This window comes from Spermophilus citellus, assembly GCF_964194105.1.
Source record: "Spermophilus citellus genome assembly, chromosome: 12".
In the NCBI taxonomy this organism is placed as follows: Eukaryota; Metazoa; Chordata; class Mammalia; order Rodentia; family Sciuridae; genus Spermophilus; species Spermophilus citellus.
Genome location: NC_138198.1, coordinates 29,002,975 through 29,063,922, shown reverse-complemented (window position 1 = coordinate 29,063,922; position 60,948 = coordinate 29,002,975). Strand labels below are relative to the sequence as shown.

At 42.2% G+C, this 60,948-nt stretch overlaps 1 protein-coding gene across 1 annotated transcript; it reads left to right on the top strand.

The window, feature by feature from the left end:
• Positions 1 to 208: 208 nt before the first annotated feature.
• On the top strand, positions 209 to 39,887 carry LOC308631394 (spermatogenesis-associated protein 31A6-like; the record flags this gene model as incomplete). The annotated part of the gene is made up of 7 exons (XM_081262607.1): positions 209 to 322; positions 1,310 to 1,355; positions 2,433 to 2,493; positions 2,762 to 6,366; positions 35,530 to 35,578; positions 38,414 to 38,610; positions 39,400 to 39,887. 7 exons carry the CDS (start codon positions 209 to 211, stop codon positions 39,885 to 39,887), a joined length of 4,560 nt encoding a protein of 1,519 aa, XP_081118733.1.
• Between the last annotated feature and the right edge of the window lie 21,061 nt (positions 39,888 to 60,948).

The following is a 60,948-nucleotide window of genomic DNA, read 5'->3' as shown; positions in this document are numbered from 1 at the left end:
TTGCTACTCCCCTTCTGTCAGGATCCCTTTGTGATGAGAAGGCACAGCCCTATGACACAGGCCAGGACACAACTCCTTATTGCTGAAGCAAACTCTCAGGGCTCATTTGTCCAAATAGGACAGTGTGATTCAGATGATGGAGAATCCTTTCTTTTCTCTGAATAGCATTAGTGCCTCATGGCTGAACTCCAGATTCACCACCTGGGAAATGGATATGATCTTTGCCTTTGTGTGTGGACTGGGGCTCTTTCTTCTCTTATTGCCCTTCCTCCAGAGTGATCCATTCTTCCCACCACCAAGGAAAAAGAAAAAACTCAAGAAGGTAAGAAACCCTCAGACCAGACTCAACAAAAACTAGATTCTGTTTTGTCTACTCTTCTTTCCATTTTTCCAAAATAAATAGATGCACTTCAAAAAAGACAAAACTCAGGACAGAACAGACCATCATTCTGGGACAGATGGTTCAGGTCAGGGAAAGACTCTCCCTAGATATAAGCAAAAATAACCAACATGATTTCAGCCCCATAATGAAAATACAAATAACCACGATGGAAGCAGACCTCAAATGAATTGGAAAGCTGTCCTGTATGCTGAAGCACAGTCAATCCATCAGGCACTGGAAGGGCTCATTTTCTAGGTACAAAAATGACCCATGGGTTACAGAAGGAGTCTGAGTTCTATAGTTTACAATGAGAGTGAATCAATCATTGGAAACTGTGAATGGCCCTTCAGAAAGTCATGGAATTAGTTGTGCAGGTTAAAATTTTAACTCAGGAAGGCAGGTGTAAAAAGTTTGAAACCCTTTGTTACTGGTAGAGATAGGAATTCATATCCTTCCCATTGCTGGTTTTTTCCTGTGAGATTCATTGATTCCCAGATAGCTATTTACTGTGCCTCCTCTCAGAACTCATTTGCAATGGTGGAAGGTTAAAGTCCAGAGCCCAGCATTTCCTCTGTGTTGAGCTGAGGTGAGGGCTGTGCTGAGCCCTGAGGACTCCATCACCCACCGGAGAAACCTCTGGCCTCAGGTAGCAGAACCCTGTGTCGCAGCTGAGAAGAGCCTCTATAAATAAGCCTGTTCCTGAGCCTGATCAGTGATTACACCAGGACATGCATTGTGTAGTTCATGTAGAAAATCCCAAAGAAGAAAAATGAAGTATTTTGCCACTTTTAAAATGTTCTCTGAACAAAGAGAACTAGCTAACTGTAGAACGTGATGCTGTTCAGAAAAAAATGGAATGTCTGCAGCTGATCTAGGAGTGCGGAAGGAGAACTGGGCCACAGCCTCTTTTTCTTTCTTGTTGGTTAGCACCTGAAGGTGAAAAAGAAAAGGAAGAAGAGCAACATTCTGAAAGGTAAGGCCCTGCCCTTCCACTCCAGAGGGGACTTGTGGTCACCTGTCCCAAAGAGACCAGAGCCATGTCCCAGAGGAAATCAGTTGCAAAGATTTGAGAGGGAGGATCCTGGAAAGGAAATCATCATACCAGACACACTTCTCAGGTCCTGCGCTCAGAATGAAGCTGTGGTGGGCAAGGAGTGGGTGGTGTCCAGTAGAGAGGTATGGGCACTATTGGAGCCATGCTATCTGTGATCCTGCCAGTGAGGAGAATCAATCAGGGCCAAGTTCTGTTTCCCCAGGGGTGAAGACTGAACACTCAAGAAATGCAAAGGCAAACATAGAAAGCAAGTTTTACTTAAAGGATAGAATAGAGACAGACTTCTCCACAGAAAAGGGGCCCCAGGGCTGGGTATTCAAAAAAGTGGGGGTGTCTTGTCCCTTTTGTACACGTTAGAATTCCTCTGTTCTCATAACTTCCTTTTTCCCTTATCTTGCCTCTCCTCTCCCATCCTGCATACATGACCCAAAGATGGGCACAATGATGAAATGATCCAGGCAGGAAGGGAACAGCACAGGAGGCATCAATTAACAACTCCTACAACTCCCTGCAAGGAGGAACAATTCCTGGGGCAGTTAACCTAGCAACAGGTTGGAGGATAAGGGGGAAGGAAACATGGGAGGATGAGGGGAAAAGATCATTAGATTTCCGGTACTTTTTACTAGCCCCCATCTTCCTGATTGGAACAGTCATTCATTATTGACAATGACATCCTTTTGTTCCCCTGCTTCATCTGGATAAGGAGGTGGGACTTCCTGGTCAAAGTGTAGACAAGCTTTCAATTCCCTAAGAAACTTTCCTCTTTGAAATTGTCCAATCTTTCTCCCAATACTGTGGTCATTAGTACAACGGAGGCTAGTGGAGATGGAAGTAAATGACAAAATGCTGCTCCTCTATGTTCTTTGCTATCCATGTCACTTGTCATGTAGACTTGAACAGTGGTGCTTTGCAACCAGAGTCTACCCTCTTTATCGGCCCCATGTGGATATTCCACTCATCCTCACTTCTCCACAATAACCAGGTCTTTATTTTCAGATTATAGTGATTGCTGGAAGAAAGAGGAAGAGCCTGAAGATCTGCTTTCACTTCTACAAAAGTGAGTAACTTTCCACTTCATCCTGAGTCCTTCCTACTGCTGCCTATGACATCATCCAGCAACACAAAGCTCTCATAGGGGAGGAAGGAGCCTCAGGTGGGGCAGTATGTGTCTAAAGCTCTGGAGTTATGGGACAGCAAGGGCTTTGTAATATTAGTGAGTGGGGCAATGAGGAGCCATGGATCACAGGTGTTTACCCCTGCACCACCTGCCCTACCTCCTATGCCCATCTGCCCCTGGCTGAAGCCTGTGCCTCTATCTCTTGCAGCCACCTACAGAAGCTCCAGGATGACAGCAGCTTTCATCAGCTCATAAAAGGAGATGACCCAGATAAGTCAGCTGGAGTCCACCAATCACGTACACTGCCTGTGGAGGATACTTTGGTCACTGCCTTCTTCCCTTTGGCTTCCCTGATTTCTTTGAGCAAGCGCCCTCTGCTTCTGGCCTCTACTTCCTCACCAGACCTAATGACTTCCTCAGATACTCTTGACTCTCACTCATCCCTGAGTGCCTCTAAATCACGAGAGTCTATGATTCCTCTAGAACAATGTTCACCTCAGCCACACAGAATTTCCTCTCCCCAATCTCATTCTCCTGATCACATGGCCCATTGTGCATCTCTGCCAAGCCCCAGCCTGAATTCTTCTCAGTGTGACTCAATGACACTTTCACTGGGAACCAACCCACAGAGCTCCTCTCCACCCAAAAAATATTGGTTGCCTTCTCCTGTCCCACTGCTATCTCCTGTCTCATCGCCTTCTCCTGGCCCATCATCTTCTCCTGTCCCACTGCCATCTCCTGTCCCACTGCCATCTCCTCTCCCAGCAATTTCAGGCCATATTCTCTCCACCTGTCCCATCTCATCCCTCTCCTGGTGGAAGATGGCTGCCAGAGTCTGTGACCTCTCCCACTCCCCACACAGTGAATCCAAGAGAGATCATGCTTCTCACCCACCAGAGGACTCACTCTGGGGAAACCACCCACACTCTCAGGTAGAGACTGAAGGGACCTCTTTCATTAACCCCAATGTCCAGAAACTATTGGAGATACTGATCAGCAAGAGAGCAGAAAGGAAAATTTGTAATTTGAAGACAAAAAATGAAACAGTCTACTCCCTGAATTCTCAGGGAAGCAAAGTAAAGTCACTGGGCAGGGAGCAGAATACTACCATCTGGAACACAAAAGGCAAGTCAGAGAAGCTTTCTGATTCTCAGAAGCTCTTTTACACTAGGGTCCTGAGGGATCATTTACAGAAGAAATGCAGCCAGTTATTTTGGGGCCTCCCCATTCTGCACAGCGAGTCCCTGGTGGCTACTGTCAGAATATCTGGGCCCTCAGCAGACTTTTCCCCGATTGCATTCAATGAAGTGCCTAATTACATTCCAGTGCAGGTGCAGACTACACCTGGACCACTCTTTTCCTCTCAGTTGCTCCACCCTCTTGTTCAACTCCAGCCTGTGATTCCATCCTTATCCTGGGTGCAGTCCCCATCACTGGCTCAGATCCACCATCAGGAACATCTCACATTGTCTCTCCCAAGCATGTCATGCCATTTTCAATTGAATACTGCCTCTGGATTTCCATGCCCCATAAACCAAGAGGGGACCCAGTCGCTTTCCTCTTCTTCTCTTCAACAACTAGAATACCATATTTTAAGAAAACAAGTACAAAGTAGAGAGGCTTTACCTTATTTGGTCCAAAAGTCTCAGAACATCTTTCGCAATATCATCTCTGAGAACAGGGCCTCCTGTGACCACAAGTCCATCAACAAGCCCCCAGGGAATTTCCTCAGCCTTGAGCTTAAGGAGAAACTGGAACAACATCTTCAAAAGAGGTTCATGCTACACCAGTATGGACTACCACCCAATAGGAACCCATTTCTAAATCTGAAGGAGTCCTGGGACAACATCTCAAGGAGAGGTCAGGCAAAGGAAAATTGTGAGTCTTCCTGGAACCCTGTGTTTCTAAACAACAGAAGCCCTGCTATACAGAAGACTAGTTCAAAAAGACCAGAGATAATTCAGGAGGACATGATTCCTGTGGGTGTTTGGCATTCCAGGCTTGGCATATATCATGTCTCTGGCCCACCTGGAAATTCAAAAACCCACAAAAAAACTGGGGATGAAACATCCTTAAAAGGTGGGGAAGCCTTCAGGAACACCTCCCAGGAGATCTCCCTCCTTGATGCTGGCACTCAGCAGGCATTAGAGGCACATGTTACAAGTCTAAGAGCGAAGCACAGGTGGGACCTACCCCTCAAGGTCCTTAAGCACATAAATATTTTGAAGATGAGAAACTCTGAGGCTTCACTACTTCCACAGCCTTCCCTTTCCTCTTCAGTTTCCTGTGACTCCAGGGTTGACTCCATTGCCCATGATGCCAGGGTCCTGGGAAAACCCATTCAGAAAGGTACAGGATTGAAGGAGATAGCACAAACTTCAGTTCCCACCCAGAAGAGTCCTTTCTCTGGCCCATCTTTTGAGTCCCTGAGCAAAACTACATCCAGTGACATCTCAGATGCTCCTTCAACTGTACACAAGGGCAGCTTGCCCTCTCAGCCCCACACTTATATTCTCGTGGGCAGAACCTGGCACAATGATGCTGTCCTGAGATCTGGAAGAAACAGCCTAAAACCAAGTCTAGGCCTAGAAATGGGCAGACATGAGTCCCTGGAGAGTAGTGTGAGCTCACAAGTCTCATGCCACAGCGTGTCATCACTTCAGGTAGGGCCCCAATTTTTAAAAGGTGAAGTCAGAAAGATAGAGGATGATGAAGAGGAGTCTTCTGACTGGGGAATCACCAATAAAATCAGAAAGACATCAAAATTCCTAAATGTTGATATTCATCTGAAGAATTTAAAATCTCAGTGGATCAGTAAAACACCATCCTCTTTCATAAGTTCTATTTCCCAGGACAAAGGATACTCATGCCTAAAGGCACAGACTAAACCAGAGAAGCAGCCTCAAGAACGGACTACTGACATCATCCTGCAAGACTGTGCCACTGACATGTTTCATGAGGACTGTGGCCCCAAGGCACTCTGGGCTGCAAATATCCTAACTTCAGAGGAGAGATGGTCCAGCTCCTTAAGCATGACCAGTAGAAGTGCATCAATTTCTCAGGATCTGTATGGACTCTTAACCAGTGAAGAGAGCAGTGAGGAACTGCAGGAGCCCAAGATTACTGAGCTCCAGGATTCTTGGAAGAGCAGGAGAAATAAGTTTAGAGCAACTTCCAAGAATAAGGACAGTGTGAAACTCAGGTCAAAAGCACAGGAAGAAAGGCTTGCAGGAGGGAGGCCCTTATGTGCAGGAGAAATGGGTCCTTCTACCCCAGTCGGAGAGATAGGAGACACTGTGAGTGACAAGTCCTCCCAGGCTCCTTCAAAGAGGAACTTCAGGGACAGAATAAAGAGCTTTCTGCAGAATATTTTTTGCAGTAATACCAAAGGGAAGGCAAACTCCTTACCCAAAATTATGACCCCCTCAACTTCTGACCAAAGCCAAGGGTCAGTCACTGGTCGACTGCTTACAGACAACAGGGCATCGGAAACCAAGGCACTCATTTCAACTTTTGGGTGGATCATAGAGCAGAAAATGAGGTTTCATTATGAACATTCTGCCTTAAAGACAAACAAAGTTAAAGAGGAATACCAGTCCTCTATGGGTAGACAATCCCATTATTCTAGGAGTCCCATTATTCTGGAGCAAAGGAGAGTGATAGGAGCTACGTCTCCTGGTAACCAGGCCAGCCCTAGCGACCACAGCCATCCTCTGAACAGAAGGATCAGAAACAAGGACAACAAGCAGGCCTTGCTGCTCAAAGAGTCTGTACCTCTGCCCAGCCTTTACACACAGAGGACCAGGGTGGCAGGTATGTTGGAACACAATGTCCACTGTCCAATGCACTGTGCTCTTCAGAGACGTTTGTTGTCTCATCAACATCAACATACTTCTTACTCCTGTCCTGCTGGGAAGAAATATTTCATATAATATTGATCATATTCAGAAAAACTGTCCCCATGTGAGACCTTTGTTTGAGAATGGCTTCTTCCTAATGTGGTGACAATGACTTAATAATACTGCTTTTTAATCAGAGAGGCTTCTGACTGTGTTGTGCTGGGTCATAGGGAAGGAGGTCAGTAGATTCTAGAAGAGACTGGACATGCAGGGAGGTGACAGTGGCAATGAGTACCGAAATCTCATGCCAGATCCCCTCATTATACCTTAATAATTTATAATATGATCATTACAAAAATAACAGAACACATTTTGGGACTGGTCAAGATGGGCAACTTCATGAAAACCCCACCCTAATGTTTGAATCAGCCTTTCCCTTTATTCTGAAATTTGTGAGGCTGTAGGGATTAGTGTGCAGTGTTACCATGATACTTAATAGCTTCCCATGCTACAAATGGGCCCAGAAAATTTGGGAAAAGACACAGTTTCCTGGATCTGAATTCAGAGATGCTTAGAGAGTCCTGCCTGATGGATGTCTTGGGGAACAGAGGACACCTGCCCTTGGAACCCCTCGCCTTTGGAGGCTAACATGGAGATCGGCCTTGCCAGCTCCTTCTAGCTCAGGCTGCATGCCATGGCCATGTCACCTGATTCTGCTCCTACCTTCCTCACTCTCTAGGGCAGTGACCAGAATGGAAATTGGTGGGAACATCAAGTTGGCTGTTAAGGGCTATGTCACACGCAGCTCACCACCTCTGTCCCCCAACCCCCAGATGGCACAAATGTGTATTCAATAACTACGTGACAGTGGGGCATAGGGGCTATAGTGGGATGTGGAGAATTGAAATGGAGCCAAAGAAAGAGGCAGAGTAACATGGGGATACCACATATGGTGTGATGGAGGGGAAGCTCCTGCTATCCCAGTACCAGAAATCATGGATTCACCATGGCCTCACCACTGTGTACCATGATCTGGCTCCCAGACCACAGATCTGGAGATGCCTCTTTAGCAATGACACAGGCAATAGAGGAAGCAAACCCTTTGGTAGGGCAGATTCATTTTCTGACATATTTAATGGGGCCGCATGGCTTTGCCTCTTTAATTATATAAGGAATGAGTTGACAATTTGAGTAGTCAGGACTAGGGAACGCTAGCTGTGACTCCCAGTTTGGTGACCATTATGCATACACATGGCTCTCTTATTCTGCAGTAAAAAGTCCAAAGGGGAGCTGGGGTCACAAAGCAAATTCTCTAGGCTTCCAGAACTTACTTGTCCACAGACTAGAGGAGAAGAGATGGTTCAGTTAGAACTTGTCATAGCAGGACAGTGACTTGTCCAAAATGTGGGAGCAAGCTGGGCAGGGGGCAAGCAGGAGTCTTTTCTGCCACCACTGTGCTTCCAGCACAGGCTTATTCTTCCCAGGATCTGTTCACATGGGAAAGCAGGCAGGCCTCACAGGAGGAAGAGGAGAAGCTGTGTCTGCAGAATGTTTGATGCTATGACCCAACTGGGGAAGGCAGAAGCCCCACTCCAGGGCACTCTGCCCTGTTTTTCCCTGATGCAGAGTCCTATACCATGAAGTACCATCAAGGCAGACGACACAGGCATGGTCTTGCTCTAATGCCTGAAAGTACTCCACATGTAAAGCCAGGCAGTCCCTCTCAGGGTGAGCACAGACCTACAGGCCACCCCTGATTCAGGTCCTGTGCCTTGATCATACCATATCCAGAGCCCCACAGATGGCCCTTCAGAGATCCAACAAAAAGATTGCCACAGAGACCATCAGAGAACCTCCAACATAGCAGTTATGGAAACACAAGGCCCTCCCTCGGAAATAACACCTACTTCATGGTCCTCACACAACAACCCTTCTCTGCCACATGGTCCTCATGCAGTGATCTCACAGAACCCCTGAAAGACTTCCCAGAGGAACCTCTGACAGATATTTGTACCAAGAGAGGCCTCAGAGACCTAACATAGTCTCCCACAACAACCTTTCAATGCCACATGGTCCTCATGCATTGATTTCTCACAGAGACCTCCCACAGAGTTCCAGACCTTGGGGAACAATCACCACAGAGATGTCCTACAGATTTCCTCAGCAAGAATTTATCACAGAGACCACCCAGAGATAGTACAGAGACATCTTACACAAACACATTGACCTAATAGAGGGTCCTTACCTAATGGAGGGTCCATACAAATTTTACACAGATTTTGAGAGACCCACACAGAGACGTCACACAGACACCTCAGAATTCCCACAGGAACTGGAAACAGAGACTTTTCACAGACTTCCCACAGAATTCCCACATCCATTCCTCATTTCTGTAAAACTACTGGGAGCACAAGAGGGACACCATCAGCCTTGTCCTGCCCCTAGAATCCCAGTACACTGAGCCACTGTCAGTGTGGCCTCCCAAATAGTGTTCTCTGCTTGGAACAATCTTCAGGAACTTCTGTTCCTTTGTAATGCCATTGCCTCTGAACAGAAGAACTGCAGATTCCAAGTGTATACCTGCAAAATTCCTTCCTCTATGGGTTTGTGCTAGCCTCAGCTCTGACCCACAGTTTAGAGAATAACAAATTTTAAACATGAATAAAATGCCACCAACTTCCAGTGACAGAAATTTCCTTACTTGTCCAGTTTTACTTATTTTCTTAAATGTAGAAATGTCACTTCTTTATTTTATTGGATACAAGAAATGAATTTAAGACAGTTGGCTTATTTTGGAAAAATTATAAAGACCTGTGGCAATGGACTCTAAGAATGAAATGAACCAGAAAAGAAGAATCTGGACTCACATTCACTTCCCAGAGGCTGAGCACCCACATATCCTAGTGATCAACACAAACACAAAATGTGCAGAAAAGATCAAGAGAAATTTATGGAGTTACAAAACGTAATGTGAGAAAGTAGAAAAGAAAAAGAAAGAAGTTTCCATTAACAGAAAGTGTGCTCTCTCTTTCGCTCTCGCTCTCGCTCTCGCTCTTGCTCTCTCTCTTCCTTCTCTCTCTCTCTCACAGACACACACACGCACACACACACACACACACACACACACACACACACATACACAAATATACCATAATTGAGGAATTGCTACACACTAAGCACTGTGGTTAAAGTGCAATAAATTGTGAATTAAAACAGAAATAATTTTCTGCTGCTATGAATTATATAGTTCAGGGCAAAAAACACAAAAATAGGAATAGCTCTGCAGCCATCCAGCTACAACTACAACAAGGGCCTATAACCACTGGCTTCAGCAAGGGAACTGTCAGACCCTCTCTGTACTGAAGCTTTGCCCTCTGCCCTTATCCCCCAGAAGAGTGCTCCACAGGTGCAGGCCTGAAACACATCACAGTCATCTGGGGAGAAAGAGGGAATGGCTCAGTCTCCCACATCTGGAAACAGATTAGAAACACAAGTGGGAGAGAGAGACCACCTGGATGCCCTGCAATACCCTCCTCATCAATAGCCTAGCATCCTTCCCTTACCTTCCACTTCCTTCTTTTCTTTTTCACAGAGCCCCCAAAATCCCAGCAGAGAAAGCCAAGTGAGCCACACCTTCCTCAAAATCCTCCTTATTCTAATTCATAAATAAAATATAGCATCATTTGTTAAAAAACTAAGGGCAATTAGTATCTATACAATCACCTCACAGTGTTTAAGTGAAAGAAAGAGTTACTCATCTCTCATTTTTATATCAAAAGCCACACGTGGTCAAGCTCAATACAGAAGGCATGTGGAAAGTCAAGTCAGACCAAAAGCCATACCAAGCATCCAAGCTGTAAATGCATAGAACAGGTTCTTATAGGAAATAAAAAGTGCTACTACAGTGAAATTTGCTCTTGGGTACTGAGAGTGTTACCCAGGCCAGCAGATACCCAGGGTCCAGGTGAGCTGAATTCAGTTGCTTACCCAATCACAATCAGGAAGAAATTACACAAAAAGGAAAAAATAGTTGAAAATAGTTTGGCCAAATCTGAGAAAAGAGCTGATCTACCTTTGCTGCCCTATAGAAATGTAACAATTTATAGGAAAAAGGGGCCAGGAAATATGCATATGCCCAGACTGCAGGCCAGGGAAGTGTCATGATTTTATTTCTACCTTTGTGGACAGCAGGACTTTGAGGGACAGCAGTCTTAGCTTCCATTCTCTTCATAAGATGATGGCTTCTAGGAATCTGGGACAGAGAAATTAGTTTTACCAGAAAATGAATAATAAGTAGGAAAAATAGTATTTAATGGTACTTGGGGCTTCTAATTTTAAATGGGTCCTATCACAACAAGGATATATGCAGGGGTGATTGGATTTGAATCCAGGGATGCTGAAACACTGAGGCACAGCCACAGCCTTTATCAGCCTTTTTCCATTTGAGACATAGGCTCACTAAGCCTTTTTGTTCTTTTAGATTTTCATTTTGAAACATTTTTATTTTTTCATTTTGAAACAAGTTCTCATTAAGTTGCTCAAGACTTTGAGAAGTTGCTGAGGCTGGGTTTGAATTGTGATCCTTCTGCCTCAGCCTCCAGAACCACTGGGTCTTCCTTCTGATTTTAAAGGAAATTTTTCTAATATTTTTTTCTTTTGAGAGAGAGAGAGAGAGAGAGAGAGAGAGAGAGAGAGAGAGAGAGAGATAGAGATAGATAGATAGAGAGAGAGAGAGAGAGAGAGAGAGAGAGAGAATTTTAATATTTATTTTTTTAGTTTTCAGCGGACACAACATCTTTGTTTGTATGTGGTGCTGAGGATGGAACCCGGGCCGCACGCATGCCAGGCGAGCGCGCTACCGCTTGAGCCACATCCCCAGCCCTTTCTAATATTTTTTCATTGAGTAGTCACATGCTGGTATCCATTTTCAGCAGCCAGAACAAGCCAACCATTAACTTTTCTTGACTTTTGCAAGCCAGTGTTAAAATACAATCATTATTTTAACATTAAATTATATGAATATATACTTAAGCTAATTATATTAAAAACAATGGCAAGAAGTAATCAAAATGCACTATTTAGTTTATTTTATGATATCTTGCTATTTCCCATGCACTTTAGGCTATTTACATATTTTCTATGAAGCCAGTGGAAATACTATATAGGGATTTACTGCACATCTTTTTCCAGCCCAGTGCTAGTTAAGAGATGCCTTACCATTCAGGCTTTTCAAACTTTCTGAGGGCTGCCAATGGGGCTCTGGGAGTAATTTCTATACTTCTGTTCTTAGCATGAGAAAATTAGGAGGAAGAACAGGAAATGAGGAAGAAAAAAAACACTTGGGGTTTTTTCCTTTCAAAAGGACCCCTTACACCAGGAGTTCATGTGTGAGAAGGCCAGGACAAGGTTACTGTTAAACATAAGGATCACCATCTTCTACCATGTGCAGGAAGCTAGGGCTGATTATTATGATTTTTTTTCGAGGTATATTAATCCATTTATGCTACTTGGGTGTCACTGAGTAAATTACTTTTTCTATTACACCAATAACAGTCCAACATTTAGTTAATATACTTAAATAATTACATTAGTTAAAACACATTAAATTCCAGTGTCATACAATCCACACTTTTCTAACCTCCCAAAACCCAGAATAATTTAAAATTCAATGTGTTTTATTGTTTTTAAAGTAATTTTCTAGTTCAATACAGAGAGTATATTTATTAATCAATTAAAGATGTTTCCACATTTTATATTTTGTTGTATAAGTTTGGTTTTAGTCATGTATTTTATTTACATACATATTTATTTTTTTCAATTGATTTATGAAAAGCAATAAAATATTTCTTAGAAAAATATTTACAACAAACCAAAGAAAGGGCTCTTTGAAAGGTATTGAGAGGACTTTATAGAGAATTCTGGGCAGGTTTATGTATGTCCAAGGACCAAAATGAGTGAAGCAGTGCCCAAGGAGCTGAGCACCATGGCCTGTGATCTTGCCACTACATTTTTCAGTGTATTTACTAGAAGAACTGGTTATTGTGGAGATAGTAGTAATGGCTTAGTATTATTATTAAAGAAAGAATTAAACACTCCTAGAGTCTATTTTTGAAATCTCTTCTCCTTTTATTCTAGAGTTTCCATTGTTAGGGGACAGACAGATATGAATGATGGGAACACAAGGAGGGAAATAATTCTATAAAATGGGTAATGATAACTATATGCTTTATTTTCCAAGAAGAAATTTACATGCAGCCCTGCCTGGCCTAAGTGGACAGGATATGTACATTCCTCAGCAAACTACTTATTATCTGCAGAAGAAATGCAAGCCTGGGGAAAATGTCAATAAGAGAAGCCCAAGTTACCCTGAAAGGGGAGACTTTTTGTGACCCTTTTCATACACCAAATCCCGAAACTCGGGGAGATAAGGATGGTACCCTCCTAACCATAAAATCTGTAAAAATTTATTGTTAAGAATCAAATGAGGGGGCTGTGGATGTGGCTCAAGCGGTAGCGTGTTCGCCTGGCATGCGTGCGGCCCGGGTTTGATCCTCAGCACCACATACAAATAAAGATGTTGTGCCCGCCAATAACTAAAAACTAAAAATATATTAAAATTCTCTCTCTCTCTCTCTCTCTCTCTCTCTCTACCTCTCTCTCTCTCTCTTAAAAAAAAAAGAATCAAATGAGAGCTAAGTGTGCCTGTAATCCCAGCAACTCAAGAGGCTGAGACAGGAGAATTATGAGTTCAAAACCAGCCTCAGCAATGGCAAGACAGTGAGGTACTTAGCAGCTCAGTGAGACCCTGTCTCTAAATAAAATACAAAATAGGGCTGGGGATTTGGCTTAGTGGTTGAGTGTCCCTGAGTTCTATCCCCACTACCAAAAAAAAAAAAAAAATTCAATGAGAACCATTTAGGCATGGGCCAAATGAAATACTGTTGTCACGGCAGTGGAGACTTGAAAGTCTGATGTCATCTTCTTATCAATCAAGTCAAGAGGTGGATCTAAACAAGACTCTCTGGAAGCTTCTCTGAGGTCCCAATAAAACTGGAGTGCAAGAGAGGCACACTGTTCCTCAATCCTTTGAGAGTGTCCCTTTCCCATTCCTTCTAACAAACTCATTCCTGTTACTCAGAAATCTTTTGTAAGAATCAGGGTTTGAATTGGGGGGGGGGGGGGGGGCGGGGTCATGTTGCTTCAGTTTCCTGAAAGGCCCCAGCTCTGTGACACCATTTAAAGTCTGAGGTTGCTGAAGTTGTGTTTTCAATATACAGATTAAAAAATTGGCCCTGATATTAGAATATACCTTAACTTTTTTGTACAAAGAGGCAAATTGCTGAAAAGTTAGCATGTTAAGATACCTGAAATAAAACTTTTCAAAACTTATGGATTTTAAGCAGTAAAACCTATAACTGCTTGAGAAAATTGATGCCATTAGATATAAATTTAAATACCTAAAAAATTGGATTTGACTGGTTTTTCAATTGATATTTCTTAATTTCAAATAGTTAATAGTTTCCATACAAAAGCATATTGCTGAAATTTCTGCATTCAAGATAAGAACATGCTATAGTATTCAACTTCATTTTTCTTCTCCAAAAATCTCCTTAAGAAATTTTGTGTTCCATAGTTATCCAAGCGAAAGTTGAAAAGCAAAAATAAACACCCAGAAAACTGCATCCAAAAGAAACAATGTGAGCCTTGCATTCCACATTTTGCTTGTGCAAGGAGTCCCTTGTTCTGCAGTTATTGTTGCTCTAGGGACCTTGGATCAAGCTGGCTCATAGCATTTACAGAGGCTGCTGCCTTCCAACCTCAACTGTAGGTGCAGGCTTGGTGAAGAGAACCATGTTCTTGGCAGAGGTTGGTTGAAATTGACTAGAGAAATCATATTACGTTTTTTTTTCTTTTCTGCTCCCCACAAATGCTTGCAAACTCATCTCCAGACCGGGACTGCTCTTTTCATAACTCAGTTGCTAAAATCCTGGGCTGTAAATCTAGAAGTGTCAACCTGCTTGCAAGACTCTATCAGAGAGAGTGAACATTTCCAACTGCTTTGACAATCAAAATTAGCATTTAGAATATAGATCATTTATTTATACAACATAAAGTCAACAGAAACAAAAGGAACTGATTGGATTGTTCTGTTTTCTTGTAATTGTCAGCCTTTCCCATGCTGAGCCATTGAATTTATTTCCTCAGAACATAGACTGCATCCATCTGTTGGTGGACCAAGAAAATTATTTTTTTTTCCTAATGAATTCATGGATGAGCATTTTAGAAACTATTTTTAGCATTAAGCTACTTATTTCTCAATTCCATACAGTTACTATATTGGGGAAATGTTTAGATTTGTCCTTAACATACTAAGTGGGGGCTGGGCTGTGGCACAGTGGTAGATCACTTGCCTGGTATGTGCAAGGTATTGGGTTCAATTCTCAACACCACATACAAATAAAATAATAATAAAATAAAGGCCCATTAACAAGTAAAAAAAAAATTTAAAAGACACTAAATGGCATTTTTCAAAATGAGACTTTATTTGAACTCTGCAATTTTCTAAGTAATATATAATACAAAATTTACTGTTTTTAATTCAAATATTTTTTAAAATATTAAAATAATAAATTATAATATCTAAAGATATGTCAAGTCTTAATATAAATCAGAACTATAAATCAAAATTTTGAGGAAAAAATCTTATAAAAGTAAAATTTTCCTGATATTTTTTATAAAACATATATTTTTCTATTCACAAGGAGGATCCTGATGAAGTTGACCTGTTTCAGATACTAGATTTATTCAAATCACAATAAAGGGGCTTGCAAATGAGATTTGTGTAAAGATGCATGAATTACAGGTACATTTTTGTCTCTAAATGCAAAATACATAATTCTATTTATTTGTTCTAAAAGTTTTTTAGCATATAAGGGCAAAGGGATGTTCTATTTTAAAGTCACCACTTCTTTTCTCATTTTAAAAATTTTTGACCAAGTGGCCCTGCAAATGCACTATGGATATTGAGGGCTGTGCACAGGCCAAAGCTAATATAATCCACATAAAATATGTGCATGTGTTAGTGCACAGAGCACTGTCTTGGTAGACATGTACCTTTATTTAATCAAAGCTTGTCTGGAATGTACAATGGTAGCACATGGGAGGAAATCCTCCAACATAACACAGCTTGGACAGAGTCTGCCATGAAATTGCCACATGGGAGCTCTTTTGTGATTTTCTTACATTCCTTTTCCAGCTTCAGAGTCTCTAAGTACCCGTACACAGCTCAAATTGACAAAAGAGACAAACAAAATAGATCAGTCCAGTTTTCAATATTGCCAGCAAACTATTGCCAAATTACAGAATGACCCCCAGAATTTGTTCTTTATTTGACCCAGTAGTATCTTTCAGATGAGTGAACTTCTTTCAGGAGTGCCCAGATTTCTTAGTGCTATACCTGATTCTTTTCAGGATGGTATTTGAATGGAATTTTGTGATGGGTGGAGACGTCCTGTTATGTGTCAGCTCTTCAGGTTGGTCTTTGACTGCTAAGGCAGTTTGTCTGATCTTAACTCTGAAGATGCGTAGGCATCTGCCCGTGAGTTCTCTTGGATTTCCTCATTAAAGTCTTTTTGGTAAGACCATGTTCCCAGTCATTATGCCCTGTTGAATGCATTGCATGCCACTTCTTGCTGGTGGTGTAGCTCACTGAAGTCTGACTGTGAGTCTTGTTTCTGGTCTAAGCAGTCAGGCTGGGCCTTGGTTCCAGGTTTCATTTGCTCATGTCAAGTCAAGTCAATCTTTAAGCTCACATATTTGTCTCGCTTTCATGACCTATTGGGAACTCTGGGTCACAATGCAGAAGGGAAAACGTATTTGATGGTTTTGTCCTGACAATTCGGGCTCAGAAATGACCTATCAATTCCACATCCAACTTATCTTTCAGAACTAATTACATAACCCTACAAACCAGAGGGCATGGAAGTATAACCCTGTCAGGAACTATAGTCTCTGCTTTACCATGGTTCAGAAATTCTCCCTCCAGAATTTCTACTTCCCAGGGCCCAGGAGACTCCTGACTGAGAGCAAGGGCTCTGCCAGAGAACCAGCCTCAAGATCTGGCCATTGGTGTTATCCTTCAAGACTGTGTCCCTGAAGTATTCCTTCAGGACTGAGGTGCTCCTGGTCACAGACATCCTGTCTTCCCAGGACTCTCTTCAGCTTCCTAAGCATATCCAGTAGCAGTTTGTCCATGGATCAGGGGCTATAGGGTCTCAACCAGCAAAGAGAACAGCCAGAACCTGCAAGATCCACAAGCTCCTAGACCCATGGAAGAGCAAGAAGAAAAAGTTTGGTCCGATAAGAGAGAGGGCTGTGTGTAGCCCAGTTCAGGCATGAGGAAGGAAGGTTTGAAGGAGAGAAGCCCTCCCATGCTGGGGGATGGCCCCCTGCCCAGATCAGGGAGGTAGGAGATGCAGTGTGGGACAAGCGCTCCCAGGCTCCTTCCAGAGAAAGGATTGGCTCCTTCAGAGAGGCACTTCAGGAACAGGATAAGGAACTTTCTACAATGCATTATCCTCAATAAAGGAAAAGAGATGGCATATTTCTTGCAAAAAGTCAAGACCCCATCAGTCATTTTCCAAGCTAGCAGCAGTAACACAAGCACAGAGCACCTGAAGAAAACACTGATAGTTCACGGCATGCTGCAGCAACAGAGGTATGCAAAGTATCTCCACTGCACATTCCTAATCATAAGACAGAAGGTTCTGGGTGGCCATGTGTTTGATACTTTGGAGCATTTTCCTCAAACTAATAACAACTATACTGTTGGCTAGTGTCCCTAATTGTTATGGTCAAAATAGACTAAAGAAAGGATAAACTCAGGGATTTGAATTCCCAGCTCAATTCTCACACAAATGACCACAAAGATTCTACATCTTCCCTGGAAGAAACCCTCATTCCTTGTAATCACAGAGCTGATATTGCCAAAAAGTAAACCCAGAATCACATCCTGTGAGTGGCTGAATTATGATGCACATTAAATTCCCAACATTGCAGAGTGTCCGCTCTGAGGGCATTGATTAGGGCCAGGGGTGGGGGTGGGGGTGGTCCATAAATTGAAATGGCACTGTTGGCAAGATCTTGATGACATTTGAGAGGTGGAACCCCTAAATTCCCAGTTCTCTTTGCCATTAGGAGCAGCTGCTCCACCCCATCTGAGTTAACCCAGCTTTGCCTGAAGGGACTCCAGTCACCTGCCCTGAGGCAGCCTCCAGGCAAGAAACTACTTATGCTCCTTAGGACCCACCCTCATTGCCCTTTTTGCTTCTAGGTCTACAACCATACTCTAGTCCCAATAGACCTTAAAATTGTGGTTCAAAGTGGATCCTTGAGGAGGTACACTCCATAAAGGCTACATGATTTTTTTTTCATTTTATATAGACATAAAAATGAGGGAATATGTGTGGCAGTGGACTTATGAGACAACAGTGGAAGAAACACAAAGTTGGATGAGACCAAATGTACTGATTGAGGCCCACTAAGTAGGGATTCTGCTTTTAATATTTCAGCTCAGTACTAGCACAGGATCTCATTATTTGGTTTGCTGACTGAAATGTGGACCAAAAAGTGACTTAAATTCAATTATTCCTCTTGGAATGACATAGAAGAAATAATCCAAAGGTTAATGAAGATATAACTTAGAATGACCTTGTCCTTAGTATCTGCTCACCTACTCTAAAACAAAGTACATAGAATACATCTTTCACAGTGATTTTGAGAAATAAATCTGTACAAATTCCCAAGACCCTTAAAAATATCACTGGTCAATTTTACTGTAGGTCAGAAATTAAATGGGAACTGCTGCCACTAAATTAGAAAACTTAAAGCATATAGTAGGAAAAAGTTGATCCTGGGATGTTAGGGGCAAAATAGCAGCACTCAGGTGATTATGATTACCATGAGGATAGTGAGACCAAAGGATCAATTACAGAGACCTATAGCACTGGTTACTTGATTACTGAGTTTCTAGGAATTAAATAGATGGGAAGTCTACTAAATTCTTACTGAATCTGCATAGCATAAGAGTTCTAGATCAAGTGAACAGAAGTCAAACTTGAATCACAAAAAGAGTTGAATGTCTTCCCTTAGTCAATTCCCAGACTGGAGCCAGTTTGCAGAACAGAAGGCCTTGAATGTAGGGAAGGTTGGGTGCCCTTGTGGAAAGACCCTCTACATTGCCAACATGTAAATGATTAATCTTTCTCCCAGACTTATTCCAAGAGACCTACCACTTCTTACCAGGATGACTGTGCACTGAAGATACTAGAAATAACCAGGTGTTAGGGAGATTATGGGACATGCCTCTGAACTGACACTGCTATGACCCAAAAGGTAGGATAGGGGCTGGCTGACTGAGGTCAGGTGATCAATGGAATTTTAGCTCAAATGCATCTCACAATTGGCTCAAAGGTCCCTGATCCCACCTGCTGTTAGTTCACCTATTCTTTATCGCATCATTGAAATAAACATATTTAGCAGCTGTGGATTCCCACATTGGTTCCCTGACCCTTGGAGTGGGGGGCTATTATGGTGGAAAAGGTGAAGTGGAAGACACTAGAACTGTCTCTACCCAGAAAAAATATTAAATTGAATACAATACTGCATTCCTGGAGGGATTGGAAAAAATAGTACCACCATCAAGGACTTGAAGGATATAGGGGGTATGATTTCCACTGTATCCCATTCAACATTCCTGTGTGGCTTGTGCAAAAAAAAAGATGTATCTTAGAGAATGGCAGTAAATTACCATAAGCTTAAGAAGATGGTGACTTCAGTTACAGCTGTTCTACCAGATGTGGTTTTATTTCATGAGCAAATTAGCACATCCCCCCATACCTGGCATCATCAGGCAAGGCCAACAATATACTTTCCTTGTCTTACCTCAGCAGCCTTATGTCATAAATCAACTCATGGGGATCTTGATCTATTTTCCTTTCCAAACAGTGATCTAGAGCTTCTCAGTGGACTCTGTTTTCAGTGTTTCAGGTGATGCTAGCCATGAAGCCTGAGATGTTCAAAAGGGACTCATAACATAGTCATATCATTTAAATTTATGTATTTATTTTGATATTGGGGATTGAACCTAGGGGCATTTAACACTGAACTACATCCCCAGCCATTTTTCTATACTTTATTTAGAGACAGGGCCTCACTAAGTTGCTTAGGGCCTTGCTAAATTGCTGAGGCTGGCTTTGAACTTGTAATCCTCCTGCCTCAGCTTTCCAAGCTGCTGGGATTAGCAACTTTCTTTCTGTCGTGAGAAAAGGTCAGGGCTTGTTACCCTCAAGAATCCATGGCCTCAGTTCCTACACATTTGAATTTACTCTTATTTGGACTAAAAACTGTTCATATCCACCATGAGGTCTGGTATAATCCATTTTTTTGTCTAGTCACCATCACCCAAGTCCAAGGACCTGGGATGTACCCTGGGTGGAGACCAGGTGCTGCAGCAAGGGGCAGAATGGGAGAAAGGAAAACTGCCTCAGTCCAACACCTTCAATTTACTGGCAAACATCAAGAAGAAGCAAGTACCATGTACTGAAGAAGAGCCAGAGCCCCAATTTGTGGGAAGCCATTCTAACACGTGATTGGGTGACTCCCGTTAAGGGTCTGAGGCGCTTTGGCTCTGTCGAAGCTTTCCCGGCCCTTTCCTGATGAGAGAGCCCATCCGTGTGGGGGTGTGCCTGACCACTGACCCCGGGGACCCAATCACTGACCCTGACCTTGGAGTGCAGCCCCCCCCAACCTTCATTGGATGGAATTCTCCCCTGAATCTCTTGTTCCCCAATAAAAGGCTACTCCCCGGCGTGTTCACTCTCTCTCTCTCCTGCTAGCCCTGAGTAATCCTTGCTGCCCTGCTGGGCGGTTAGAGGAGGGAACCAGAGAGGGGAGCCGTCTCGGACCTAGAAATAGAAATAAGGTAACTGAGTCTGTGTGTTTTATTTCGATCTCTTCTAACTTTATGCCTAGAACCTCATTAATGAAACCATTGTGCAGGCCGCGTGGTAGACCAATTTAAATGATCACAGTGCTTTTGCTAAAACCCAAGATGTTTCAGTCAGTACAGTAGGGACGTATCAGCAAAGCTTCCCAAAATCAAATGTCACATTTGAATCCTAAAGGTGCTGAGAATGAAGACATGACTCCAGAGCACAACACAGTGATAGGATTCATGGTTTTTTTTCCTCTGTTCTCTTTTTATGCTTTGTATGACACAGGACTCACTGTAGGCTTTTATTTATTCATTTTTGTCATGTCCACTTTTATTTCCTGTGCATTTTTTGCACTTCATTTTTATTTTGCATTTAAAACAGAAAATACCATGTTAACTTATGGGAAAGATGTGAGAAATAATAAAAAGATGAAACCTACCCACATCCCAACATGTCTAGGTTAGGAAATACTACCCCTATCTTTGTTGGTGCTTCAGGACCCTCTACAATCATATCTGTTCAATATTGTCACTGATTTAATTATGTTTTTATCAAAATAAATGCAGTTTTGAATCTCAGCTAAAGGTCACCATGCCATACAATGCCACTGAAAACTGCTTCTCATAGCTTAAAAGAGTGTTGAGGGGTTGGGGCTGTAGCTCAGTGGGAGAGCATTTTCCTAGTATATGTGATGCACTGGGTTCAAATTTTAGCACCAAATAAATATAAAAAATAAAATAAAGGCATGCTATCACTTTGTAACTACAAAGAAATCTTTTTTAAAAAATGTGTTGACATGATTTGTTCTTATGGTGTTTACTTGTGCTTCATTTATTTTAACTTGAGTATGATAATCCAGCACTTTACAGTTTTAACTTTCTACTTGAGTAAAATTTGAGTGAACTAGGTGTAATCTCCACCAACCCCACCCCTGCCTTTTTTTGTTTGTTTGTTTGTTCTGGGGATTCAACCCAGAGGTGCTTAACCACTGATGCACAATCTGCAGCCTTTTTTAAAAATTTTATTTTGAAACAGGGCCTCACTAAGTTACTGAGGCTGGCTTTGAACTTACGATCCTCTTGCCTAAGCCTCTGGAGCCAGTTGGATTACATGCCTGCACCACCACATCTGGCTCCATTTATATGTTATAACCAAATGTAGGGGTTTGTCTGGGCCATGTGTCCAGCAGCAAGGCCACTCTAACAAGGGGCTTGTCATCTCTGAGGTGATGATGCTGGTGCATATCTCCACCACAGAACTATGGTAGCATCAAATCTGCACCACTTCTGAATATTGGTCCATTTTTAAATTTCAGTGGCTTGGGTAAATAGAAAATCCTTTAGTATTTTGGATTAATTATTATTACCAAATTAATACATAAAAAAAGCACATAAATTTTGTGTAATGATGAGGGTCTCCTTCCATCTTCTATGCAATTCCCCTTCTCCCTCCTATTCCCTCCCACCTTTCTTCCCTGATTAGTGGTAATCTTCTTCTCATGCTCTTCCTCCCTACTCTGCTTTGAGCCACCTCCCTTATATCAGAGAAGACATTCAGCATTTGTTTTTTAGGGATTGGCTAACTTCACTTAGCATAATCTGCTCTAAAGCCATCCATTTATATACATGGCTGTATAACCAATGTGATCCTGCAATCCGTACACGTGGAAAAATGAGAATTCATACCCTATTTGAATCAAATGTATGATATGTCAGGATCATTGTATTGTCTTGAGCAACTAATAAAAAAGCACATAAATTTAAGTGAAAAGTAACTGGCAATAATATGAAACAGGCAGAGGTGATAATGAGCTGAGAGGCCCACTCTAGCGGTTCCTGTGAGTTGAAATATGACAGCAGAAGGAGTGGTCTCTGGTTCTATAATTTCCTTACAAATGATTTCTTTTTAAATACTGGGATTATACACAGGTTCTCCTCAACTTATGGTAGGTTTACACCAAAATACACCATAAGTTTAAAATGCATTTAATATACCATCATACATCACAGACTTGCCGCACCCACCTTAAATGTGCTCAAAAAATTTACAGTAGTCTATAGTTGGGCAAAATAGTCCAACATAAAGCTTGTGTATTTTATAATCTGGTGCTGAATATCTCGTGGAATTTACTCAATACCATACTAGAAAAGAAAAACAGGATGGTTATAAGGGTGTACTGTCACACAACTGAATATGAAAAAATAGTTAAGTCAAATCATCATAATTGTATCTGGTGAGTAAGAGGGCAACAAACAAGACTCTCAGCAAGGGGCAGGAGTCTTAGACAAAGAGAATCAGAGAGAAAACCTTGATTTGACTACAGAAGGGTAATGGGTAGAAAGTCTACTCAGGGCCTAATTACCTATAATTGGGGCCTGAACTAATTCGCATTATGAGAGGAAGTTTATATCACATTTAAAGTTAAATGATGTCAAAATAGAGAACAAAACAAAGCAAATACACCTGAGGAGGATGAGCTTTGCTTATCTTTCACAAATATTCTGGACATAAGAAAAACATATTTATTTATATATGAGTTTTAAGAAATGTGCTCCACTGAATGAAAAATCTGTGTGAATTTATATGACAACAGCTGTATGTGAGTCCAACATGGAGCACCTCCAGCCCTCTTCTGAACCTGTAGCACAGAACAACCCAGCCCCAATATATGGGATCCAGCATCAAGTGTAAAAAAAAAAAAAAAAAAGACAGAAGCAAGGTGCAGAGGCAAAAGAGCTGCTTGTCCAAGCTGTTGGCTTTATTTACACTATTAGTTTCCATTAGGTCAATGGCACCACTCAAACATTATTGTTTATTATATCACTAAGTATGTTACAGTAGGTTACAATGTAAGCTGTTTTTGTTTAAGTTTAGATATGTGCTCTGGCCAAGCATGCATTGGTTATCTTGGGACAAACTACAGAATGTTCTAGCTGTGGGAAACAAGATGCCTATTATTCTCTGGGAATTTGCTCACCAGAGAAACACTGTCCTGTATATTCTCACAGTCAGAACCCTTACAATCAAGATGCTATGAGACAAAAAGAAGATACAGGCAGATCTAGGATTCCAGAGTTCAGTTTATTGGGGGGATTTACTGACATACATGTGTGGTTCTGGGTGGCAGCAAGAGCAATTGCATTCCCAAAATTTTGGTCAGATCAAAAGGTGTATATTATATATGGGTTTGGTCAAAACTGACTTCATCCTAGCTGCAATGTAGTTGGTTCATATTAAATTAGTATCAAAGAGTTGATCATATTCCTAGTGCTGAGTTTCATCCTAGCTGCAATGTAGCTGGTTCATATTAAATTAGTATCAAAGAGTTGATCATATTCCTAGTGCTGAGTTCCATTCATAAGGCTCCATACACTAATCTGCTGGGAAACAATGCAGGAGTAACAAACTGGGGTTACTCTGGGTTAATCATGGTGGTTACACTTAAGATGGCTGCAGTCACATCAAGCTGAATGCATACATTCCACCCCTTATAATTGGCTCTTACAATCCCACATGCCCCTTCTTCCATGATGTGCCCTAAGCCTCTGAGGGGTTTTAGCATTGTGTAGACAGCATGCCAAAAGGCAACCCATCCAGTTTGTAAGCAGAATCCAGGGCACCAGTAGGGGCACATGCACAAACAAGAGGCAGATAACAATTATGCATATGATCATAAAAATCATTTTTCCCACCAGGAGACTCAGGAAACAAATCAATGACTTAATTTGCTCCTAATCAGGGGTCAGAAATATATAATACATTACTTTGTGTTTTAATTTATAACTTGAGGTTTGTGACTATACACACAATATTTTGTCTTTATAACAGCAAATGTTACCCAGAAAATAGAAAAACAGTGCAGTTATGGATGGAAAAATAAATTTTGAGTAGGGACTTGTCAAGGTTAATCTGCACCTTCCAACAAGAAAGTACTGGTGGTATCATTTCTATTTTATGATATGGCAACAACACATGGCAAGATGCTGTAGAGCATCCCAAACATTGACCAATAGTACAGAGTCTATGAGTGACTCTAAAAGTGGATAGTGATGGACATGTGAGACTAGGAGGTTAAGTTCAGCTCCCTAAGTATTTTCTTTAACCCATTAGGACATGATCATAGGTCCAGAGCCCAACTAGGCCAACAGAAATCCACTTAGGAGGGCTGGAGATTCTTCACACTATGGCAAGAAATAGCCAACCCATCTGTGGGAGACAAGCCACTTGAGCCCCCATGGAATTGTCCCCACCCTGGACTTAATCTTACTGGGTGCAAAACCCCAGAGCTCTTTGTCTTCACATCAATTCTTGCAGTATACCATCTGGATGCACAGGTTTAACATGCATGATCTTTGGGGCAGGGGCCAGAGCTCCCAGATGCTCATGAGAAAGCATCCAAGACTTATGGGCATTTAAATTTATTAACATTTTTTCTTTTTTTGTTCTTTTTATATCTACATGGCAGTAGAGTGTATTTTGGCATATTACACATACATTTCTCTAAAGATTCCAGTCCAACTGGCTAAGATGGGTTTGCCTAATAGGGCCAATATCTAATGCTTGAATAAGACTTGCTCTCTCTCCACCAAACTTGCTTGCCTTAGAGTTATATGGCAGATGGAAGTTTCCTGGTGTATCATGTCCTTGGGAACAATGCTGAAAAGTGTGTCTGTGAACTGGATGTCCTGACACTGACAATCCAGTGTTGATACGCCGATTACCCATATATTATGTTAGTTTTTCAAGACCTTTGAAAGTGGTGGTTTGAATAGCTCTCTTGTTAGGGAAAGCTACACAGAGTTAGGCATATTTGTGTCCTTTATTGTTTGGCAAAAGGCTGATATGATCAATCTGCCAGTCCCCACACTAGTTGGACTATTCAGTGTATTTTTTCTTGAATGTGGCTAAAAAAAAGGACTGGAGCCAGGAGCACATCTCTCACAGATATGCGACCAAGTCATTATATTTTAGGGATAATCCTGTCACTTAAGCATTGTTCCATTCCATTTTGCACTTTCTAAATTACTTTCTCTGTACCCTCCACATCAGGTCCACTGCCTGGGTCCTGGCCAGAGACTGCACCATAGTTAAAGCATCCAGCTCCACATTTCCAGGGACAAATGTGAGTACATCATACAAAATCAATTCTTCCAGTTTCAAATCACATTTGTTGCCACATGTTGGCTTCCAAGAAAGGCTTTCCAGGTAATGATGGCAATTGTGCCATCTACAATATGAGGCCATGGTAAACTGTCCAGTCAGTACAAATATCCAGTAACCAACTCACAGGTACCACCAAGCTGTAATGTATAATTCTATCTTCTGGATGCTCATATTTTCTCGGGCCTAAAGCCAGAAAGTATGAATAACAAGTTGTAGTGCAAAATCAGTAGAAATTCTTGACTTTTTCCATGATGGACCCATCTGTATACCAACAATTTTCAAGCATGAGGATCCTCCTCACACACTTGTAAGATCAGTGACACTGGGTCAGTCACTTGTGGTAAAGGCACTACTCAACAAGCTGTTGGTGAGAACTCTTTATCGCTGTAATATACATGCTATTTATTTAGGGGCCTGTGCTAAAGAAGATTGATGCTGGTGAAATAGGTCAACCACCCACCTTTATAGGTAGGCCATTTCACATTATGTCCAGTAAGTTTTTAGACAGTGGCTCCACCTGTGGTAGGTCATTTTGCACTCCTAACAAATGTTGTTGTCAAGGGTTGCATATACTAGTTTCAGCTCCCTTCCCACCTATGGACAAAATCCTAGAAGTACATTTTCCATTCTTGTTCTTTCCAGAAAGCTAAGTTCATCCCATCTGCTGTACAGGTGACATCTAACCACATTGGCAGCTCTGGTTGAGAGACCCAGAGATTGCACCTGGGCTATCAAATTTGCCTTTTCAAATACTCTCTGCTGGGGAACACTCAAGTTCCATTTGGCTCCCTTCTTCATTAGCCCATGCAGTAGGCATGGATATTGATTTGGATGAGGAGTAAGCATGCTATTAATCCAGGCCCCTAAAAAGACCCCTATATCTTCTTTAATGCATGGGTGATGAAAAAGGTTTTCACTTTATTTCTCACCATGACTGGAATCAAATGGGTCTTACCTCACCAGATCACCCCATGAATTTCACAGGGCCTTTGATTTTGTTGAGGTTGACAGCCCATCTCCTAGCATGTACAAGTTGCTCTACTACATCCTATAACAGAGGATGATCCTTTCAGTTAGCAGGATATCATTGATATAATGAAACAAGTTAACATGAGTAGAGAATGAGAATAGATCAAGGTTCCAAGCTTCATGACATGACAGATGTACAGATATCTCAGAGGCTGTACCTGGAATGTCCACTGCCTTTCCCAATAATTGAGTGTGAACCGGCCTTGCAATTCCAGTTTCAAACGGTTGTTGAAAACAGCATTAGATAAGTCCAGAACACCATGCTTAGAGCCAAGAGGGTATATTTAATAATTATAGGTCTTAATTTTGCAAGATGAAAAAGTTTTGAACATCCATTCAGAACACTTTGAATATACTTAACATGGTAGAACTGTATTTTGAAGTGGTTAAGAGATTTAAAAAGGCAAAAACAACAAAAAAATAGATTTAATAACTTAAATATGTTCAGTATGTGCAGTTTATGGCAAGTCAATTGTACTTAATAAATCAGTTAAAAATAAAATTAAGTAAATAAAAAAGGCAATCCACAGAGTGAAAGAAGATATTTGCAATCCAAATTTGATGAAAAGTTCTTACTGAGTTCTTATAACTCAACAACTAGGAAGCAACACAATTTGAAAATGGACAAACAAGAGGCATTTTCCCAAAGAAGATGTACAAATAGTCAATAATAACATGAAAACATCACTGTCATGAAGGAAAAGCAAATCACCGATTGGTGGTATCACTTTACATGCATTTGTTTTAATGGCTATTTTAAGCTAAATGGAAAATAAATGTTGAGAGGGAAGATAGATAAAACAAAACCATAAAAATTTTCTGGTGGGTTCCAGCTATGACAACCCAGATGTGGTTTCTGCCTTTAAATATCCTAAAATGCTCAGGCTCGGGGCTGCTCTTTGCAGAGACAGTCAGTTCTGAGGAGAGCAGTTGGTGGCTGGCCAGCGAAATATTCTTCAATTTGGACAAAAATAAAAGAAAAAGAAAAAGAAAATTTTTTTCTGGTGGAAATTTAAATTAATCAACAACTACACAAAACCGTATAATAGTTCCTCAAAATATTAAGGTGGAATTATTACATGATTAAGCAAATCCACTTGTAGGTTCCAAGAGAATTGGAAGGACAGACTAAAACCAACACCTGCACACCAATGTTTATGGCACCTTTATTCACATTAGCCAAGTGGTGCAAATAACCCGAAATTCCTTCCATCTTCCGTGTAATTCCCCTTCTCCCTCCCATTCCCTCCCACCTCTCTTCCCTGTTTAGTGGTAATCTTCTTCTCATACTCTTCCTCCCTACTCTATTTTGAGTCATCCCCCTTATATCAAAGAAGACTGCAATCTGTACATGTGGAAAAATAAGAAATCATACCCCATTTGAATCAAATGTATGATATGTCAAGATCATTGTATTGTCTTGAGCAATTAATAAAAAAAATCCAAAAAAACCAAAATTCCCTACATAAACCAATGAATAAGCAACATGTTGCATGTTCATGCCAAGTTGTATCATTCAGTCTTAAAAAGGAATAAAGCTTTGAAAAATGCAATAATGTAGATGAATTGGGAAAACATTATTCTAAGTGTTAAACCAGAAAAAAAAGTATGATTTCACATATCAGGTCCTTTGAACAGGCAATTCCATAGAGACAGACAGTGAAGTAGAGGTTACCAGCAGTTGGAGAAGAGAGGGAATGGGGCATTCTTGTTTAACTGCATGGGAATTCTGTTTGGAAAATTGGAAAGCACTGGAAATGGAAAATAGCCATGGTGCACAACATTGTGAAAGTATTTAATACCATTTCATTGTGCCCTTCAAATGGTTAAAAGGATAATTTTTACTTTATGTTACATTTTCCAATAAAACCCCAATCATGATATGCTTTAAAACAGCTCAAGAGAAAAATATTTAATATTAATTTATAGTATTTAAGATGATTGCATTCAGGCACACAAGGCAGCTGCTACATGTGAGAAATGGCTCTGGGGTATACAGAGCTGAGCTCAATTACTACAATATATGAATTTAGCCAAGTGCAATGATGGTGGTGCACAATTGTAATCCTAATGACTAGGGAGTCTGAGGCAAGAGGATCACAAGTTCGAGATCAGCCTCAGCAATGTATCAAGACCCTCAGAAATTTAGCAGGACACTGTCTCAAAAAACAAAAAGGACTAAAAAGGTCAAAGGATGTAGCTCAATGGTCAACCATAAATGGTTCAATCCTCAAACATCGATATACATTTGTTTATACTGATATGTAATTTATAACATACTTTTTAATAATCCCTCAAAATTCAACATTTAGGAGAAAACTCAGATATATGCCAAGACAACTCAACCAGGCAGATGATCCTGAATGACAAAGGATTTGCATGAGGTTATGGAAAAATAACAAGGGGAGATTGCTTTTCAGGGTTCTCAGAAGGCTTTTTTAAATAATATTGTTCTTTTTAGTTATACATGAGAGAAGAATGTTTTTTGACAGACTTACAGAGAGCATACCTTTCCATTCTTGTGGTTGTATGAGATGTGGAGTCATACTGGTTGTGTATTCATATATGAACATAGGAAAGTAATGTCTGATTCATTCAACTGTCTTTCCTATTTCCATCCCCTCTCATTTCCCTTCATTCCCCTTTGTATAATCCAAAGAATTTCTATTCTTCTATCCCCTCTCCTTACTATGTGTTAGCATCCACATATCAGAGAGAACATTTGGATTTTGATTTTTTGGGGGGATTGACATATTTCATTTAGAATGATAGTCTCCTTTTACTGGCAAATGCCATAATTTCATTCTTCTTTATGGCTGAGTAATATTCCATTGTGTATATACACCACATTTTTAGAAGGCCTCGTAAAATAATATTTCCAATGGAATTTGCACTGTTTTAAATATTGAATATTTGAAAATATTCAATAGCTGGTAGACAGGTTTGGAGAAGGAGAAGGAATAATTGGAGCCAAGCTGTAATAAAATGAGTGGCACACTTACCAAAGCAGAAGCCACAGAAAATATATATTGGTGAAAGAGTTATATACCAGAACTCACTAGTGAGAACTCCCAATGAGAAATCAGAATTTTCATAGCTTTATCAGTGAAAACAATAGATCTGAGGAGCAGGAAGACACATAAACAGAAACAGAGACAAAGCCATAATGCAAAATAGAGACAGAGGAGATAAAACAAAGCACCCAGAATACAACTATCTCTGGATCAAAACCTAGGACAACTAACTCTAGTGCACTGGGGAAGAAATATCACAGGACACTGACATCTGAAGATGAACATTGTGGGCCATTGAGAAGCATCTGTTTTGACTTTCAAAATGGAATGTTATCAGTAGATTACACAGTAATGCAAATTCACATATATGTACCTATATAAAGAGCAAATGATTATTCATCACCTAGGATACCATATACAATAAGCTCTTATTCCTTCTTATCACCATTTCCTCACTACTGATATAAATGGCTCTTGTCTATGATAGCAGCCAGACCTGGGGCATACCCAACATGGTTGGGATGGGGCTTCTCCTCCTTCTGTAGTGGGCTCCCCATGCTGCCCCAAAGGAGGCAGCAGAGCTCTTCATCCATCCCTTACTTAATGTGGAGATCCCTAGTAATTCCAGAACAGGGTAAAAAGAGCAAGAAGATGTCTACTCACTGAAGCAGAAGTATTCATTTATAATAAAAACAATCTACCTAATTCACATTGAGTCTAATATTTAGAAATAAGACAATGCAAATAAAGCAACCTATTTTATCTTATCATAAGGATTTACATTAATATTAAAATGGCATTAATATTAATATGACATTAATGATATTAATATTAAAATGACTTCATTTTAAATCCTATTCAAATTGTCAATGTTGAAGGCATCAATTAACTATTGTTTCATAACAAACACAGTTACTTCAAGCACCATCATTTTAGGACTTGTGGCTCTCTGGTTTGGTTGTAGTTTCTTGAGCTAATTTTGCCTGAACCATTCATGAATCTATAATCAATTGATGAGTTGGCTGAACCTACAGTCTAAAATAGCTTCACCCACATATCTGGGTCTTGGAAGGGTGCATAAACAGTAGAGACCTAAGAACCATTTATTCTCCATTGTGTCAGAATGAGCTTCCACAGACAACAGCAGTCTTCAGGGACAAGCCCAACATGTAAGCTCTTTTCTAGCCTCTCTTACATTAATTCAATAAAGACCTATTTGCCAAAGCAAATAATATGGCCAAGCTTGAAGTTATTGGGACAAGGAATCACACAAGAGTGTTAGTATTTACTGGGAGATGTAGTTCACTGGGGATCATCAGTGTAGCAGTCTAATGCAATCCCCTCATATGTGCCAGATACACCTAAGAGTATCAAAATCATATTGGAAAATGGAATAAACAATGCACAAATAACACTAGGGGGGTTGTCTTTCCAGTTCATCATGTGAGGAACTTAGAAATCACCATCTGGCCAGGCTTAGTGCTGAATCCCTGTAATCCCAGCTGCTCAGGAGGCTGATACAGGAGGATCATGAGGTCAAAGCCAGCCTCAGCAATGGTGAGGGGCTAAGCACATCCCCAGCCTTATTTTTGTGTTTTACTTAGAATCAGACCCTGACTCTAAATAAAACACAAAAATAAGGCTGGGGATGTGACTCAGTGGTTGAGTGCCCCAGTAAGAAATCTACCCTCATAACATAAAAAAGTAAACAAACTGAAAAATCAAGTCAGATTTTTCAAAGAAACTGAATCCCAGGACCAAATATTATCCAAAACTGGTTAAACAGAAAGGCACATACAGAGATTCATAAGTTCTTGATGTGGAAACCCATGAGCAGAAGCTTCTTTGGAAAGCAGTACTAGACTAGGAATACCCAAACAATATTGAGCTCAGTGTGGATAAGGCTGATTCAGTCACTCAGGGCTCTTCATACTTTGGTGAGTTTTACCTCCAGGATCTCAGCCAGATTCTCACAAGGCAACCAAAGCATTCTGTTCTTCTTGAGAAGTTTCAACCTTAGGAAAAAATATTTTACAAAAGAATAGCCTACTGAAATTTCATCAGACCCTAAATGACCCAAGATAAGAGAATACCACACTCAAGCCTGCTCTAGCCCTCTACCTGGAAGAAGGAACACACTCAACACCAGCTCCCACTGCTCTTCCATATTAGAGAGGAAAACATCCAACTACAACTGCCTGCAGACATCTTGTCCCTGAGAGCGAGGAAAATGAGGAAACTGATGCAGCTCCTTTCAAGAGCCCAGACTCACTAAAAGATTGAGATCTAATCATTGGGCTAATAACCTCTTCCCTCAAGAAGCATGGAAAATGCAAAATAAAACTAAACACCACAAAAAAAACACATACTCAAATTGCAGAAAATCAAAGGGTGAGGAAGTCATTTTCTAAAGCCCAGAAAAAAATGGTCATTATCATAGTTTAGATCTGGGAATGTCCCCCACAAAAGCACATGTGTTCAGTAATGTAAACATATTCAGAGGTGAAAAGGTTGGATTATGAGCTCTGCAATCTTTTAGGTAGACTGCTCCTTTAGATGAATTAATTTGAATGGACCACTGAGTGCTAACTGCAGACAGGTGGGAGTGGCTGAAGAAACTAGGTCACAGGAGGTGTGCCTTTTGAGGGCATAATGTAACATTAAGAAACTGTGTGTCAGGCCCAGGTGTCCCTCCCAGCCTCTCTCGCCTTCGTCCCTCTCTCTCTCTCTCTCTCTCTCTCTCTCTCTCTCTCCCTCCCTCCCTCCCAGCCTCTCTCGCCTTCGTCCGTCCCTCTCTCTCTCTCTCTCTCTCTCTCACTCTCTCTCTCTCCCTCCCTCCCTCCCTCCCTCCCTTCTTTTATTTTCATTTATTTATTTATTTATACTAGAGAATAAATCCAGAACACTTAACCACCAAGCTACATGTGCAGCCCTTTTGTGTTTTATTTTGACACAGGTCTCACTAAGTTGCTTAGGTCCCTAAATTCCTGAGGCTGGATTTGAACTTGCAATCCCCCCTGCCTCAGCCTCTGGAGATGCTGGGATTTCAGGCATGCACCATCACACCTGGCTTTCTATGCTTTTTGCCTGCCAATAGCTGAGCAGCTTTCCTCTGCCATGTCTTTATGTTCTATCTCACCCTGGACCCAGTGATGGAGATGGCAAAATCCAAAATAAACTTTTTTTCCTGTAAGTTATTCTTGTCAGGTATTTAATTCACAGAGACAAAAAGCTGATTAACATAGGGACTACAGTTCACATTGTGTATTTCAAAACTGCTAAAATGTAGAGTTTAAATTTTCTCACAATAAAGAAATAAGTATGAAAAGCAGTGGGTAGGAGATAGTAACTGACCTGACATAATATATCATTGCATTACATTAGGCCCATTATGCCCTATAAATATGTGTGATTATTTGTCAATAATCAGTATAAACAATGAGCCTCTAGAAAATATATTAAAGAAAAAAGATGATAAATTGAGAAAGATCAGAAGTTAAAAGGGTGGCATCAATACAAATTCTATAGACATTAGAAAGATGGTAAAAGAATACCACAAACAATTCAATGTTCTTAAATTCAAGAAACTACATGAAATGTACTAATTTCTTGCAAGACAAATATGCTAGATTTAACACACACAAAAAGATCAATCTGAATAAAACTGTAACTTATCAAAGATACAGAACCAATAAGGCCATCCCACCAGTTCAAGATATGTTCCTGGTATCTAACAAACATTTAAGAAAGAAATTATGTCCATTCTCTAAAATCTCTTCCAGAAGACAATGCAAAGGAGGTACTTTTTAACTCATTGTATCAGACCATCACTAATGTAATAACAAAATCAGACAAAGATTATAAGAAATTTACAGACTAAAATCTGTCATGAAAGAGAGTATAAGAAAAAATGCAATGAAGTATTAGCAAATATTACACAGAAACAGACCCACATCAGTATAGCCAACCTGTGTACAGTAAAGGACCAGAGAGGACACAGCAGCACGGAGCAGAGATACTTTCAGCAAGTAGTGCTGCATGACCTGGACATCCCCTTCAGCACAGCTACTGGCACATGTGAAAGGAGACACTGAGAGAGAAAGGAGAGAAGGAAGAAGAAAAACTCCTTGTAAAATAAGGGCTAGAAACTAACCAAATTTGTTGTAAAACACAGACCTCTGGATTCAATATTTCCACTTTGTAAAGTAAAAAAAAAATCCATTTCTACACAAATCACAGATGGATATTTGGTATTCATATCACACATGAATACTTGGGTTTGCATCTGTTTGTGTGTGTTTGTCCATGTTTGTGTTTGTACAGAAATTCCCCAAAATATCTTTGCCATTGAACATTCATTGATTTTAGAAGCAAATATACTAGAAACATCCAAAAATTTCTTTGAAGTTTTTTTTTCATTTTCTGTACCTGTTCTTCTGAATTCTTAATAATGGTATATTTAATTTAGTTATTTGTTGTTGATGTTCAAGACCCTCTAACTGAAGATAATAACTAGAAAAAAATATGAAGAAATTTTATTCAAAATTCACAAAAATAAATATGTAAAGAAGAGATTTCAGTTCTATGTCTGAGTTGGTGCAATGCAAGAAAATATTATGTGAGAAAGATGTAACTGCAGACAGGAGAGAATCTGAGAGTAACAATCCCTGTGAAATAACAGAGAAATGATCCAATTTTCCAAAGGTGTGATATCAATGGGGCTAAACAGATCTACAAGGAAACAGGTCATGTCTGGGTACCAGGCAGAAACAACAGGAAATTGATGAAGGTCTCCTCTGGCAGGATGAGCAGGTGGAGTTGGAAGAAAGGATCTAAAAGGCCCAGGAGGGTGGAGGACATGCTGGGCTGGAGAGTAGGGCAGGGGTGTGGTGCTGCCTCTTATTCTTGCACCTCCCCGGCTCTCAGTATCCCTTTGTGATGAGAGGGCACAGCCCTGTGTGACACAGGCCTGGGTATTAACTCCTCATTGCTGAAGTGAACTCTTGAGATTCATTTGTCCAAACAGAACAGTGCAATTCAGATGATGGAGAATCCTCTTTCCTCTGAATAGTGTTAGTGCCTCATGGCTGAACCCCAGCTTCACCTCCTGGGCAATGGTTATGATCCTTGCCTTTGTGTGTGGTCTGGGGCTCTTTCTCCTCTTATTGCCCTGCCTCCAGGGTAATCCATCCTTCTCACCACCAAGGAGGAAGGTAAATTTCAGGAAGGTAAGAAACCCTCAGGCCAGACCAAACAAAAAACAGATTCTCTTTTGTCTTCTCTTCTTTCCATTTTTCCAAAATAAGTAGAGACCATTAAAAAAAATCTCAGGACAGAACAGAGAATCACTCTGAGATAGGTGGGGCATGGCAGAGAGAGAGAGTGTGCACTAGAACTTCTATCTGAAGATCTCAGACCATCCATGTGGTGAGCTGCAGATCCTAGAGTGAAGCACACACTGTGACTCAGTGGCTGAGGTCTGGACTCCTGAGAGATCTGGGAACCTCTGGAGAAGGACAGGCCTTAAGCGCTACTCTATCAGTCCTTCTCCTGGAGGGTGTCTCTAGAACAAGCATTTCCTCTGTGTTGGGCTCTGGTCAGGGCTGAGCCTTGAGGGCCTCCATCACCTGCTGGAGAAACCTCTGGCCTTGGGAAGCACAACCCTGCCTGACAGCTGAGAAGAGCTTGTGGAAATGAGTGTTCCTGAGCCAAGGATCAGTAACTAAGAACATCCATGGTTTAGTTTATACAGAAAATCCCCTTTTGTGCTTTCCAAAGGAAAAAAAATGAAGTTTTGCCACTTTAAAAATGTTCTCTGAATAAAAGGTTCTCCACTAGCTATAGAAAGTGATGCTGTTCAGAAACAGAATGTTTGTAGCTGGCCTAAGAAAGCAGAGAAACTAGGCTCTAGACACCCCCCTTTTTCTTATTGGTCAGCATCTGAAGGTGAAAAAGGGACAGAGGAAGAAGAGTGGCATTCTGAAAGGTAAGGCTCTGCCCTTCCATTCCAGAGGTGACTTGCTGTCCTCTGTCCCCAAGAGACCAGAGCCATGTCCCAGATGTAACTTGCAGAAACCTGAGAGGGAGGATCCTGGGAAAGAAACCATACTAGAGATACTTCTCAGGTGCCCAGAATGCTGTGGTGGGCCGGGGTGGGTGATGTCCTGTAGGTTGGTGTGGGCACTATTGGAGCCATGTTGTCTGTGATCCTGCCAATGATGAGAATCAATCAGGGCCAAGTTCTGTTCCCCTAGGGGTGAAGTCTGAACACTGAAGAAATTCTGAGGCAAGCATAGAAAGCAAGTTTTATTTAGATGTCTCTGCAGAAAAGGGGTCCCTGACACATGTATCCAAATAAGTGGGGATGTCTAGTCCCTTTTGTATTTTAGAATTCCTCTTTCTCATGCCCTCCTTCTCCCTTTTTCTTGCCTCTCCTCTCCCATTCTGCATACATGACCCAAAGGTGGGCCCAAGTGATCCAGGCAGGGAAGGTATCAGCCCAGGAGGCATTAATTAACTCCTACAACTCCCTGCAGGGAGGAACAATTCTAGGGCATGCTACCTTAGCAACAAGTTGTAGAAGTAGTGGGAGGGCACATGAGAGGAGAAGAGAGAAAGACCATTTGATTTCCTTTCCTTTTGAACCAGCCCCATCTTCCTGATGAGACAGATGCATTATCTACACTGACTGCCATTTGTCTACCCTTCAACACACATACTTCGTCTGGATATGGAGTAGGACTTCTAGTCAAAAGTGTGAACAAGTTCTCGTGCCCCTAAGACTGATTCCTCTTTGATATGGTCCAATATTTCTCCCCATAGGGAGTACAATGGGGGCTAGTGGAGGTATAAATAAATGACAAAGTGCTACCCCTGCATGTGCCTTGCTATACCTGTCATCTGTCATATGGCTCAAACACTGGTGCTGGCCCTCCAGAATCTACTCTCCCAGTCTGCCCCACATGGACATACCACTCACCCTTCCCTTATCCAAAATAACCCAGTCTCCATTTTCAGGTTATAGTGATTGCTGGAAGAAAGTGGAAGAGAATGAAGATCTGCTTTCACTTCTAAAAATGTGAGTAACTTTCTATTTCTTCCTGTGTCCTTCCCACTGCCTGTGATAAGATCTGACAACACAAAGCTCTCATGGGGGAGTGCAGAAGCCCTCAGTTGGAGTAGGATCTGACTAAAGCTCTGGGTTTTTGGAGAGCAAGGGCTTTAGAAATTCAGGGTGTAGGTAGCGAGGAGCCATGGGCCACAGGTGCCCACCCCCTCCCCACTAGCCCTATCTCATGGCCCCATCTGATCCTGGCTGCAGCCTGAGCCTCCTATTTCTGGAGCCACCTAGGGAATTGCCATGATGACAGCAGCTTTCACCAGCTCTTAAAAGGAGATGACCCAGATGAGATGTGTAAACCAGAGTCAGCTAGAGTGCACCAATCACATACACTGCCTATGGAGGATGCTTTGGCCACTGCCTTCTTCCCTTTGGCTTCCTTGACTTCTTTGAGCAAGCACCATTGCTCCTGGCCTTTAATTTGTTACCAAACCTAATGACTTCCTCAGTTCAGTGTGACTGTTGAGTCACACTAAATCCTGAGTGCCTCTCAGTCACCAGAGTCTGTGATTCCTCTAGAATGACATTCATCTCAGCCTTATGAACTTTTCTTTCTCCCATCTCATGTTCCTGATCCCAGAGACCACCTTCCATCTCTGCAGGCCTCAGCCTGACTCCTCGTCAGTGTGACTCAATGACACTCTCACTAGGCATGAACCCACACAGCTCTTCTCCACCCACTATTGGGTGCCTTCTCCTGTGCCAAGGCCATCTCCTGGCTCATTGTCATCTCCTGGCACACTGCCTTCTCCTGGCCCATTTTCAACTCCTGTCCCATTGTCATCTCCTGTCCCAGCAATCTCAGGCCATATTCTCCCCACCTGTTCCCACATCTCTATTCTGGTGGCAGATGGCTGCCAGAGTCTGGGGCCTCTCCCACTCCCCATACAGTAAATCCAAGAGAGATCATGCTTTCACTCACCAGAGGATTCATACTGGGGAACCACCCACTCTCACAAGCAGAGGTTGAAGAGACTCTTTCATTAACCCTGATGTCCAAAAACTATTGGAGATACTGATCAGCAAGAGAGCAGAAAGGAAAATTTGTAATGTGAAGACAAAAGATGAAACAATCTACTCCCTGTATTCTCAGGGAAGCAAAGTTAAGTCACTGGGTAGGAAGAAGGACATTACCATCCCACAACACTTCTGGAACACAAAAGGCAAGCCAGAGAAGCTTTCTGTTCCTCAGCAGCTCTTTAACACCAAGGTCCTGGGAGATGTTTACAGCAGAAATGCAGCCAGCTCTTTTGGGGCCTCCCTATTTTGCACAGCAAATCTGGCTACTGTCAGAATGTCTGGGCCCTCAGCAGAATCTTCCTTGATTGCATTCAATGAAGTACCTAATTACATTCCAGGGCAGGTGCAGGCTACACTCTTCCTCTCAGATGCTCCACCCTCTTGTCCAACTCCAGCCTGTGATTCCATCCTTACCCTGGTGGCAGTCCCCATCATTGGCTCATATCCTCCATCAGAAACATCTCACATCATCTCTCCCAAGCCTACCATGTCATCTTCCTCTTAATGCTGCCTATGGATTTCCATGCCCCACAGCCAAAAGGAGACCCAGTTGCTTTCCCCTTCTTCTCTTCAACACCTTGAATGTCAACATTTGAGGAAACAAATAGAAAGTAGAGAGGCTTTACCTTGTTTGGTCCAAAAGTTTCTGAACATCTTTAGCCATCTCACTTCTGAGAACAGGGCCTCCTGTGACCACAAGCCCATCAACAAGCCGCCAGGGAATGTCCTCAGCCTTGAGCTTCAGGAGAAACTAGAGCAACACCTTCAGAAGAGGTTCATGCTACATCAGTATGGACTACCACCCAATATCTACCCATTTCTGAATCTGACAGAATCCTGGGACAACATCCCAAGGACAGGTCAGGCAAAGGACAATTGTGAGTCTTCCTGGAACTCAGTGATTCCAGACAAGAGCAGCTCTGCTGTACGAGACTGGTTCAGAGAGGTCAGTGATAATCCAAGAGGGCATGATTCCCGTGAGTGTTTGTAATTCCAGGCTTGGCACACACCATGTCTGTGTCCCACCTGAAAGTTCAAAGACTCAGAAGGTAACTTGGTTTGGACCAAACTTAAAAGGTGGGGGAGCCTTCGGGAACACCTCCGAGGAGATCTCCCTCCTTGATGTTGGCACTGTGCAGATGCCGAAGGCATGTGTTAAAAGTCTAAGAGTGAGGCACAGGTAGGGCCCACCCCTCAAGGTCCTTAAGCACATAAATATCTTGAAGATGAGAAACTCTGTGGCTTCATCATCTCCACAGCCTTCCCTTCCCTCTACAGCCACCTGTAATGCCAAGGTTGACTCCATTACCCATAATGCCAGGGTCCTGGGAAAATCAATTCAGAGAGGTCCAGGGTTGAAGGGGATAGCAAAAACTCCAGTTCCCACCCAGAAAAGTCCTCTTTCTGTACCCTCTTTTGAGTCCCTGATCAGAACTACATCTGGTGACAACTGTGGGATTTCAGATTCTCCAACTGTACACAAGGGCAGCCTGCCCTCTCAGCCCCACACTTACATTCTTGTGGCCAGAACCTGGCACAATGATACTGTCTTGGGATCTGCAAGAGATAGCTGCAACCAAGCCCAAGCCTAGAAATGGATACATGAGTCTCTGGGGAGTGGAGGTTTGAGCTCACAAGACTCATGCCACATTATGTTATCACTTCAGGTATTTTTAAATTTTTAAAAGCTGAAGAAATCAGAGAGCTAGAGGATGAGGAGGAGGAGTCTTCTGACTGGAGAATCAACATGAGAATCAGAAAGATGTCAAATTTCCTAAATGTTGATATTCATCTGGGAAATTTAGAATCTCAGAGGACCAGTAAAAGACCCTCCCCTTCTAGAAGTTCTAATTTACAGAGCCAAGAATACTCATGCCTGAAAGCACACACTGAGCCAGAGAACCAGCCTCAAGAACAGGCTACTGGCATTATCCTGCAAGACTGTGCCACTGACATGTTTCATCAGAACTGTGCCCCTGAGGTGCTTCTGGCTGCAGACATCCTAGCTTCCCAGGAGAGATTGTTCAGCTCCATAAGCATGTCCAGTAGCATTTCATCAACTTCTCAGGGGCTGTATGGACTCTTGACCAGTGAAAACAGCAAAAATGCAAGATCCCTGAACTCCAGGATTCAAAGAAGAGCAGGAGAAATATGATTAGAGCAACTGCCAAGAGGGAGGACAGTGTGTGGCCCAGGTCAAAAGCACAGGAAGAAAGGATTTCAGGAGGGAAGAAATCCTGTGCAGAGGAAATGGGTTCCTCTGTCCCTCTGTCATGAAGGAAGAAGACACTGTGGGGGACAAGTCCTCCCAGGCTCTTTTAAAGAGAAAATTTGGGGACAGAATAAGAAACTTTCTATAGAATATTTTCCACAGTAAAGCCAAAGGGCAGGCAAACTCCTTACGCAAATCATGACCCCATCAACTAATACCCAAATCTAAGGGTTACTCACAAGCCAACTGCTTACAGACAATGGGGTGTCAGAAGCCCAGACACTCATGACCACCGTTGGATGGATCATAATGAAGTTTCATCATGAACATTCTGCCTCAAAGAAAAACATAATTAAAGAGGTACTTCAGGCCCCTATGAGTAGAGAATCCCGTTATTCTAGGGGTTCCTCCTCCCCAGAACAAAAGAGAGTGATGGGTGCTATCATTCCTGGTCACCAGGCCAGTCCAAGGGACACAGCCATCCTCTGAACAGATGGATCAGAAACAAGGACAACAAGCAGGCCTTGCTGCTCAAGGAGTTTACATCTCTTCCCAGCCCCTGCCAGCAGAGGACCAGGGCGGCAGGTATGTTGGACCACAATGTCCACTGTCCAATGCACTATGCTCTAAAGAAATGTTTGTTGTCTCATCAACATCAGCATGCTTTTCACTCTTGTCCTGCTGGGAAGAAGTTTTTCCCATAATAAAAACCATACCGAGAAAAACTGTCCTCATGTGAGCCCAACATTTGTTTGATAAAGGCTTCTTCCTAATGAGGTGACAATTGCTTAATAACATTTTTTTAAATCAGTGTTTTGCTGGGTCATAGGGAAGGTGGTCATGTCTGTTCTTCATTATACTGGTTTGTAGAAGAGACTGGACATGCAGGGAGGTGACCGTGGCATTGAGTACCCACCCTTAGGTCAGATCCCCTGTTATGTCTTAAGAATTCATGACTTGATCGTTACAGAAATAATGCAACGTCTTTGGGACTCCTCAAGATGGGGCAATCCCACAAGGACCCTGCCCTAAAGTCTAAATAAAAGAGCCTTTCCTCCATCCTGAACTTTGTGAGGCTGTAGGGATTGGGGTACAGGGTTACCTGGAACTTAGAAGCTTCCCACGTTCAAGAAAGTTGGGGAGAGAGGGGTAGTATCCAGACCCTGAGTTCAGAGGTGGCTGGTGGATACCTTGGTGGGAATCAGAGGACACCTGCTCTGAGAATCCCTGCCTTATGGAGCCTAACATGGAGATGAGCCTTGCCAGCTCCTTTTAGCTCAGGGTGCATGCCATAGCCACGTCACCTGCTTCTGCTTCTGCCTTCCTCACTTTCCAGAGTGGTGTCCAGAATGGAGATTGTAGATTGGTGTGTGAGTGTCTGGGTGGGAACTCTAAGTTGGCTACTAAGGGCTGCCACTTGCAGCTCGACATCCCTCAAAATTCCTTACAGCTGACACAAATACGCATCCACTAACCATCTGACAGTGGGGCAGAGTGGGCAGAAAATGGGATATGGAGAATTAAAATGGAGCCAGAGAAAGAGGCAGAGTAACATGGGGATACCAAGATGGTGTGGTGGATGGGAAGATATTACCAGCCACCAACCTGAGGGAGGAGACATTATGGACTCACCCTGGCCACACCCAGACTAAAAACCTAGAGAAGCCTCTTGAGCAATGACACAGCCTTGAGAGGAAGCAAACCCTCTGGTAGGGCAGATTCATTTTCTGGCATTATATTGAATAGGGCCTCATGGCTTTCCCTCTTTAAATATAGAAGGGATGAGTTAGCAATTGGATTAGCTAGGACTAGGGAACTCTAGCTGTGATTTCCAGTTTGGTGACTTTACACATACACATGGCCCTAGCACCACTTCTGCAGTGGAAAGGCAGAGACCTAAAAAGCAAGATTCCCTGGGCTTCGAGGACTTACTGTCCCCAGACTAGAGAAGAAGAGGTGGTTCAGTTAGAACTTATCATGTGAGGGCAGTGACTTGTCCAAAAGGGAGGGGTAAGCTGGGTAGGGGGCAACCAGCAGACTTCCCTGACTGCACTTGTCTTCCAATATAAGCTGCTTCTTCCCAGGACCTGTCCAAATGGGAAAGCAGGCAGGCCCCACAGGAGGAGAGAAAAAGCCATGTCTACTGAGTGTTTGATGCTGTGGCCCACCTGGGGAAGCAGCACTGCTCCAGACCCTCTGCCATTTTTGTTCCATGGTGGAGAGGTCTATACCACAAAGTGCCACCAAGGCATATGACACAGGCATAGTCCTGCTCTAATGCCTGAAAGTACCCCACATGTAAAGCCAGGTAGTCCCTCCCAGTGTGAGAACAGGCCCTACAAGCCAACCCTGAGCCAGGTCCTGTGCTTTTTATGATCAGAGAAGACCCCAGAGTGGGCCTAGAATCAAGAAAATACCTAGGAACAGAATGAGCTAGAACAGAGTCAGGTCCTTGAATCTGGCTCTGCTAGGCTCTCTCAAAGCACAGAGACAGGTTCTCAGTGCAGAGGAGCTGGATGTGGATCCCAGGGATCCTGAGGGGATAATGCCACAGACAGTGATACTGATGGACAGTCAGAAGCCTGAGGGAGGAAGTCCTGTTGCTCTCTGCTTCTGCCAGCTTTGTCATCTATGAGGGGCAGTAATTCCAACAATCAGGAGACATCCCAGAGACCCCCACACAGACATGTCACAGAATCCTACATACACATAGACCTTCACAGACCCAACTTAAAGATGGCCACAGAGACCACCACAGAACCTCCAACATAGCAGTCACAGAAACACAAGAACCTCCCTCAGATAATAGCATGAACTTCAGGGTCCTCACACAGAGATCTCACAGAAGCCCTCACACAGACCTCCCAGAGGAACCTCTGGCAGAGATTTGTACCAAGAGAGACCTCAGAGACCTAACACAGAGTCTCCCACAACAAACTTTCACCGCCACATGGTCCTCATGCAGTGATCTCTCACAGAGACCTCCCTGAGTTCTAGACCTTGGGGAAACATCTCCACAGAGATGTCCTATAGGTTTCCTTAGCTAGAACCAAGAGATAGTACAGAGACATCTCACACATACACATTGACCTCATGGAGGATTGTCATACAGAGACCCCTACAGAATTATTTCTCTTTCAATTCACAATTTAAATTCCCACTGGGACTCAGAACTCCCACAGAGACTGAACAGAGACCTTTCACAGGAATTTTCTACGGAAAACCCCACATCATTCTTCTTTCATGTGAAACCCCTTAGCCAACTGGAAGCACAAGGAGGACACCAACCAGACCCCTGAGACACTGACAACATGGCCTCCCAAATGACATTCTCTGCTTAGGAAAATCCTCAGGATCTTCTGTTCCTTTGTAATGTCATTGCCTCTGAACAGAAGAACTGCAGATTCCAAATGCAGACTTGAAAAATTCCTTCCTGTACAGGTTTTCACTAGTCTCAACTTTGACCCATAGTTTAGAGAATCACAAATTTTAAATATGAATAAAATGCAGCCAACATCCATTTAGAGAAATCATCTTATTTGTCCACTATTAGTTATTATCTTCTCAAATGTATAAATGTCACTTTATCTCATTGGATACAAGAACTGAATTCTGGATTGTTGACTAGTTTAGAAACATGATAAACACCTATAGTAAATGGACTATAGGAGTGATATGAACCAGCAAAGAAGCATCTGGACTCACATCTACTTCCCAGAAGCTGAGAAACCACACATTATCCTAGGGATCCACATAAACACAAGGTGTGCAGAAAAGATGGAGTGGAATTCATGGAGTTACAAATGTAAAGTGAGAAAGTAGAAAACAAAAGGAAAGAAGTTTCCACTAAGAGAAGTGAGCAGTCTCTCCCTTCCACCTCCTCCCTGCCCCCCCACACACATACAAATATACCACAAGTTGAGGAATTGCTACACACTAGGCACTATAGTTAAAGTGGATTAAATTGTGAATTAAAAGAGAAATAATATTCTGCTATTATGAATTATATAGTGCAGCACAGAAAACACAAAATTATCCCAAATCCCTCAACCATCCAGCTGCAACTACAATGAGGGATCATAACCACTGGCTTTAGCAAGGGAACTGACAGACCCTCTCTGTGATGAGACTTTGCCTTCTGCCCTCATCCCTCAGAATCGTGTTCCACAGGTGCAGGCCTGGAACACATCACAGTCATCTGGGGAGATGGAGGGAATGGCTCAGTTTCCTACATCTGGAAACAGATTATAATGTCAGAAACACAAGTTGGAGAGACAGACCACATGGATGCTCTGCAATACCCTCCTCATCAATAGGCCCACATCCTTCCCTGCCCTCCCCCTTCTTTCCTCCCTTTACTGTTTACAGAGCCACCAAAATCCAAGCAGAGAAAGTCAAGTGATCCATTCCTTCTTCAAAATCCTCCTGTGCAACTCACCTGGTTAGAACCACCTCAGGTTCTCACCCAGTACCTCAAAGTCCTGCAAGATATGGCCCCTGGGGGCCTCTGTGGCCTCACTCTCACCATGACCCTCCCCCATGGCACTCAACCTATACTGGGTTTCTTCCAGAACCATTCTGGAAGCTCTTCCTTCCCAGAAACCCTGCTTGAGTTCACTGTGCTTGGAATGCTCACTCCCCAGTGCTACAGGGATCCTTGCCTTCTGAATGGGCTTATCCTTGAGAGCCCATCTCAAAGGTCTTCCATGTTCCCCAAGAGAGCTGGGTCTGTTCTTCTTAGTCCATGTCCCTTCCTGGCCCACTGCTATCCACAGCATTTATTTATTTACTCAGGTCAAACCCCTTCCCCTAAGTACAAGGTCATGGAAAGCTGTGTGCCAGAATCAGGCACTTGGAATATGTCTCTAAATAATGCATGAGGGCATGAATGGATTCCATGGGAAGTGGGAACTTAGGGCCAGAGGTGACCTGGATTTGTTCTTAGAAAGCAGTTAGAGACACTCTAAGAGGTGATTTCCCTGAGCCCAGAAAAATCCTCTCAGAATGGGCTTGTGCTGGTCTCTGGTGGCAGGAGGATAATCCGATGTCTCCAGCAGTAGATTTGAGGGGCTGCTGTGCAGAGGCTGCTGAACTTGTGGCATCCTATATTACTCCAGTGAGGAGCTACAGAGTGTTGGTGGAGAGGCCTGGAGAGCTGAAGGAACTGTGCATCTCTTTTTCATCAAGATTACCGGGGCCTGATCCTAGTGTCCTGGCAGAGCCCAGCTTTAATGACTGAGACCCACTGCCTATCAGCCATTCTCTGTATCCATATTCTGGGCCCTGGGAGGCTGTGGTGACCATTCTTACTTTCTGTGTTCACTAAGCCCAAGATCCCAGCTACTCCCCTGAGGTCCTGGTCATCCATGTGCAGGCTACTCAGGGTGGCTGAGACCAGGTGAAGAGGACCTGTAGGTGGTGGGAGCCAAAGCTCAGAGGTCAGAGTAAATTGGTGGAATCAGTCCCTGGTACAAGGCTTTGATGCATCCTAAGAGCCACATCCAGACAGGCCATGCCCTGGGCCACTACCCATCCCTAGGCCATTCCTACTCTGACCTGCTCCAGTCAGGGGACAAAGGAATGGTGATGACCTGAATTCGTCTGTGCCCTGAGTCCTCTGGCTCTGAGCCCAGCTCTGTCATAGCACATAATCTACTGGGGGTTCAGTATGTTCTAACGATACTGTTCTCTCCTCAGGGGCCCTAAAGTCAAAAGTCAGCCCCTGCTCATCAAGACAAGGACACCATGAGGGTATGGCAGACCCCTTCTGTGGGAACAGTTGGGCATGGTTTCCTTAGTTTCATTCTAGTTCACCTTAGAGAGTTCTTGGTTTCTACAGGAGTTTTTGATACACTTCTGCATCTTCAAGTAAAATCTATCATATTCCTTTATTTCCATTTCATTTTTACAGTTATAGAAACCTAGTGTCTTCAGAGATGTACCCTCAATAACACGACCATTATTCTACCATTTTTCCCTCTAGAGAATGCCGGTATGTTCCAGCTACTGTTTTCCTATTATTTACTCACCCAGACTCTGTCTTTGTGTCCTGAGCCAGGGGCAGTGAGGACCTGAGCATGTGACCATGAGGCACAAGTGTCCAGTTGACCTAGAGCCACCACTGAGAGCCTCAGGCCTCATGAGCAGAGGCCTGTGCCAGAAGATTTTCCCTAGAGTGTGCATCAGGGTGCCTCAAATAGGTCAGCAGAATATGCTGAAGTTAAGTAACTACCACCAGTAACTTGAGTTCCATTGAGCTTATTTCCTATCTCCTTCCATGTAAAGGAGTATTTTAAGGAAAGCACTTCAGAGTTATAGCTGCAGCAGGTTCTGGCCTTCCCAGCAAAGACATCATTTCAAAGAAAGGTCATGAGCAATGGAGATTAGCTATGATTCATGACCAGGACAGGTGCTTTAAAATGTCAGCAAACCTGCTCTACTAGAACTGAGCACAACTATCACATGATGGGAAGTTCATTTTGCAGATGATTCTTTTGGATTTTAGCAACCCAAACTATGAGCATAGTTTAACATGTATAAGAATCATAAACTTGCAAAGGTGTGCACAGTGTTTCATTTAGTATCAGAAACAAATACTGTAACTATTCCTATTTAGTTCCTCACTGTCATTTCCACCATGAAGGAAAGTAATTTCCATGCAATTAGGCCAAGGATAATTAGATTGAGATAATCAATCAAGAACTAACTTGAATGAAAAAAAATCTGAACCAAATGAAGACTTAACTAGAAGCTTTTAAAATGTTCTGTGAAACATGATGTTGTCTGTTTTAGTCAGCTTTTTTGCTGCTGTGCCTAAAGGAACTGATCAGAACTGTAAAGGAGAAAAAGTTTATTTGTGGGTTCACAGTTGCTGAAGTCTCAGTCTATAGAAGTCTGGCTCCATTCCCTGGGGCTCCAGGTGATGCAGAATATCATGGCAGAAGAGTGTGACAGAGGAAAGCAGCTCACATGGTGATCAGAAAGCAGAGAGAGAGTCCACTTTTCAGATGCAAAATATATACCATATAACCACACCCCAATAAATCAATCACTCCTGCCACACCCTACCACTTCAGTTAACACTCAGTTAATCACTGACTGGGTTAATAATCTCACAACTCAATCATCTCTTCTGATTGTTCTTGCACTGTCTCACACATGAGCTTTTGGGGGATATCTCACATCCGAACTATAACATTTTCCTATTGCCATTTATTTTCCCATTGCCTTCTCCTGTCCCATTGCCATCAGGAACCTAACCCATAGCCTTCTCCTGTCCCATCACCATCTCCTGTCTCATCACCTTCTTCTGTTCCATTGCCATCTCCTGTCCCAGCAATCTCAGGCCATGTTCTGTCCACCTGTCCCATCTCATCCCTCTCCTGGTAGCAGATGGCTGCCAGAGTTTCATGTTCTCCAATTATTCACACAGTGCATACCAGAGAGATCATGTTCCCCACCCACCAGAGGACACATTCTATGAAAACCACGCACACTTTCAGGAAGAGACTGAAGGTACCTCTTTCATTAACTCTGTTGTCCAGAAACTGCAGGAGATACTGGTGAGCAAAAGAACAGAACTGAAAATTTGTATGTTGAAAACAAAAAGGTGTCAGATGACTCCCTTTATTCTCTGTGGAACACAGTAAAGTCACTGGGCAATGAGCAGGACACCACCACCCCACAACCCTTGTGGAAAACAAAAGGAAAAACACAGCAGCTTTCTTTTTCTCAGCAGCTTTTTTTTTTTAAAGAGAGAGTGAGAGAGGGGAGAGAGAGAGAGAATTTTTAATATTTATTTTTTAGTTCTCGGCGGACACAACATCTTTGTTTGTATGTGGTGCTGAGGATCGAACCCGGGCCGCACGCATGCCAGGCGAGCGCGCCACCGCTTGAGCCACATCCCCAGCCCTCTCAGCAGCTTTTTTACCCCAGGTTTTGGGAAACCACTTACAGCACAAATGTTGTCAGCTTTTGTGGGAACCTTCTAAACAGCAAAGCTCTGGTGCCTACTATAGGGATCCCCACTAAGCATTTTTCCATTTTATTCAGTAGACTCTCTAATTCCATCTCAGTACAAGTTCAAACTAAGGAACCTGCATGGCAATTTTTTGTCTCAGCCCTTGCTCCACCATGTAGTCCAACCTCAGACTTTGACTCCAACCTGTCCTTATCCTTGGCCCCACCAGTGGCTCAGATTCAGAACAAGGGCCATCTAACAATTAGTGCTCTATCTGATGTGTGAGGGGTAAAAATTTGCTTCCAAAGATGTAAGCTCTCTGTTTCTTTTGCTGAGAAGAAACTTTTTAGTTTGAATCCATCCCATTTATTGATTCTTGGTTTTAATTCTTGTGCTATAGGAGTCTTATTAAGAAAATTGGGGCCAAATACCACATGATGAAGATTAGGGCCTACTTTTTCTTCTATTACATGCAAAGTCTCCTGGATTAATTGCTAGGTCCTTGATCCAGTCTGAGTTGAGTTTTGTGCATGGTGAGAGATAGGGGTTTAATTTCATTTTGTTGCATATGGATTTCCAGTTTTCCCAGCACCATTTGTTGAAGAGGATATCTTTTCTCCAATGCATGTTTTTGGTGCCTTTGTCTAATATAAGATAATTGTAATTCTGTGGGTTAGTCTCTGTGTCCTCTATTCTATACTGTCTATAAAGAACTCAAAAAGCTAAACACCAAAAATAAATAAAATAATAATCCAATCAAATGGGCCAAGGACATGAATAGACACTTCTCAGAAAAGAATATTCAATCAATCAACAAATATTTGAAAATATGTACATCATCTCTAGCAATTAGAGAAATGCAAATCAAAACTACACTAAGATACCATCTCACTGCAGTAAGAATGGCAGCTATTATGCAGTCAGACAACAATAAGTATTGATGAGGATGTGGGGGAAAAGGTACACTCATACTTTGCTGGTGGGACTACAAATTGGTGCAGCCAATATGGAAAGCCGTATGGAGATTCCTTGGAAATCTGGGAATGGAACCACCATTTGACCCAGCTCCCTCTCCTAAGACTATACCCAAGTATAGTCTAAGAAACAGCATACTACAGGGACACAGCCACATCAATGTTTATAGCAGCACAATTCACAACAGCTAAACTGTGGAGCCAACCTAAATGCCCTTCGGTAGATGAATGGATTAAAAAAATGTGGCAATATATACACAATAAAAAAGAGAATAAAATCATAGCATTTGCAGGTAAATGGATGCAGTTGGAGAAGATAATACTAAGTGAAGTTAGCCAATCCCAAAAAGACAAATGGCGAATGTTGTCTCTGATATAAGGTGACTGACTCATAGTGGGTTTGGGAGAAGGGAGCATGGGCAGAGGGATAGGAGAGGAAGGGTGGGGGCAGGGGATTAGCAATGATGGTGGAATGTGATAGACATCATTATCCAAAGTACATGTATGAATACATGAATTGGTGTGATCATACTTTATATACAAACAGATATGAAAAATTGTGTTCTATATGTTTAATAAGAATTGTGATTCATTCTGCTGTCATGTATTTAAAAAATAAAAGCAATTTAAATTTTTTTTAAAAAAAGAACAAGGGCCATCAAACATTGTATCTCCAAATTCCATCAGCCATTCACTTCTGAATATTTCCTGTTTCATTTTATGCCCTACAACCCTACAACCCAAGAAGGAGATGCAATATCCTATTTTAATTGCTTTTTAACACTTAGAACACCACCTTTTGAAGAAGCAACTAAAAAGTATGAGAGCTTTACCTTATGTGAGCAAAATATCTCAGGAAATCTTTAGATAACTCACAGCCAGCACATTGCCTCCCAGAAACACAAGTCCACTGCCAGACTCCCCAAGTTACTTTATCAGTAATTAGCATCAGAAGAAATTGGAGTAACACCTTTGAGAAGAGGTTCACTCAGCACTGGTGTGGAGTATTCCACAAGATCCAGCTATCTTCAGACCCCATGGAGCCCAGGGTAAAATTCCCAAGCACAGATATGGTAAAGGATAATTATGGATCTTTCTGGAGCTCCATGATTCTAGATGATAGCAGCCAGAAGGGCAGGGAACCCAGAAATAGTACAGGTATGAAAGTACTTGGGCAATGTTCTGGGACATAGTCTGAGAATGATCCTAAAACAGCTTCCCAATGAAGGTTCTAGAAGTCATCTCTGAGACAAAGTTAGGAAGAGACTTGATCAGATTCTCAAAAAGTGACTCAGGAAATGATTCATCAAGAGACTGGATAAAAGCATACAGATACCTTGCAAGTACATGCAAGGAGGAAGTTGTAGTAGATCAAAGAGGCATCATTCCTGTGGGAAGTTGCCATTCAAGGCTTGCAACATACCATGTGTCTGCACCGCCTGAAAATTCAAACACTCACAAGGAATCTGGGGACGAACTATCCTAGAAAGGTTGGGAAACCTGTAGAAACACTTCTCAGGAGCCCTCCCTCCTGGGAGTACTTTCCTACCTGTACTATATCCCTCCTGGATGCTGGCACTCATGAGGTGCTGGTAGCACACATTAAAAGTCTCTGTGTGAGGCACAGAGGGGCCTGCCCTTCAAGGTCCTCAAGCACATAAAGCTCTTCAAATTGAGAAAGTCTCAAGCCTCAGTCCTCAGTCTTCCCTTCCCTCGTCAGCCTATTGTGATTCTAGGGCTGACACCTTTGTCCACAATGCCAAGGTCCTTGGAGAACCCACTCAGAAAGGTATCACCCTGAAGAATCCTCTCCCTGGACCCTCACTTGAGTCCCTGTGCAGGACTCCATCTGGTGACAACTGTGGGCCCTCAGAGGCCCTCCAACTGGACATGGGGGCAGCCTGCCTTCTCAGTGCCCCCACTTAGTATCTTGTGGGCAGAACCTGGCAAAGAAATTCTGTCCTGGAGTCTGGGAGGGGCAGCAAGGAGCTGTGTCCAAGCCCAGAATAGGGCAGGCATGAGCCACTGGAGAGTGGGGTGTGGGCTCACAAGACCCATGCCACAACATGTCAACACTATATCAATGTAGAGTCCCAAACTTCAAAGGCCAAAGACATCAGGGAGATAGAGGAGGCAGAGTAGGAACCCTCTGAAGAGGTAGTCACCATGAGAACGCAAGATGTCCAACGCCCAAATTGTTCATGTGAATCTGAGGAGTTCTGAGACCAGTAAATTCCCTCCCACTCTTGAAGTTCCATTTTCCAAGACCTAGAAGATTCTTGACTGAGAACAGAGGCTGATCCAGAAAACTAGCCTTAAGATGTGGCCACTAGCATCATCCAAGACTGTGACACTGGTATGTTCCTTCAGGACTGTTCTCTTGACATCCTGCCTTCCCAGAAAACTCTGTCCACCTTCCTAAACATATCCATCAGCAGCATGTCAACATCCCAGCGGATATGTCATCTCCAAATCAGCAAAAAGAGCAGCCAGGACATGCAAGAGCCCAAGATACCAAACTTGCAGGACCCATGGAAGAACAAGAGAAACATCTTTGGTTCCACTGACAAGAGAAAGGGCTGTGTGTGGCCCAGGTCAGGACAGCAGGAAGGAAGGTTTTCAGGAGAGAAGCCCTCCCATGCTGGTGAGTGTGCCTCCTACCCAGGCCAAGGAAATAGGAGACACTGTGGGGACAAGTCCTCTGAGCCTCCCTCCAGAGAAAGGACAGGCTCCTTCAGAGACACACTACAGGAACAGAGTAAGAAACTTTCTGCAATGCATTCTCCTCAATAAGGGAAAAGGGATGGCATATTTCTTGAAAAAAATAAATACCCATCAGCCATTTCCCAATGCTCATGTCAGTAATAAGCACAGAGTTTATAGACAAGGGGGCAGCTGATGCCCAGATACTCATATAACTATTGTTACATGGATCATAGAGGAGAAAATGGAGTTTCTGCATGACCTTTCTACCTCAAAGGATAATTTTCACAAAGAGTAATTCCAGACCCTGCTTGGTAGATATTCCTGTGACCATAAGGGTCCCTCCCCAGAGCAAAGGGGAGTGATGTGTAATTTGGCCTGTGGTCATCAAGCTGGCCCAAGGGCCATAGCCTACCAACCCAAAAGAGATGGATCAGTGACAAGAAGAGCAAACAGGCCATGCTTCCCAGGGTGTCTGCACCACTCACCAGTCCCTGCCAGCATAAGCCTAGGGAAGCAGGTGTCTTAGGCCATCGTGTCCACCATCACAGGCACAGCTGTCTTCAGAGAAGTTTGTTGTCTGGTGAATATCATCATGTTTCTCACTTCTTTTCTGTTGGGAAATATTTTCCCCAAGAAATAGTTCATTCCATGTGAAGGAAAAAGTATTTTGTCATGACCACATCCACTGTGTGCTAAGGGCTCTTCCTACAGAGATGTCTATTTCTTCCTAATACATGCTCTTTTCATTTGAGGTAGTGTCTTCTGTCTGTGCTGTATGGTGACGCACAGGAAAGAGGGTCAGGATTTGCTCTTCCTCACAGTGGTTTCTAGAAGGGAGAGGGCAAGCAGAGAGGTGAAAGTGACATTGAGAACCATTCTCACCCCGATTCCCTCACTGTAAGATGTATTCATCATTTGATCATTACATAAACAAATAACAGAATAAAATGGAGACTTGCCATATGAAGCAACCCTACAAAATTCATACCCCAAGATCTGGCTCAAATTCACTCCCTTCTATCCCCCTCCTTTGAACTTTGGGCATCTGTGGGGACAGGTGGCTTCACATACCACAAAATGGGTACAGGAAAGTTAGGGAGGGGCTTGGTGTGTTGGCCCTGACTTCAGAGGTGGGAGAGTCTAATCCCTCACATATCTCTCTCTGTGTGTGTGTGTGTGTGTGTGTGTGTGTGTGTCTGTGTGTGTGTGTGTGTGTGGTCCTGGGGATTGAACACATGCCTCTCTGCCATAGGGCTATATTCTCAGCCCTTTTAGTTTGTTTTGTTTGTTTGTTTGTTTGTTTTGTTTTTGTTTTGTTTGAGGCAGGGTCTCTTTAAGCTGCTGAGACTGGCCTTAAACTTGGTATCATCCTGTCTCAGCCTCCAGAGGAGCTGAGATCATAGGTCTGCTTTAGGAACCCTGCTTTGCCTGATAGATCCTGGTATGGAAATGGGTCCTACAAGCCCCTCTTAGTTCAGACCTATGACATGGCCATGTCATCTGCCTCTGCCCCTGCTTCTTCATACTCAAGAGCACTGGCCAGGATTGAGTACCCCATGTGTGGGTGTGGAAACTGTGAGTTGACTGCTAAGGGCCAAGTCCATGGTCCACTGTATCCCACTTTGGGCCCAACTGTGGATACAAAAACAATCTCCAGACTCCCAGAGTGGTGCATTCCTATAATCCCAGCTTAAGCAAGAGGACCACAAATTCAAAACCATCCTCAGCAACTTAGCAAGGCCCTAAGAAATTTAGAGAAATGCTGTCTCCAATAAAAAAAAATATATATATATTTAAAAGGGCTAGGGCTGGGGGTCAGGTGGTTAAGTGCCCCTGGGTTCAATCCCCAGTTTATAAATAAATAAATAAATAAATAAATAAATAACCATCTACAGTGGGGCACAGTGGGCAAAGAGTGGGATGTGGAGAATCAGAAATGATGGAGCCAGGAAAGGAGGCAGAGTAGCTTGGGCTTGGAATACAGGGAGATATGAAGCACAGCAGCCTGGGAAAAGGACAAAATGGACATAAGGGGATGTGCCACTCACCCTGGCACCACTCCAGGGCTCTCTGCCCAATTTGTTCCCTGATGGAGAATCCTATGCAGGAGATGCCATGAAGGCAAATGATATAGGCATGACACTGCTCTGATGCCTCACATTACTACATATGTGGGGTCAGACAGTCCCTCCTGGTGCAGTCACAGGCCCTACAGGCCACTCCTGAGCCAAGTCCTGTCTCTTCATTGATCATAGAGACCACATGGTGGGCCCACCATCAAGAATAGACCCAGAAACCAAATGGACTAAAAGAGAATTAGTTCCTTGAATCTGGCCCCTTTTGGTCCTCTCAGAGCCCAGAGAGGCAGAGGAGCTAGCCCCAAGGATCCTGAGGAGATAATGCCACAATTAGTGACACTGATAGACATCCAGAAGCATGAGAGAGGAAATAACTGTGCCCTCTGCTCTTCACCTCTGTCATCTATGAAGGGCAGTAATGCCAAAAATCAGGAGATCCCACAGAGACACAATGAGACCCCCACAGAAACTTTTCACAGAATTCTCTGTCAGATACAAGTTAGACCCTTCCACATAGGCCTTCAGAGACCCAAATAAATAACTGCCCCAGAGACCATCACAGAACCTCCAACACAGTGGTTACAGAAATCCAAGGACCTTCCTCAGAAATAATGCCAACTTCAGGGTCCTCATGCAGATATCTCACAGAACCCCCGACACAGACTTCCCAGAGAGACCTCTGATGGAGACTTGTACCAGGAGAGACCTAACAGACCTACCAAAATCTTTCACTGACACATGGTCCTCACAGAGACCTCCCTCAGAGTTCCAGACCCTGGAGAAACATCTCCACAGAGATTTCCTACAGATTCCTCACCACAAATAACTCACCACAGAGAAAGACAAAGTACAGAGATGTCTCATAGAAACACAGAAACCTCATTCAGATTTTACACAGATTTTGAGAGACCCACATGAAGACGTCACACAGACACTTCACAAAGCTCCCACAGAGAATTGACACAGAGACTTCCCACAGATACTCCACATCTTTTCTTCCTTCTCAGTGGATTTGAAACCACTCAGCCAACTGGAAACACAAGAGGGTCAACACAAGCCTTGTTCTCCAGCCAAAACCCTGAAACACTGAGACACTGTCAACACGGCCCCCCCAAATGGTGTTCTCTGCTTGGGAAAACCTTCAGGAACTTCTGTTCCTTTGTAATGCCATTGCCTCCTAACAGAAAAAAACTGCACATTCCATGTATAGACCTGAAAAAGTTCTTCCTTTACAGGATTTTACTGGCCTCTGTTCTGACCCACAGTTGTTATGGACATTAATTTAAAAAAATTAAATTTCCATAAATTACTGAGTTGTGATAGTGACCATGATTGTGAGAAAGGTGAACATTCTGATTGTCTTTATCTTGCTAACCTACTAAAATTCATGAATAAAGTGATAAGGGGAAAACAAAAATAACCTAAATATATTTTATCCCACTTTATTAATGTTTACTTAATAATGCCAATAAGATTGATTTCAATTAACAAAATACTTTTCAAAAATATTTCCTGAAATAATGTAGGTAACAGATTCTAAGAAAATCATATTCATTACACATGTAACAAATGTAATGAATATGTGTAATGAATATGATTTACTTAGAATTTTCTTTCAATAACACATCATGATCAAGTTCTCTAACAACAATTCTCAAAATTATGCAGAGGTAAGGCACATTTTCTATTTAAAAAGATTATCTGCCCTGCACCCTCTCTCCTCTTTTAGTGATGCCATAGATTTCAAGTTTATTGAAAAATGTTTCCTTTTCCTTTACAAGAAAGAATAATGAAACCACACAGCCCAGTAAAATGGCAGTTTCTCCCTTCCATTCTCTTCCAGCCGATGCAGCCAAGGATACGTGCACAGGGCTAGCACCTCCCTGGGTGTGGATGACTCACTCCACATTTACCTAGGGCAGGAGTGAGTCCTTGCACAGTTCTCTTTTGCATGAGGGGCTTTTCATGCTAAGATGTTAACAACTAGCTGATGAAAGGGTGCTCCTGAAATGTCTACTTCTCTCTGTTGATTAATATTGTTCATAAGGACAACTGAAGATTTCCCATGCTTTGTTAAATAGACAGGCATCTCTCAGCTTTAGAGGGTATGTGCTCCCCACAAACAGAAGGTTTGTCCTTTCTATGGAGAACTGTGGATTATCCCATGGAAGGTAGAGAACAACTAACAACCACCTGCCCCAGGAGCTGCTCCGTGGGTGAGCAAAGTGGCCTGTTTTCTGCATTTAGATTTAGTAGGGAAACACCAGTCCTTGCCAAGATCCTCATGAGCATATTTGTAGGGTCAGGAGTCCTGGCTACTCTCTCAGAGGGTCCATAAACCCATAATGAGTTGGGAGAAGAGGCCATGCTGGCAATTTTGAGCACCCCCCATTCCCTTCCTCCCACACCCACTGTGTGCTTCAGGGCAAGCTTCTTCTTATTTCCACATCTGAATCCTAACTGCATGGAATTTTACTTAATTCATGCAAAATGGTGGGCACTGTGTCTGGTTAGTGATACCTGTGGGCCATCATTATCACCTCAGCCACAGGCTCACTATCAGTGAATTAGTTACAGACGTGCCAGTCAGGCCCCCTCTCCAGGAATATTCCAATGCATCCTCAGCACCCTACCTGAGAGAGAGGGCACCTCCAAGCAGGTCAGAATTTAGTCTCAGTCATTGCTTCAAGAGACCCCAAATCAGGATGCTCCCCAACCCAAGTACCACAATCACAGTGCACAGAAGGTATATTCCCAGTGTGTGGAAATTCAGATGCTCTGGAGGGGCACCTCGTGCCCTGCACTTCATGTTTCCCATGGGCTCTGGGCCCAGGGAAATAGCTATTATACAGTACTGCAAAGGTAATAATAGCAAGGGGGCAAGTCTATGTGTTCAATACAACAAATTATTCTTTCTCAATATTTTTGATTTGAGGTTAGTTGAATCCATAGATGAGGACATCAAATAAAGAGGGTTAACAGTTGATATTATATAAATCACAGCATGCTGTTAAAAAAGGGTACTGCTCAGCATATAATACAAATAAAAGCCTCTGTTCTGAATGGCTCTGCTATGACCCTCAGAGAAAGTTCCATGCTACTGTTAGGAAAATAAATGTATTTCCAAGGTCCTCTTGGAAATACCTCATTTCTTGCAGCCATGATTAGTTTACCATTGGTCTTACTAGTCAATTAGCAGATGAATTGCTCCTGCAAGAGCAAAAAAATCTATCAGGGTCCTACTATTCCCATCATAGTCCATAGGTTCTTGGCAGGAACTTTCATAAGCCACAAGGTCATTCAGGTTATTCAATTATACCTAGACAATGTTATCAGAAAGTCCTATAGAGGGACACCCACAGCTGGGACCATCATTCTCTGCAAAGAGGGAATAATTTCAGAGTCCCTCCCCCTTCAGACCTTCTAAATTGAGGATGCTCCCCTCACTGCAGACCCAGAATCCACAGGGACCTGGACTACCAAGAGCCAGGGAGGTACCCCTCACTAACAATGAGGAAGATAAGGATGCCTCTTTGGCTTGATATGCACACACAGGTCCCCACATAAGCTGCCTTACTGCACAGCTCCTGGAACTGCTCTGGGGCCCAGGAAATGCTGCTCTACAGGAACAATCTTCAACTTTATACATTTATGGATCCTCTAAATAAACAAAACACTTGATATTCCCAAAACAAGGTGTGATGTATTTTCTTTGTTTTGCCTTGGCCAAGTAGTAAAACTATAATAAACAGAAAGTTAAAGACTTCAAACTAAATTTATGACATTGATTCCTTAAAAGTGAATTTTAATGCAAAATTTAAGAAAGGCATAATCTCAGAATTGAAGACAGCAATTTTTTAAAATATAGACACAATATTTTTTTTATTTTTATATGATGCTGAGGATTGACCCAGTGTCTCACATGTGCAAGGCAAGTACTTTACCGCTGAGTTATAACCCCATCCCTGAGGACAGCACTTTTAATTGGACACATTTTACCTAAGACAAACCTATCACATCATTCTTGCTTCTTTCATTCCCCATAGACCTGGACCCACATTGACCTTGGATCTGTCTTGGCCAATTTGTAGAAAAATGCAAAACAACCCCATTTTATTCAACAGTGTTGACAAGATACACTGAGTGAGATTTCATCACATCCTTTTGGGATGCTTGATGTTGGTGTGGTTGCCTGATGTAGAGAGATGGGAAGCAATGTGTGTTTAAGCTTCTAGACATTTCTCCAAACTGGTCACATATTTAAAATATCTATCACTCTCACAACATGACGACAAACATCAGATTGGCTTCAGTGGGTGAATTAAATCAGTACTTACCCTCAAGGAGTGACATCAACTAGTCTTGTTTTCTAGGTTATATCACATGGATTCATAATTCATAATATTCTGCACAACCACTTTGGATTTTGAATTTATAGTCCATACATGATACCAATAATGTAAACAACACTTCACTTTTATCAAGCAATCTACCATTTTACTAGTCCGAGAGACTCTGGTTGTCCTTGGGCTGTTTACTGACTGACCATGCATGAGGTCACTTATCATCACTTGTTGTGGAAACAAAGGCAGAGTTTCTACAGCCATGCCACCCCATTCTCATCCACAGGCCCCATGAGCACCCCCTGCTATAAACACTGTGGTGGCACTGAGATCCCTGATGCTCACCAGAGATAACCAAACTCTCCACACCTGCCTATTATGGTTGAGTTATGTGCCCCCAAATTCATAGTGGTCTCAATCACCAATACTTCAGAATGGGTCTTTATTTGGCAACAGGGCCTTTAAAGAAGTAATTAAGGTAAAATGGGTCCATTTGACTGATTATAATCCATTCTGACTGGTGATCTTTAAAAAGAAGAAAGTCTGGGTAACAGAAGGGCATGCCAAATAAGACTGCACTACCCAGTATTAGTCTTCAAGAAAACAGGAGAGATAAAGACCTTGGATAAGAATAAATTAAGGGAATGCATGACCACTAGACCAGCATCATTGAAGATACTTGTGATGATTTGGATCCAGAATATCCCCAAAGGCTCATACTCAATGGCTTGGTCCCTGATGCAATAATATTCAGAGGTGGGGCTTTTAGGAAATGATTGATTGAATCATGAGGACTCTGATCTCCTAAGTGGATTAATTCACTGATGGCTTCATTATATGATTGGGTTACTGGGAGGTAGTAGAAACTGTAGGAAGTGGGGGTCTAGTTAAAAGGAGTGGATCCTTGGGGGCAGGACCTTATGGAATATGTCTTGTCACCAGCCCCTTCCTGTCCCTCTCTCTGCTTCCCAGCTGCCAGAGCTGGGAAGCCCATCTGCCAAGCCCATCATGATGTTCTGCCTCACCTTAGGCACAAAGGAATGGAGCTGGCCCATCACAAAATGAAACCTCTGTAACCATGAGGCAAAATAAATCTTCCTTTTTTTAAGAGTTTTCTCAAGTATTGTATCAACAGTAATGAACAGCTAAGATAATACAAAAGGGAATAATATACCTAGAAGAGGAGGAAGATAAAATCATCAGCAAATGTGACAAAGTGAATCCCACTAGAGGAGTAGACATGAGAAATAGTGTAGAATCATACATTATCAAAATATTAAACCATCTAATTTCTAAGATGAATAAAACAGGAAGACATAAAACATGTAATATTCAAAACCACCAGAAGAAAAAAGAACAAAATGACAGGAACAAGTACATATATTTTGATAAGCACCCTGAGTGTAAATGTTATTAATTTCCCATATAAAAGATGTTGATTGGCTAAATGGATTAAAAAATATGAACGAACAAAATGCTACCTACAAGAAACTTACCTCATGTGCAAAGATATACACACAGTGATAGTGAAAGGGTGGAAAATGATGTTCCAAGTAAAGGGAATCCAAAAGCAAAAAGGAGTAGCTATATTTATAATTGAAAAAACAGACTTTAAAACAAAATCAGAAAAGAAAATAAAGTCACTATATATTGATCAAGGGAACAATTCATCACAAAGATATAATCATTATAAATGCATTAGCAATAAGACTTGGAGCACCCAATTTTTAAAAACAAACATAATTAGAGATGAATGGAAATATAGGCCACAATAAATACATCATCTAGACCAAAAAAAATTCAACAAAGAAACATTAGGTTTACATTATACTATAGGTTAAATGGACTTAACAAACATCTACAAAATATTACATCCAACAGTTGCAAAATACACATTATTTTCTTAAGCCCCAAATATGTTTTCCAGAATAGACCATATATTATGTTATGGATCAACTCCTACCAAACATTTTTAAATGAAATCATTTCTTGGGCTGAGGTTGTGGCTCAGTGGTAGAGTGCTCGCCTCGCACATGTGAGTTCCTGGGTTCAATCCTCAGCACCACATAAAAATAAATAAACAAAATAAAGATACTGTGTCCATGTATAACTAAAAAATAAAAATTAAATCATTTCTTGTATTTTATCTGATCACAATAAAAAGAAACTAGAAATGACTGCAGAAATCACACATACACATGGAAATTGAGCCCACACACTATTAAATGAACAGTAGATTATAGAAGAAATCAGAGGGGAAAATTTAAAACTCCTTGAATCAAATGAAATGAAACCACAACATACCAGAACAGGGAAAGCAGTGCTAATAAGCAAGTTTAGCAATGAATGCCTATATCACAAAATAAAAATAGAACTCAAATTAATAATGTCATGATTCATCATAATGTCTGACAGAAAAAAATCCAAAATCCATGGAAGAAAAGAAATAGTAAAGATCAGAGAAAAAAAATAAATGAATTAGAGACTAAAAGAATAATATAAAGCATCAATACAACAAACAGTTGGTTCCTTGAAATAATAATGTTGACAAACCCTTGCCTAAATTGACAAAAAGAAAGAGAAGGACCAAGGAAATAAAGTTAAACTTTAAAAAGGAGTCTTAAAAATAGATAAGAGTGAAATTCAAATGATCATCAGGGAAAGTTTGAAAAACTCTGTACCTAATAAATTAGAAAATCCAGAAGAAATGGGAAAATTTATGAACACCTATAACTTACCAAAATTCAAGAAAGAGGATATAAAATACCTTAATATATTGATGACAAGAAACAATATTGAAGCAGTAATAAGAAGTTTTCAGATTAAAAGAAGAAGAAAAAAAATGATCCTAGGACAAGATGGAATTACTGCTAAATTTTACCAAATTTTTAAAGAATTAACAACAATGCTGCTCAAATTGACTCATAAAACAGGGAAAGAAAG